The sequence below is a fragment of the Vicia villosa genome, linkage group LG5 (genome assembly GCF_029867415.1).
Source record: "Vicia villosa cultivar HV-30 ecotype Madison, WI linkage group LG5, Vvil1.0, whole genome shotgun sequence".
NCBI lineage: Eukaryota > Viridiplantae > Streptophyta > Magnoliopsida > Fabales > Fabaceae > Vicia > Vicia villosa.
This window is the reverse complement of record NC_081184.1, coordinates 76,396,835-76,468,923: the sequence shown is the minus strand read 5'-3', so window position 1 is coordinate 76,468,923 and position 72,089 is coordinate 76,396,835. Positions and strand designations below refer to the sequence as shown.

At 37.3% G+C, this 72,089-nt stretch overlaps 5 protein-coding genes across 5 annotated transcripts; all 5 read right to left on the bottom strand.

Moving 5' to 3' along the window:
• Positions 1 to 22,342: 22,342 nt before the first annotated feature.
• Positions 22,343 to 23,874, bottom strand: LOC131604862 (uncharacterized). Its single transcript, XM_058877277.1, has 3 exons — positions 23,835 to 23,874; positions 22,878 to 23,735; positions 22,343 to 22,794 (listed from the first exon to the last, which is right to left on the bottom strand). Exons 1-3 carry the CDS (start codon positions 23,872 to 23,874, stop codon positions 22,343 to 22,345), a joined length of 1,350 nt encoding a protein of 449 aa, XP_058733260.1.
• A 48-nt stretch (positions 23,875 to 23,922) lies between these two features.
• On the bottom strand, positions 23,923 to 27,474 carry LOC131604861 (uncharacterized). Its single transcript, XM_058877276.1, has 7 exons — positions 26,979 to 27,474; positions 26,450 to 26,891; positions 25,977 to 26,364; positions 25,447 to 25,861; positions 24,941 to 25,358; positions 24,156 to 24,811; positions 23,923 to 24,053 (listed from the first exon to the last, which is right to left on the bottom strand). The coding sequence occupies exons 1-7, from the start codon at positions 27,472 to 27,474 to the stop codon at positions 23,923 to 23,925; spliced, it is 2,946 nt and encodes a 981-aa protein (XP_058733259.1).
• Positions 27,475 to 30,026: 2,552 nt separating this feature from the next.
• LOC131604860 (uncharacterized) lies at positions 30,027 to 32,545 on the bottom strand. Its single transcript, XM_058877275.1, has 12 exons — positions 32,408 to 32,545; positions 32,244 to 32,324; positions 31,888 to 32,006; positions 31,682 to 31,806; positions 31,497 to 31,587; positions 31,268 to 31,424; positions 31,026 to 31,183; positions 30,805 to 30,925; positions 30,652 to 30,723; positions 30,553 to 30,582; positions 30,272 to 30,331; positions 30,027 to 30,191 (listed from the first exon to the last, which is right to left on the bottom strand). Exons 1-12 carry the CDS (start codon positions 32,543 to 32,545, stop codon positions 30,027 to 30,029), a joined length of 1,317 nt encoding a protein of 438 aa, XP_058733258.1.
• Positions 32,546 to 34,631: 2,086 nt separating this feature from the next.
• LOC131606766 (pterocarpan synthase 1-like) lies at positions 34,632 to 35,338 on the bottom strand. The gene has a single exon (XM_058878901.1). The coding sequence runs from the start codon at positions 35,288 to 35,290 to the stop codon at positions 34,760 to 34,762; it is 531 nt and encodes a 176-aa protein (XP_058734884.1). The 5' UTR covers positions 35,291 to 35,338; the 3' UTR covers positions 34,632 to 34,759.
• Positions 35,339 to 41,068: 5,730 nt separating this feature from the next.
• Positions 41,069 to 41,747, bottom strand: LOC131606764 (pterocarpan synthase 1-like). The gene has a single exon (XM_058878900.1). It carries the CDS (start codon positions 41,688 to 41,690, stop codon positions 41,160 to 41,162), a length of 531 nt encoding a protein of 176 aa, XP_058734883.1. The 5' UTR covers positions 41,691 to 41,747; the 3' UTR covers positions 41,069 to 41,159.
• Between the last annotated feature and the right edge of the window lie 30,342 nt (positions 41,748 to 72,089).

The following is a 72,089-nucleotide window of genomic DNA, read 5'->3' as shown; positions in this document are numbered from 1 at the left end:
TTAGGATCTAGAGGGGGGGTGAATAGATCGTTCACAGTTTTACGGATTTAAACGACTTTTCAGCGGAAGTGAATTCTGAATCGACTCGCGTCTATTCCGAACCACTATCGAAACGATTATATATGTGTTTAAAAACCAGTCAAAGACTTGAAGTAAATGATAAGAGTATATGTCGCAGAATCAAGACGTTTCTCTTATGAAAATCAGATTAACTTTTTGTATGATGGACAATGTTTGCAATGCAGTAAGAGTGATAGAGACAAATATACAAACACTTGGTGATAATGATCAAATTGAAGGTAATTCAATGTGTGATGGATTGTGATGTTTATGAACGAACTTAATTCACAATCTTAACACTCGAATCGTTGATCAATTTGCTATTATAACCAAATATGAACAGAATGTAAATGAAAAAGTAAAAGCGACAAGAACACGATATTTGTTTAGGCAGTTCGTCGATCGTCCTCGCTACGACTACGTCTGCCCCCAATTCCAAATTGAAATTGGGTAATCTTTCATTAATGTTGAAAGTAGTATATACAAAGAAGATAACAAAGCGATAAACGATAAACCAATTATGTCGATCCTTTGAATCTTCTTCCCCCTTAATCTTGAGCCAGATCAAGGTTATCCAAGAGCTTCACTTTGATTCCCTTCTGCAGTGTCTTGATTCCTTTAACTCCCCGTTCCTCAATCGTTACACTCAGCTGAATCCTCAATGAACGCCTCTTGATAAAAAACCCCAAGAACCACCCGTCGTGGAGGACAAAACCCGCAGATTTTATTCACCAACAAACCCCACAAACCTTCACCCACTAGGAATCTTCAATTCCGTTCCATGGACGTTATCGAACTCATCACTAACCCACAACGCAAGAATGATTATGTGTAATTGTGTTAGAGATGATGAAGAACGAAGATGAGAAGCGTTTGTGTATCTTTCAGTCGTTGGTGTTGTCTTGAATAATTACCCTTGCACAATATATATGATTGCATAACAGTTAGAACCAAGAAAAACTGATTTTTGAACTTTCTTGATCAGTTAGGTCGACCACTTGTAGTGCTTAGGTCGACCTAACAGAGCTTGCAGAATTTTGCTCCCAGTTAGGTCGACCTGTTGAAGGAGTAGGTCGACCAGAATCCTCTTCTGATGCATTCTGGGGACATTTTCACAGATTAGGTCGACCTAGTTGATGTGTAGGTCGACCTAACAGGCTGGTATGTAAAATTCATCAATTTAGGTCGACCTAAATGATGTGTGGGTCGACCTAGCAGGAGTATATGAATTTTTCTCCATTTTAGGTCGACCTGGGTTGATGGTAGGTCGACCTAACTGCTGCTTTTCTGCATTCTTCTTGTTTTGCTTGTGTTGAGTCAACCTTTAAACATATAAACATAATGGGTTGACCTATGAGTGATCAATGCTTGCTTTTCTTTAAGTTTTCTGCTTCCGTCTTGTTGTTTGACTGCTTATTTGAGTTTGCCATGAATCAAAAACATCTTTGAGTGTAATCTTGTGTTCACATACTCCCCCTTTTTGATGATGGCAAACCATTCGTCTAAGCTTTGGTAGTAAATGATAAAGACTCAACAGAGCTCCCCCGTACATCCAGCATCTATCTCTCAATAGGGCAATCTCTCAACAAAGCTCCCCCGTACACTCAGCATCTATTGTATCTATCTCCCCCTTTGACAACATCAAAAAGAGAAACAAAGAGAACAGAGTAGGAGAGTAACAAGAGAAATAAAGAATACCGGTAGTCATAGAGATAGATAACATGTAAATAGTGAAATCATAAGAACTAATCATGTTTTAAAGAAAGCCAACAACATACATAGTAGTTCAAGAGATTAATAAAAGAAAACAGAGAGTACTACATCATATAATGTTTTTAACAACAAAAAACAAAAACTTAATGTCATGAAATGCAATGAAATGATGATATGATAAACAATATGTCCTAACGCCTGCCCCTTCTTCCTCTTCCTCTTTGAAATGTATGAGGTCGATCTTCTTCAACCTGTTCCAACAAATCCAGCACAGACATGTTAAGAGTGTTGAAGCTTTGGCTTATGTTAGCATGGTGATACAATGCCGTTTCCTCAAACTGATTCTGCCTCAATATGGAGTTGGATGCAAACGTTTCAAAATCGTTCCTTTGTTCCTGAACCAAGCCGTACAAAGATTGGTATTGACGTTGTTGTTCCTCATATCTATCTTGTTGAAGCTGCTGCATTGTTTGAAATTGAAGCTGTTGAGTTTCAAAGTTCTGCTTTTGTTGAAGTTGCATAGCTTCAAGCATAGATATTATGTTGGATTGATCAGGAGGAGGTGGAGCAGTGTATCCCCAAGGAATTTCTTCCTGTTGAGACGGAACATATTGCCAATTTGGATCCGTGTCATGAGCTATGTCTTCCATGGTTTGATCCTCATCATTTGATATTTCTTGATCGTTTCCCTCTTCCTCATTTCCTACATTGTTTCCAAACTCCGTAGGATCATCATAGTTGTAGATAACCTTCCCTGTTCCTTTTTGAATGAGATAATAGGTTTTCCTAACAGGATTCCAATGATATCCCATAAGAGTCAAGGTGGTTTGTGAGAATTCTTGGGATTGATGTATGCGAGTGTAGTGTAAGTGATCAAGTCGCATACCAAAGTGATTGACAATTGTTTGAATGATTGAACCATAACACAGGGCTGTAGTTTTCTGTTTGACCTCATGAAACTTAGCAGCTAGGAAGTGAGGCCAGTGTAAACGCGTTCTATTTTGCAGCAGATACATGAGCACCACTTCATTTCTTTCAATTCTTGAATATCCTCCTGCCCTTGGTCGAATGATTCTTGAGATTACCCAATTCAAGAGCCTAGGATCTCGCTTCAAATGACCAGCTGTTATTGTTTCATTTGATCTGTCAAATACGGAAGGATCTTTGAGGATTGACTTCATGTAGGCCTCATGGTCATAGTTTCCCGGTACATCCCCGTCTACCATACGGAGTTCATCACCAACGATTGTCAGACCAAAGATACTAATCCAGACCCGTTTGTCAACAACATGCGACCTAGATCCCATTTTGAAACGGAAATTACAACCGTCCCCTTTTGTAAATCCTGCATAGAAAGCCCTAACGGTATTTTCACAGTACGGGGTATCACATTGCACTAAGGGATGAATATTTTGATGTTCAATTAACGCAGCGACATCAGGAATATGCATGTTTTCGACAAGATTTGGATCATAAGTATATTGCTTAACAATTTTCCTTTTCATCAGCCACTTCTCAAAGTTTTCTCTACAATCAGGATGAACAAGAGCACTTACCGGTTGAGATGATGAACTGGAAGCAATTTCCTTTCCTTTTCTTGATTTTGGAGGCATGGTTGGAGATGCTTTGAGTGAGAGAGGAATGATATTTTGACAATTTTGAGTTTGAGGAATTAGGGTTAGCCGTACCAAAAGAGATGAGAATGAGAGGGAATGCAAGAATGGAATGTTTTGAATGAATGATATTGGGTCGGGTCGACCTAACAGACCCAAATATGGAAAAATTAACGCAGTAGGTCGACCTAAAGTGAAGCTGGGTCGACCTAACAGAAGTAACAAAACAAATGACCAAATTAGGTCGACCTAAATTGTGAGTAGGTCGACGCAACTGGACCTTTTTAGTTTTTCTAAAGAAGCTTCTTATGTAGGTCGACTCAAATACAGAGTAGGTCGACCTAAGTTTCTTTCAATGATGAAAATGCCTTAGAAATGTTTCTATATGATGTATTTTTGTTTTGTCATTTGCTTGAATGCACAACCATTGTATGTTATGAATGAAAATGATGAACACATATACATAAGTATTTGAGAAGAGTAGATAAGAGCACATGAAGTCACTATAAGCATGTTAATTGATAGCATATTATAGCATCAATAAAATTTTTGGAAGTGAACAATAAACATGTTACCGCTTTCTCAATATGTAGGTGTTTTGTCATCATTGTGTGAAGTCTTCTTGTCAGTGTGCCATACTCCTGGATTTGATGATGAATTGTTTTGATGGAATGTTTCACAGGTTGATTTTTGCGAAAAACTTATCTAGTATCGATTACTTGATGTTCTCCCGGATGCGGGACATAGTCCCAAACAATATTCTGCTAAGAATAGGTTTAAAATCTCTTTGCAAAGCAACTTGCCAATTTGCACATCAAGTACTGCGTCCTATGTGTTTTTCGGAATATCTGTATTTGTAATGTATCTCATACATTTGCGATGGCCAGGACACCTACATTTCCTTTGCCAAGTATGGTTCTTCAATCTGTCTTCATAGATGACATACCAAGATTGGTATGTCTTCCTTTATGTGTCTTGAGCACCAGCTGTCAAGGAACCACCACCGTTCGGCGATGTCAAGACACTTTTCCTGCGAGATTAAATTAGAGTGGAAGGTCCCCAATCTTCATTGGGTCCTGGATGGTGAGTACACAATTTGTTGCACTTAGGCAACCATTGAAATACTCCTTTAGGAACTAAAATTCTCCTAAATTTGCATTTTTCAATGGTATGTCCCTTTTTGCAACAATAATGACAGGTAATATGATGAGAATATGGAGTTTTGCTAGTTGATACTTTTGGTACAAAAGTGTATTTACTATATAAAGGAGTATACGATCTTTTGAACTTGTTTGGATCAACCGCAAAAGTCACTTTTGGTTGTAGAGCCTTGTCTAACTTGGCTTTTAGATCTCTCACATCGTTTTGCCAAATGTGACATGTCTCACAACCAAACCATGATGTAGGATCTATTTCAACTTTGTCCTTTTGAATGTCTAGCATAGATTGTTTTAAAGCTTCCATATCCTTTTCGGTTTTCTCAACTTTTGATTCAAGATATGAAAATATTTTCTTATTTGAGGCCAAAAGTTTGAAGGCTTTAATTGCATCTCTATGTAATTCTTCAAAAGCAAGTTTTAGTTGAGAATGAGATACCTTATCTACGAGTTCAGGTTTAAGATGACTTACAACTTTCTTTTTCTTGTTTTGATGAGCCATGAAACATAGGTTTGCTGATTCTTCTTCATCGCTTGATGAGCTTTCACTAGATGAATCACTTTCCCATGCTATGTAAGCTCTTTTATATTTGTTATGACCTTTTCTTTGGTTCTTCTCCTTTTCTTTCTTAAGATATGGACAATCCGGTTTGTAGTGACCGGCTTTCCCACAATTGAAGCACAGACCTTTGATCTTTCCTTTGTTGTCGTCATCTTGTTTGAGCATGTTTGATTGCTTTCTATAGTTGATCAAGCCTTTGTTGGAATGTTTTGCTCCATTTTTCTTTAGATATTTGTTGTATCTTCGCACAAACAGTCCCATTTCCTCATCATCGGAGTCTTCGTCATCACTTGTGTCACTATCCTTTGGCTCTCGTTTTGAGGTCTTGGAGCTCGAAGCTTTTAGAGCTATTGACTTCTTCTCTACCTCTTTCTCCATGTTCTTTTCTTTCTTTGTCCTCTTCTCATGCATGTCAAGGCATTTAAGATGCTGTTCATGTTCCTCTAGTTTACCAAAAAGAGTGGTAATGTCTAAAGTGTTGAGATCATTTGCTTCCTTAATTGCTGTAACTTTAGGTTGCCATTCCCTGTTCAAACATCTTAAGATTTTGTTAGTAGCAACTGCATTGGAAACAGGTCTATCAAGAGAATTTAATCGATTTTTCAGATGAACGAATCTCTTCTGCATGTTTTCGATGGATTCACCATCTTCCATGTGGAAGAGTTCGAACTCTTGAGTTAACGTATTGATCCTAGCTAGTTTGACATCATCCGTTCCCTCGTGGGCAACTTGCAATGTGTCCCACATAGCTTTAGCTGATCTACAATGGGAAACGCGATAGTATTCATCAACTCCTAGAGCTGAGATTAGAATGTTTCTCGCTTTCCAATCGTATGCATATCTCTTTTCATCTTCAGCATTCCAAGTATCTTCTGGTTTTGGAACAACTGCACCAGCTGCATTTGTCATGGTGATCTGAAATGGCCCATTGACGATAGCTGTCCAGATGTTCCTATCAATTGCATTGATATGGACACACATACAATCCTTCCAATAGCCGTAGTTTTCACCGTTGAAAACTGGAGCTCTATTATGAGCCCCTTTAGGTCCGGAAGCCATCTTTCCAATAAGTGTTTCACGTAGCACGGAATAAACCAGAGCTCTTGATGCCACTTGTTAGACGCTGGCCTTAGGATCTAGAGGGGGGGTGAATAGATCGTTCACAGTTTTACGGATTTAAATGACTTTTCAGCGGAAGTGAATTCTGAATCGACTCGCGTCTATTCCGAACCACTATCGAAACGATTATATATGTGTTTAAAAACCAGTCAAAGACTTGAAGTAAATGATAAGAGTATATGTCGCAGAATCAAGACGTTTCTCTTATGAAAATCAGATTAACTTTTTGTATGATGGACAATGTTTGCAATGCAGTAAGAGTGATAGAGACAAATATACAAACACTTGGTGATAATGATCAAATTGAAGGTAATTCAATGTGTGATGGATTGTGATGTTTATGAACGAACTTAATTCACAATCTTAACACTCGAATCGTTGATCAATTTGCTATTATAACCAAATATGAACAGAATGTAAATGAAAAAGTAAAAGCGACAAGAACACGATATTTGTTTAGGCAGTTCGTCGATCGTCCTCGCTACGACTACGTCTGCCCCCAATTCCAAATTGAAATTGGGTAATCTTTCATTAATGTTGAAAGTAGTATATACAAAGAAGATAGCAAAGCGATAAACGATAAACCAATTATGTCGATCCTTTGAATCTTCTTCCCCCTTAATCTTGAGCCAGATCAAGGTTATCCAAGAGCTTCACTTTGATTCCCTTCTGCAGTGTCTTGATTCCTTGAACTCCCTAATCCTCAATCGTTACACTCATCCGAATCCTCAATGAACGCCTCTTGATAAAAACCCCCAAGAACCACCCGTCGTGGAGGACAAAACCCGCAGATTTTATTCACCAACAAACCCCACAAACCTTCACCCACTAGGAATCTTCAATTCCGTTCCATGGAGGTTATCGAACTCATCACTAACCCGCAACGCAAGAATGATTATGTGTAATTGTGTTGGAGATGATGAAGAACGAAGATGAGAAGCGTTTGTGTATCTTTCAGTCGTTGGTGTTGTCTTGAATAATTACCCTTGCACAATATATATGATTGCATAACAGTTAGAACCAAGAAAAACTGATTTTTGAACTTTCTTGATCAGTTAGGTCGACCACTTGTAGTGCTTAGGTCGACCTAACAGAGCTTGCAGAATTTTGCTCCCAATTAGGTCGACCTGTTGAAGGAGTAGGTCGACCAGAATCCTCTTCTGATGCATTCTGGGGACATTTTCACAGATTAGGTCGACCTAGTTGATGTGTAGGTCGACCTAACAGGCTGGTATGTAAAATTCATCAATTTAGGTCGACCTAAATGATGTGTGGGTCGACCTAGCAGGAGTATATGAATTTTTCTCCATTTTAGGTCGACCTGGGTTGATGGTAGGTCGACCTAACTGCTGCTTTTCTGCATTCTTCTTGTTTTGCTTGTGTTGAGTCAACCTTTAAACATATAAACATAATGGGTTGACCTATGAGTGATCAATGCTTGCTTTTCTTTAAGTTTTCTGCTTCCCTCTTGTTGTTTGACTGCTTATTTGAGTTTGCCATGAATCAAAAACATCTTTGAGTGTAATCTTGTATTCACAAGATTGAATCGTGTTGAAGATGCTGGTGAAGTTTCTAAGTTCGGTCAAAAGAATGAATCTGTAGATGCTGCCAGTGTTGTTGAAAATAAAGGGTAATCCTATGATTTTATTTGGTTTTGCATGTTATGATAGTAGGTATTGATAAATGTATGGTATTGTGTGATGTTTACTATAGTTTATAATAGAAATTTTTGTTATATTATAATCTGTTATGTTGATTGTAAGTGTGGTGTGTGTTATATAAATAAATGGATATTGCAGGTTTGTAGTCTGTAAATGAAACTGAACCTCCACAAATTTGAATGTGTTTCCCAAAGAATGTGTTCACAACTTAGTGTAATTATTAGTTTGTATGTTATTGTGTTGAAGGAATAATGGAGATGGGATAGGAAGTGATTAATTGAAAACAGTGGGCGTGAAAGGGAAGGAAAGAAATGCTGCTGGTGAAGTTTTAATGCAATGCGACAGCATGGGCGGAGATAAATTGAAGGAGAAAAATGAAGTTGATAGGTGGGAGAAAGGAAAGGATAATCATGTAGGGTCATCTTTTGCGGGATTATCAGATACCGCTGATTTGAAGGAATACATAATGATCTCTTCTGATAGTGACAGGTAAAGGTTTTTTTAAGTGATAACGAATATATTAGAGTAATAGGTATACTAAGGTTGTTGTGTTGGCATTGAGGTGTAAATGTGGTGTTTATTTCAGGGAAATGAGTCCTATACAGGAGGAGCTGGAAGAAGCGTACTAGACTTGTGAAGTTCATGATGTAAAGAAGTTTTGCTCAAATGTTATGGTAAGTAGTGCGTAAAGTTTATACTTGTTGTTACAATGTTGTTATACACAGATGTAATGTAACTGATATTGTTTGTCAATGAGTGCAGCATATTCCTGCAGAAGTAGTAAACAAATGTGGTCTTGCTGGAATGTTAGAGATAGTTCTCTATGATGTGGACAACGGGTACCCATATGACTGCAATGTGAAGAAGAGGCCAAAGAGAAAGGAACCATATTTGTACGGAGAGTGGTTTGACTATGCAAGGGCAGCTGAATTGAAAGAAGGAGATAAAGTGCACTTTGTGTTTCGATACCCGCCAGTGTTAGATATTATGGTAACAATGGAGTGCAGTGGTGGTCGTTGATAAAGCTGTTGGTTTGGCAATGTTTGTGGTGGATGAATAGGACAGTTTTTTGTTAGTTTGGTTTGTATGTGAATTATCGTTTTGTTTTTTTATTGTTAATTTTGGCAATGGTGTATGTGAACAAAGATTAAGAATTATGGTGCTATGTATGGTTTTTAATGGAATATTATCAGTTTTGGGATTAAGTTTTATTGATTATGCAAACTCTGCCATGGTTTTATTTGCAAAATTGATTACTAGTGTGTTTCTAAATTAAGTATTGCTTATTATAAGTAGTGAAACATGATCTCTATAAAAATTGATTACCATTGGGTTCCTAATTTAATTATTGTTGGTTATTATAAGTAGTCAAACATGATCTCTATAAGTAGTGAAACAGGACCTGTAAATGGTTGCCTATTAAATCTAAATGGTGAACATACAACAATAGACTTATGAAGAATTGAAAATTCAATTTAATAGTATATGTTAAACAATAATATAGTAATATTAAATAGCTATAAAATAGTTGTCATGTGTTATATTATATTGGGAGGTGAAAGATCAATTGGGTTATGGGCAGTAAATGTGTTTTCATGAGTGATCGGTCACCATTTCTAGTACGTTTTCGCACCTTTTTCCGACAAGAATTCATGGTCTTGGTAACACTAAGTGGCATTTGCATGTGTTTTAAAGTAAGTTTTCGTATTTTCGTTTGGGTGACATTGTTGCATATTAATGCGTTATGAGTATTACAAAAAGTGTCTTTTTATGCGCTGGTTGGTAGTGTTGTTGGCCAGGTTGATGCATAGGAAAGATAGGAACTTGTGGCGCGCACGAGTGGATAAAAGAAGCCGGAAAAAGCTGAGTTCAGAGGTCAACACGGGCACCCGTGTGGAGCAACACAACCCGTGTTGAAATGTGGCTGGAAGAGTGACTTTGGATCTGAAACAGAGAATCTACACGGGCACCCGTGTTCACAGACACGGCCCGTGTGAAAAAGTACCCAGAAACATGTTTTTGAATCAAGAGGCAGACGAACAACACGGGCGCCCGTGTGCAGCAACACGGCCCGTGTTGATGATGCGTGCTGATTGTATGTTTCTATGTTTTCTCGCTCCAATGTGATCATTAAGGGTACTTTTGGTATTTGTCTTCAACCTGAATGGAAGATAGATTATAGAAACAACCTTAGGGCAAAGAAAAGAGGAACTTTTGGAGATCATAAGATAGAATTGCAGAGAAGAAAAGAGGACTGGAACGAGGTTTTGGAAGACGAAGAGATTCAACGGTGGACACCATTGAAGATCCGAGTTCTCCCAATTAATTGTAATGTCTAAAATTTTCCACTTGTGTTTCTTGAATATTATGAGAGGCTAACCCCCAAATGCTAGGGGGGTGTCCCTGATTCGATCTGTAATAACTCTGGATTTGGTATTTCGTTGATTTAATGTTCGTATTATTCAATTCGATTGTATAATGTTTATAATGCTTTCTTTATCTGACCAATAAGGATTGTTATGTGGTTAACAATTCGTAGGACTACGATTGTTAAGGTTTGTATACAATTGAACCATATAATTATCACCTAGGACTAGGGATATATTTTCAAGGTATTGCCAAGGTTACAGTCAACCTAATAACTCTGTGTTAAAATTTTATTTTTGCTGAATTTGTATTTGTTAATTTTTTTTTACTCCAAACTAATCGACTTCTAATCTTGTATGCGAGGTAAGGCCTCAGCTGAACTTCTTTTTGACACAGAACCAGAAAGATTATTGCAAGCACGACTTCGAGAAGTTAAACGGAAAAGACTGGCTTCAAGAGAAGAATCACCTATAGTTTCAGAATCGGAAGACGAAGAAAGACTATCTATTCCTTCCGAACAGTCAGAATCTGAGCCTGAAACTATGGCAGCTGACCCACCTCCTCCAGAGAGGCTTTTAGGAGATTATGGAAGGGCTAATGCACCGCTTGAAAGAATGACCATCATAAATCAACCGGTCAACGTGGCACACTTCCAACTACATCCTTCAACTATCTGACAGTTAGAGAGCAAGCCGTTTGCGGGAAGAATCAATGAAGATGCAAATAAGCATCTACAGAGATTCCTCACCATAACAACATCATTAAAGATAGAAGGCCATTCTGAAGAAGCCAAGGGACTCGTGATGTTCCCATTCACTTTATCCGAAGACGCGGAAGAGTGGTTTTACTCACTTCCATCTGGAAGCATAACAACATGGCAACAGATGGAAACGGCTTTCCTTAATGAGTACTTCCCTGCATCAGTCTTTATTCGAAAAAGATATGATATTGTGAATTTCAAGCAGATAGAAGGGGAATTGCTGGGAGATGCATATAAAAGGTTCAAGAGGTGTTTGGTGGCTTATCCCACTCATAACATGGACCCAACCGAGCAAATGCAGACTTTTGTTAATGGTCTCCGAGTTAAGACAAAACAGCTTATCGATACCGCTGCCGGTGGCTCAACTAATTTTTCAACAGCCACTGGTATCAAGAGGATCATAGAAGCAATTGCCGCTAACAAGCATATTGAGCTATATGATCGCGCAATGAGCCAAACAAAAGGAAAGATTGATTTGAGGCTTGCAGATCAAGTGGTTAAAATGGAAGAACAGATTGCGGCGGAAGTAGAAAGGAGACTTAAAAAGATGAACATTGGTGAACAAAAAGTAGCACAGGTTGAGCCTATTTCCTCAGTTGTGTGTGAAATATGTAGTGGACCGCATTTTGCTATGCATTGTGTGGCAACACAAGAGCAAGTTGAACAGATTCATTTGTTAAGGCAAAATAATCCATACGCCAATACAAATAATCCAGGATGGAAAAATCATCCTAACTTTGCATGGAAGGACCAACAAGGAAACTTTCAAAAGCAAGGATCAACCCAATTTCAAGTTCCAGCTCAGTCACCACAATACAGACCTCCACAACAACAACCTCCATATCAGCAACAATTCCAACACCATCCACAACAGTTCCAAACTCAAGGTCAACAACAATTCCAACAACAGGTACCGAAGAAAGCAGATTGGGAGATCACTATTGAAAAAATGGCAGCTCAAAATTCTCAATTCCAAGAAGAAACAAGGAGCAATATGAGGAACACAGGAGCTTCAATCAAAAATATGGAAATTCAAATGAGTCAGATTGCACAACAAATGACCAACACTCAACCATAGGGTGCTCTACCAAGTGCTACGGTTACTAATCCCAGAGACAATAATCATGTGAACGTTGTGACAACAAGGAGCAATAAATCGAAAGAAACACATGAGAAGAACTCTGATGAAGAAGATATGTTGATTGAAGTGGATGTGGAGATTAAAGAAAATGAGGTTGTAAGTAAAGAGGTCACAGGTGAAGAAGGTGTAGTCAAAGAAAAAGTTGCTACACCTAAACCAGCGGTTAAACTTCCTTTCCCTACAAGGAATAAGAAGAAAGAATAACATGAGAAAAACTTCGAGAAGTTCTTAGAGATGTTCAAGAAACTTGAGCTAAATATCCCATTCTTAGAGGCACTTGAGCAAATGCCTACCTATGCGAAGTTCATGAAAGATATCATCTCAAAGAAGCGAACAATCGACAGTGACCCGATTATTCTAACTCAAACTTGTAGTGCTATTTTGCAGGGAATGAAAATTCGGGTTAAAAAGAGAGATCGAGGTTCGGTAACGATTCCATGCACAATTGGTGATAGGTCTTTCAAGAAAGCTCTGATCCATTTGGGAGCAAGTGTGAGTCTTATGCCATTATCCATTTACAAAAGATTGGGAATAGGTAAAGTACAGGATACACGAATGACACTTCAGTTTGCTGACCAATCGGTTAAAAGACCCTACGGAGTGGTAGAAGACGTGTTGGTGAAAATCGACAAGTTCGTATTTCCGGTAGATTTTGTTATTCTAGAGATGCCTGAAGATGAGGAGATACCAATCATTTTGGGGAGACCATTTTTAGAGACCGGGAGATGCTTGATCGACATAGAGGAAGGTACAATAACCTTGAAAGTTTATGATGAAGAATTGAAGATTGATGAGTGAAACACTATGAAGTACAAGGATGATGTTGCCACGAGTCAACACATTGAGGTAATTGAACAAATTTGTGATGAAGAAAATTCTTTGACAACATAGAAGTTACCCTTGAAGAGAGTTTTGAGTCTATCAATCTTCGAAGAGGAGAAGGTAATTGATGAAAAAGACAGTGAAGTTTTAGCCATGATGGAAACATCATTTGTCAAAAATTCTCGCCACAACCGATGGGAGGAGCTAAGGCAACCGTTAGTGGAGGGAAGTAAAGATGAACCAAAGAAGGGGGCTGAACTAAAGCAATTACCGGAGAACCTCAAATACGTCTTTTTAGACACTGAAAGTAAGTGCCCGGCTATCATAAGTTCTCACCTTGAATTCCTTCAAGAAGATAAGCTTGTCAAAGTTCTTAAAAAGCATAAAAGTGCTCTTGGATGGTCAATTAAAGACTTGAAAGGAATAAGTCCAACACTTTGGATGCACAAAATCCTAAAGGAAGATGATCACAAACCGGTTGTCCAACCTCAACGACGACTCAATCCAGCGATGAAGGAGGTGGTTAGAAAGGAGGTGGTAAAACTTTTGGACGCAGGGATGATCTATCCAATATCTGACAGTTCATGGGTGAGTCCAGTTCATGTGGTGCCTAAGAAAGGTGGAACTACTGTGATTAAGAATGAAAAGAATGAGTTGATTCCCACAAGAACAGTTACAGGGTGGAGAGTCTATATAGATTACCGAAGATTAAATCTGGCAACAAGAAAAGATCATTTCCCGTTGCCTTTCATCGACCAGATGTTAGAAAGGTTAGCGGGTCATGACTATTATTGTTTCCTCGATGGATACTCGGGGTATAATCAGATAGCTGTTGCACCAGAAGACCAAGAGAAGACCGCATTTACATGCCCTTTTGGTATTTTTGCCTACAGAAGAATGCCATTTGGGTTATGTAATGCCCCGGCCACATTTCAGAGATGCATGCAATCTATTTTTGCCGATATGCTTGAGAAGCATATGGAAGTATTCATGGATGATTTCTCGGTTTTTGGTAAGTCTTTTGATAATTGTTTAACTAACCTTGCGCTTGTTTTAGAAAGATGCCAACAGACCAACTTAATCCTCAACTGGGAGAAGTTCCATTTCATGGTGCGTGAAGGTATAGTTTTGGGTCACAAAATTTCTCATAAAGGAATAGAAGTTGACCAAGCGAAAATAGAAGTCATAGCAAAATTGCCTCCTCCCATGAATGAAAAAGGTATTCGAAGTTTCTTAGGGCATGCGGGTTTTTACCGTAGATTCATAAGAGACATCTATAAAATAGCAAAACCTTTAACTACGCTGTTAGTTAAGGACAAAGCCTTTATTTTCGATGAAGAGTGTGCCGTAGCATTTGATACTATAAAGCAAAAATTAGTGTCGGCACCAATTGTTGTAGCCCCGGATTGGTCTCTACCTTTTGAGATCATGTGTGATGCCAGTGACATTGCAGTAGGGGCGGTTCTAGGACAGCGTAGAGAACAGTTATTACATGTTATTTACTACGCAAGTCATGTGTGAACCCTGCACAGATGAACTATGCAACTACCGAGAAGGAGTTGTTAGCGTTTGTTTATGCCTTTGATAAGTTCAGGCAATATCTGTTGGGTTCTAGAGTCATTGTTTATACTGAACATGCTGCCTTGAAGTATCTTTTTGCTAAACAGGACTCTAAACCAAGATTGCTAAGATGGATCTTGCTCCTTCAGGAGTTTGATGTGGAAATTCGTGACAAGAAAGGGTCTGAAAACACTGTGGCCGATCACTTGTCTCGAATGTCACCTATTGAAGAAACAAAAGATACGCACCCAATAAAGGACGAGTTCGCAGATGAACATATCCTCGCTGTTATTGGTGTGCCTTGGTTCGCCGACTATGCGAACTATCTGGTAGGCGGTATTATCCCTGATGACTTTGACTATAACCGAAAGAAAAAGTTTTTACATGATTGCAGGTTCTACTTGTGGGATGATCCATTCTTATACAAGAAGGGAATCGATGGCTAGATTAGAAGATGTGTACCCGACGAGGAACAAAGGGATGTGCTAAAAGCATGTCATGACTCCGAATATGGAGGACATTTCAGTGGTGACAGAACAGCTGCAAAGGTCTTACAATCTGGTTTATATTGGCCCATGTTATTCAAAGACGCTCAAGGAATTGTGAAAGAATGCGACAGGTGTCAAAGAACGGGGAATATCTCAAAAAGAAATCAGATTCCACAGAAGGGTATACTTGAAGTGGAATTGTTTGATGTGTGGGGGATCGATTTCATGGGACCTTTTCCACCATCCTTTGGAAAGAACTACATCCTTGTAGCTGTTGAATACGTCTCGAAGTGGGTTGAAGCATTCGCTCTACCTACAAATGATGTTAGGGTTGTAGTAAACTTCCTCAAAAAAAATATTTTCTCAAGATTTGGGGTTCCCAGAGCACTCATAAGCGATGAAGGCACCCATTTCTTAAATAAGTTGATGGAGAATCTGTTGAAAAAGTACAATGTGAAGCACAAGATTGCAACTGCATATCATCCTCAGACCAGTGGTCAGGTGGAGGTTTCGAACAGGAAAATCAAGTAGATTCTCGAAAAGACTATTAGTGCTTCGAGAAAGGATTGGTCTCTGAAACTTGAAGATGCATTATGGGCATACAGAACACCATTGAAAACCCCCATTGGTATATCCCCGTATCAACTGGTTTATGGTAAGGCGTGCCATCTTCCTCTTGAGCTTGAGCACAAAGCATTTTGGGCTACCAAATACTTGAACTATGATCTGGGAAAAGCATGTGAGTTACGGATTCTTCAACTCCATGAGCTAGAAGAATTCCGTGATCAAGCCTATGAGAATGCTAAAGTCTAAAAAGAGCAGACCCGAAGATGGCATGATTAGAGAATAAAACAGAAAGTATTTTGGGAAGGCCAGCTAGTGCTTCTATTCAACTCCAGGCTTAAACTTTTTCCTGGGAAATTGAAATCCCGGTGGTCTGGTCCGTTTGTGGTACAAACGGTATTTCCTCGTGGCGCGGTGGAAATTAAAAATCCAAACAATGGAGATGTATTCAAGGTGAACGGACAAAGGTTGAAGCCCTATTATACTGGAGTAGGAGCAGGAGTGATCGATCATTTGCGTTTCACCGGATGAGGTGTAGACCGTCGAGCCATGCGATGTTAAACGAAGCGCTCCGTGGGAGGCAACCCACGCTCGTGTTATTCTAACGCATTTTCTTTTATTCTGTTCTATCTTGTTTCAGTTTAGGTGGTCAGAGGTTTGGATCGGTAGGTGCGACTTGAGTCAAAAAGCACGAAGATTATTCGCTATTGGTGCATATAGGAGCATCAACACGGGTGCCCATGTGGGGAAACACGGCCCGTGTTGTGTGAGAGCCTAGAGAAAGTAAAAAAAAATGTGTTGAAGCTAAAGAGCCATCAACACGGGCGCCCGTGTGCAGCAACACGGCCCGTGTTGCCTTCAGTATCCATCTCAAGCCCTCGAACAGCATCAGAACACGGGTACCCGTGTGTGGCCACACAGACCGTGTGGAAAGTGCGGGACAGATTTTTCAAGAATTTTTTGGGTTATTTGTGTGGACCTCACCTGCATTATAACACTTCTTCTCCCTCATTCAACTCACTCTCCCACTTCTCACTCTCTTCCTCCATGAAAACCTAGCCTCCACCTTCAAAAACCCACTCTTTCACCATCAACCACTCACTTAAACACCATTGTGCTTTCATTAAAGTTGCTCTCCTCTCCATGCTCTACACTTTCATCGGTTTAGATTTTAATTTTGTGCAATTTTAATTTTCGAATTTTTCTTTGTTGTGGTGTTTGTCTCTTGTTTTCAATTTTCTTGCAGAGACCTTATCATGCCTCCCCGAAAAACAATCCAGCGCCCCAACATAAGGGATGATTTCGCGGAACCCTCACAACCAAGGCAGAGGTCTCGTCGCACTCCGAGTCGCGCAACCGGTAGAAGTAGGAATCAGGATGAGAATGCCCATGGCATTCTCTTTACTAAACCTGAGCACAAAGAGAGGTATGATGTTTTAATTCAGCGTAGATTACTCCCTACTCGCTATATATGTGCTGAAACACTGGTTAAGTTAGGCCTAAAAGATGAGGTATACCGTATGTTTCACAACATCGGGATGTTACCATTTATGCTATTTGAGGCTCCCACTTTTGAAGGCCTAACTCTGGAATTCTTGAGCACCGTCGAATTTAAATTGAGACACAGGTGGAATGGCTCTGAAAAGGAGTATTTTGGTGATCTCGAATTTTTTATGTTTGGTAATAAGCATACTTTTTCTGTGGAAGAGGTTGGGGCGGCCCTTAAACTACCATCCTCTGGACCGGGAGCCCCACCCGAGACATTTCCTGCAGAAGAATTTTGGGAAGTCATCACAAGAAAACATGGGTACAACCCTAGTAAAGCCAAGGCCTCAGGGATTCATAATCCTTGCTTCAGATATGCCCAAAAAGGCCTGGCCTATACTTTATTTGGGCAGGGAGATAGCACGGGGGTATGTGCGAAGAGAGAACTATTTCTGTTGCATAATATGATTGATGTAGGACGAGTGAATCTAGCGGCTTTTGCTGCTAACCACCTGAAACAAGTTGGGCATGCTTCTACTGGGGAGATATCGGTAGGTGGGATGATCACTCAACTGGCTGATCACTTGAACTATAGTCAGCTCTTGATAGAGGAACCCTCGATACCGGGTAAAAAGATTGACATGGCAACTCTTGTCAATCAAAGGATGATTGCGGTGCAGCCGGGGTACTACTCCCTGCTTATTCATGAGCAACATATTATGGCACTTCCCTCACCCAATTGTATTTCTATTGCAAATCGTGCTACCTGGTTATATGTAGCTACAGGTACATCTATGGGGGAAAGCCCTCCACATGATCATAATTTTTCAGGTGACGAAATGGAGGATGATACTCCCGCTCAAGATAACCCTGTCCCGCCTCCTCAGCATTTCAACCAACAATATGCTGGGTCGTCCTCCATGACTCCAGACCAATGGGGGTGGGTACAAACAGAGATTGGTGCCCTCCGTACCGAGCAGACCAGACAGAGTGTTGAGGTGTTTCGACAAGGAACTGTGGTGGACAATGTCCAAGATATGATGCGACGTCTTATGTTGCACTTTCCACAGGATCCTCCTCATCCTCCGCCGTTTCAGTAAGCCAGGTAGTCTCCGTCACACTTGAATTACAACATTGAGGCCAATGTTTCGTTCAGGTGTGACGGAGGTTCTATTTTATTTTATTGCTTTGCTTTGTGTTTTTGAATTCATAGTTTAATTTGCTTGGTTTGTTTTACTTTTGTGTTTAAATTATGTTTCTTTCGAGTTTGTGTGGTGCAGTGTTGTGTGGTGTTACCAGGTGATTGATAGAAGTCGGAGGGGAGCAAACTAATAGCTAGTGGTTGAACAACACACCCCATACTTGATCTTCGCAGACACCACGGAAGTTGACACAATCAAGAGGAGAAGGTAGGACGCAAAGCATCAACACTGAACCAAGAGAGTAGTATGGTATATTTCAGTTGAAAGGAAACCGCATGACACCAAGAGCACCTCGAAGCATGTAAGCTTAACCGACCCGGTGAGATTTCAGAGCCAAATTCATAACTCCACATGAGAGTCCAGTCAGGTATGGCACTATTCACTTTGATTTTGCGTATGTTCTCATAACACAAGCACAATACGAAAGCGCACACTGAGGCAAGTTTTTTTTTCCGTAGCCCCGAGCTTTTCTAGCCATCCTGTATGCATTATATCCATAGTCAACCCCCTTTGATCCGTAATGTTTGTTTTGTTCATTGTTGTTATTCTCGTTACCACCCACATATTCACTATTCATGTTATCGCTCGACATTAATGTTATTCTCTTGAAAGACACGAAAGAATCTAAGTGTGGGGTTATAAACCATTGAGAAAAGGGCAAGTAAAAAAAATAGAAAGAAAAAAAAAGAGATGAATGTTGAACTTGTGAAAATCCAAAGAGAAAGTTTGAAAAACAAAACGAAGGAAAAATCCTTAACACTTGCCCACTTGTATGAAAGACCATATGAATGACTCTAAAAAGCTAAAAACAAGATGTCGAAGGTCTTAACCCCATTCTTACGATTCAAACCACTAAGAGTAGAAATGTGAAACCAACATGAATGCCGAGCACCAAAACCTTTTGTTATTCCGTTCCTTGTTTACCCTACCGAACCCAAGCCACGTTACAGCCCAAAGACCTCATGAATGTGTGTGTAATATGTGTGTAGTGATTCGAGAATGTATTCAAAGTTAAAAGTAATGTGCATGCCTTGGTACTGTGAGTGTAAACACTTTAACCCGGAGAGATTTGTGAGACTGTGAAAAAGCTTGCAGGTGAAAAAGTGCTCGGAAGTGATAATGTAGTCGATAGATTGACGAAGGATGCCATAGACTCGATTGCTAAGTGAAGGTGTTTTGCGAATAACCTGATTGTGTTGTGGAGAAAAGAATCTTGTCGGTGACCTTTGTTTCGTCTCGATACATCACTTGAGGACAAGCAATGAGATAAGTGTGGGGTTGTGATCGGTCACCATTTCTAGTAAGTTTTCGCACCTTTTTCCGACAAGAATTCATGGTCTTGGTAACACTAAGTGGCATTTGCATGTGTTTTAAAGTAAGTTTTCGTATTTTCGTTTGGGTGACATTGTTGCATATTAATGCGTTATGAGTATTACAAAAAGTGTCTTTTTGTGCACTGGTTGGTAGTGTTGTTGGCCAGGTTGATGCATAGGAAAGATAGGAACTTGTGGCGCGCACGAGTGGATAAAAGAAGCCGGAAAAAGCTGAGTTCAGAGGTCAACACGGGCACCCGTGTGGAGCAACACGGCCCGTGTTGAAATGTGCCTGGAAGAGTGATTTTGGATCTGAAACAGAGAATCTACACGGGCACCCGTGTTCACAGACACGGCCCGTGTGAAAAAGTGCCCAAAAACATGTTTTTGAATCAAGAAGCAGACGAACAACACGGGCGCCCGTGTGCAGCAACACGGCCCGTGTTGATGATGCGTGCTGATTATATGTTTCTATGTTTTCTCGCTCCAATGTGATCATTAAGGGTATTTTTGGTATTTGGCTTCAACCTGAATGGAAGATAGATTATAAAAACAACCTTAGGGCAAAGAAAAGAGGAACTTTTGGAGATCGTAAGATAGAATTGCAGAGAAGAAAAGAGGACTGGAACGAGGTTTTGGAAGACGAAGAGATTCAATGGTGGACACCATTGAAGATCCGAGTTCTCCCAATTAATTGTAATGTCTAAACTTTTCCACTTGTGTTTCTTGAATATTATGAGAGGCTAAACCCCCCCAATGCTAGGGGGTTGTCCCTGATTCGATCTGTAATAACTCTGGATTTGGTATTTCGTTGATTTAATGTTCGTATTATTCAATTCGATTGTATAATGTTTATAATGCTTTCTTTATCGGACCAATAAGGATTGTTATGTGGTTAACAATTCGTAGGACTACGATTGTTAAGGTTTGTATACAATTGAACCTTATAATTATCACCTAGGACTAGGGATATAGTAAGGTTATTTAGAAATTCTTGATAAATGAACGATTTGGTTTTCTCTTATTTCTCTAAGGACTTAGGTAATCGGATTTTAAACCAAAAGGTTTTCACTAAGGACTTAGGAAAATCATCCTTGAGAATGAATAATTGAACCCTATGAACTTGTTAAAGAGATCTTCATCCAGAAGAGTTAGAGAGTGAATCACACACCCTACCTTAGCATTATTTTCTTATTATCAAAAGCTCAGTTTTAATTTCAGTTAATTCTTAGTATTTTAATCTCTTTAGTTAATCATTTGAAACAACACCCTTATGCTCTTTTGTTTAATTGACTTCGTGCAATAACTTGTATTTCCTACGCAATCCTCGTGATCGATACTTGGGGTAAAACCCATTATAACTACATCGTTGAAAATAGTACACTTGCTATTTTTTCGATCAAGTTTTTGGCGCCGTTGCCGGGGATTGCCAAAATATAAGTCGTTAACTAGTCAATTAAAATTTCACTGCTCTGCAATTAAAATTTTATTTTTGTTGAATGTGTAGGAAGGTTGAAAGCACTAAAAACTGAAGCAGTCATCATTACTCTGTAAACAATAGTGTAGGCTGCGGATTTCTAAAAAGATGGAAGGAAAAGTTGATCAAGCAATGAGAGGTAAAGGTAAACATATCATTTGAGTGGTTATTCTGTTACATTTTGAATTGAAAAGCTGAATATGGTTGCATGCAAGTGAAGAAAACTCGGTGAACAAAATGGTTGTGGGGAAAGCTGTCACTTTTGATAACTCTGTGTATTTTGAATCAATTTATGTTGAGTATACGTTTTTATGTTTTATTTAGAAGGTTTGACAACACATTGGTTTATTGGCCATGTTGTTTGTTTGTATTATGTTTCAGATGCCATGAAGCTGATGGTGAGGATGTTAGCTGCCATGCAGAGCAGCCTGTTGAGTTACCATATTGTATCTGGAAGAAAGATGTGGTGAATGGGAAGATGGCTCAGTCATGTCTTTTTGTAAGTTATTTTTCGTTTTAGGCTTATTGTCTTAGGACCCTTAATGGGAAAATCTAATGTTGTTTTATATTAATATTGTAGGAAATTCCTGAGCATGTTGTGGCAAGTCGCTGGCTAAATGGAGCAAGGTTCATAGATTTGGTCAACTGGGAAAGGGAAGTCAGGTATGAATGTGAAGTTCATCCTACTGAAAAGGGTCAGATGTTCTTAGGGCGTGGTTGGTACAAATTTGACAAGGACAGGAGCCTGCTTGATGGAGACTCTATGGGTTTCAGCATTAAGGATCCCGTCAGCAAGGAGATACTTGTAACAATGTTGAAAAATTGAAAAATGATGTAAAAGTTTGTTATAAGTATCTATCTATCAATATTTTGTAATTCCCCGGTGGACTTAGCTCCATCTTTATATTAATATATAAGATTTTGGTATTTAGATGTTTTGCTATACATACATTGAGGCTTAATAATATAAATGAGAAAGGTACCATAAAACATTACAACATACATATGAAGATATTATTAATTGTTATATTTTTTAACAGTAACGCATCATAAGATTCTATTAATATATGAAATTAATGTAGTATAACATAGAATGTTGTTAGTAATATATATTACTGCTGTTACAGAATTACTGAGATAAATGTTTGAAACTCAGACATTGTTAAAAACCTCTTTATACACAACATTTGTAGTTTTCCCCTTGAATTTATTTTCTTCATCATGTATCAGTATTTTGATTCCCTTTTTTGTTCTTACTCTTGACAATGCAACATAAATCTAGCCGTGTGTAAATACATCTCTTGGTAAGTACAAACCGACGTTATCCAATGACTGTCCCTGTGATTTGTTGACTGTCATAGAATAGGAAACTATAATAGGGAACTGTCTTCTATTCAGTTTGAATGGCCATGGGGATTGGGATGGTGACATGTCCATTCGAGGTATGTAAACCAAATTTCCCAAACCTTTACCGCCCATTATTGAAGCCTCGAGTACATGGGCTGCCATCTTTGTTATGCACAGCCTTGTGCCGTTACACAAACCTTCAGATTGATCTATGTTTCTCATGAGCATTATAGGTGTCCCAACCTTTAGTTTTAAGTGATGGTTAGGCAAACCTGATGTTCGGAGGGAACTTAGAAATTCTGGCGTGAGGATATCAACTACTGTTGGGTCATGAATCTCAGACTTGTCAACTGAATTTGCTCTGTAGTAGTCACGAATTTCTCCTGCATTGTTGACTAAACATAATTAGTAAAAGCATAAAATCAATTAATATAATCCATTAAATTATATATTTTTGTTGCTTAGCCTGGCATTAAGTTAAGTATATAGTCATTGATCTGATCAACGATCTCCAGTGTAAAGGCCAGTATTGCTCGACTTTTAAGGTAATCAACGGACTGGAAATTATTTAAGAAATCAGGGTATGTGGTATTGACAATGGCCACAATTGGATCATCAAATTCTGTTATCAAAATATCAGGTGGTATGTCGATTTCGGCGGTGCCGTCATTAGGCTCAGATATTCGACCCTCTCCTATTCTTAAAAGCCAATCTGAAAACTGTGCTATTTCATTTTTATCAGTCTGCGTTGATCCTGTTTGAAGCCACATGTTTCTTGTCAATGTTAATACCTCAACTGAATGCCATATGTAAGATGCATTTATGGCACACTGTACAATATCGGAACGACTGGCTCTGGGGACGACAGGTAAAATCTGTCTAAAATCACCACCAAAAACAACATCATTTCCACCAAATACATCGCTGGAATTTTTGTTTGCACTCATAACATCTTTCAAAGTTTTGTCAAGCGATTCTATTGCATACTTATGTGCCATTGGTGCCTCATCCCATATTATAAGCTTTGTCTGTCGTAGCATGTCTGCAACATCATCGTTGAATTCAACCTTGCAAGTAGAATTGTCCATAGTTGGTACCGATATCCTGAACTTTGAATGTGGAGTTCTACCTCCTGGAAGTAACAAAGATGCTATACCGCTAGTTGCAACAATTAAACATATATCATGTTTTGATCTTAAAGCTGTTGCGAGTGTTCTCCACATATATGTCTTTCCGGTACCACCATAACCATGAAGGAAGAAAACGGCAGGATTCAGAGACTCCACAGCTTGCATAATTTTTTCATAAATACCTCTTTGCTCATCTAAGAAATATAATAGTGAGGGTAAAAGAGAGTTAAAATAATCGATTGATTGAATTTCAAAGTGTAAAATAAAATGAATTTAATTGATGCAATAGTAACCTGTAAGAGCAGCAAACAGATTTTCAAATTCCGAGTTCATTGATGCTGTATCGTAATTACGCTCATCATATATGAGTCTGTTTCCCAACTATTCAAGAACATAAGCATTTGGATATGGAATAGGACTAAAATCCTTTAGTGTCCTTCTATTTGCTTGAAGCAGTTTCTCAATTTCTATTAAAGTCAAATTTTGTAACTCTTCTTGTGTGAGGACTAATTCTGCATTGATATGATGAATTGAGTTATAATACTGTTGGTAAGTCATCTGTAGATTGTTATTAAGAAATTATTTTGTTTGCTATTTTATTTTGCCTAACAAACCTGGATTTGCAGCCAACGCTCTTTGTGTATGTAAGACACCATCAGATAATAGGAGCCAAGATTGTTCCCAAACATGTGCAGGGCGATTAACAGCACCTGACAAAAGCATGAAGACAAATAGTTTTCGAAGAAAATGACCTGTCCCCCAATGACTTGCCTCCTTTATAGCAGTTATGTATTCTTTGTCGTCTTCAAGAAATCCCATTGCAAAGCACGCATCTCTAAATGTATCAAACTGGATGTTACCCACTGTCCTGATTTCCTCATAATTTGTTGGTCCTTTTGCTACCGTCAACATCATGTGGAGGTAAAATAGTTCACCAGCTGTTGGCGGAACCCATATGAGACGTCCAATGGTGAAGCCTTTTTTACTCAGTTTCCATTCTCGTTGTTTTTTGTGATAAACAAACTTTGAGACAAATTGACCGTAAATTAATGTTCGTGCTTCTTCATATTTAGCATTTCCCACCAACCATGCAGTAAACATTGATTCAGTCACACTTGCAATTTCTAGTACATTTTCCATGCGTGCATAATCTGTATAGTAGATAGGTTTCTCCCCAACCAAATGGTAGAACATACGTTCCACAACTGGTTTTCTGCCATGAATATTGTAAGAGTAAATGCGCCAGCATGCTTCACTGGGGGAGACATACCTGCAATCGAGATATTATTGGATTTCATCAACAAGTTGATTGTTATTTGTTGAAATTGCTGCTGTTATTCTATCATAGCCTTTATTGATATATCTGAAAAGATATTTTATGGAAGTACTCTGATTACACCATTCCATGTTTATATGTGCCTGGTATTTCATAAGAAATCTGGTGTTATATGGAACCACATGTCTGTTATCCAAGGTGATACCATTTTTTTCAATAGTGAAGGTTTTTGATCTTCTCCTATAAAGTGGATATCCCTCTGCATCAACAATAGTGTGTTCAATAAAATTTTTGGGATAGTATTTAGAACATCTTCCATTCTTCATACATTGTGAGTTCATGCGCGCGAGGCCACAGGGTCCATGCATCATATGTGCCTTAACCAACTTGTATAAATTGGGATGAACAGTCGGGTCGGGAATTTCAGCAGAAATGATGTTGTCTATGTCAGATGGTGTTGGGTATTTGCTCTGAGGGTGTAGGAATATCAATATGTGCGCATGTGGCAATCCCCGCTTTTGGAATTCAATGGTGTACATATCTATAAATTGAAAGTTAGTTTGATGTAATATTTTGGTACTCCACAGACACATGATTCAAATGTAGTATAATTAAATGAAACAACTTACATGCAATAACTTTTCCGACGACATGGTGTTTTGTAATATCATTCATGAGGGTATCAAACTTTATTTTGAAAACTTTTGAAATGATATCTGGCCTATCATGGGGTTGTAGTCCTGTTCCTGACAATGCTCTTTTAATTTCAGGCCAATTTGGGTTGCAGGTAAATGTAACAAATAAATCAGGGAATCCCAATCGACTTAAAATGGCCATACCGTCAAAATATAGTTGATCCATATATCTCTTGCTACCAACAAATGTTGATGGCAAAACAACTCGTTTTCCTTGCTTCTGGTGTTCATTTCTTCTATCGCCATCAGTTTGAGTGGTCAAATTATTATATTTGCCCACTCTTAACTTCGATTGATTATCCCTCAACCAATTCAGTCGTTCGGATTCCATCATAGCATAACCCATCGACTAAGAATTGTTGAAATAGACGCCTTGAGTAAAGTAGTGTTTTTGCCACTTTGTGACGTTGTTGTAACCGGTAAGAAAACCAATCCTTAATGCTCTGACGGTTTTTCCTAGTGACCTCAGTTTCATGGCGATATTTATGCATTATATTTTTCCTGTAACCATCTTCCCCATAAGGAAATATAAAAGGATACTGATATGCCAAATATGCTGGGTGAAACTCATCTATTCGTTGCAAACCACCATTGTGGCGCTGAATTAAGATGTCCCTTTTATCAGCAGAATCAATGTCTCCCACAATGAGTGCAGCCACTTCTGAGATAGTAGGTTTGTTGTTAACACGGCCATCTTCGGATCTATCAGAAATAAGCCTGAGTTTTAAATCTGTGAAAGAATTTGTCCTTAAAACATCCCTTGCCATTCTAAAAGCTTTGGCATGAACATTGTGCTCATCTAACATTAGCTTGAGCTTATTGACAACGAGGCGCTCGATGCCTTTGTTGTCCCTGTGTATTTTTGGCAGTCATGAATAAATAGTTCAACAAAATATTTTTATAAACAAATTATGTAATTCTGTCTGAGCAGGCTTACTTGAAACATTTTATTTTGTGTTCAACTTCATTGTCCGTGTCGTAGATATATAATTGAGCATATTGCGGAGCTTTTCCGATTTCTGGCAGTAGTGTACCAATTCGATGACAGGTCTGACCTTGCAGTCTCAAAGTAGGGGGTCCTCCTCTTTTAAAGTATGTTGTGTCAAATTTCATTCCGGGGGAGGTGAATGAGAACATTGCGTTGTATGTTCGTATGTTAGCCTGGTAGTTTTTACTATCTAAATATGTTTTATTAAATAGAAGATCTTGCAACACCTGTGGAGGTTGCTCAAGGAACGGGAGAACAATTTTTCCTCCACGGCAGCAACGATGAAACCGAGGAATTGTTGTAATTTTGTGTCTATTTACTTTTTCTTGGTACCACATACATGCTTGGCAGTGTGCGCATTCATAATTTTGGTCTCCAATATCGTAATATTCTGAAAGAACAAAGCACAATATTGAATATGTGTATTAATAGAGGAAGTGTACATCATTTGGTTATTAGTGTATGATATGGGATATACCTTGAAGATGGGCCTCCTGTAATTGTGCAGACACTGAATCCTCCTCAGAGTCGGAACTATTAGAAGAATTTAAATTATTGTCAGAGTTGGAGTCATCATTGTCCTGATAATGAGACTCAACTGACATATTATGATTTGAGGTAGATGCATGATCCATGTTCTGATTTTGAATAACAATGTTATTTGAAAATTGAACCCCATAATTTGAATTCTTGCGTCTTGAATTTGCATCTGCGCACTCACTAACTTCAGTATTGATGAAATTTCTCAATCTTTTTCTGTTATCCAAGATTATCTTCCTTCTCTTTCTAGTCATAGCCGTTTTAACAGTGGTTTCATATGTTACAGAGGATGTAAAATTAAGATTTAAATGGGAAGTGAGGTTGTTTAATCGGATACCGTTTCGATAATCCCTCTTCGCTTTGAGAATAAGTTTTCTCCTATTTCTTGCAATTGATGATTGAGGACCAGTGTTTTTAACAACATCTGTTACCATCACAAACACAAAAATATGGTGAATAATGCAAATAAGATTGATCTGTATAGGTTTATGCACACTATATGAGATGTATAGCATGCTACTTAATGACTTTGAATACTAAATGTTTACAGTTTCTAATTGAAGGGTCATTGGTGGGTTAAAATGTCATGAATGCAGTGTTGATTTTAAATGTTTTTTTCATAGTTGAATATATATGAAGTTGGAACTGAATATGAATAGAATGATAGTTATAGATTTAAATTAGCAATTATCCCTCCCTTATAATTGTTGTGTGTGTTAAATGTATTTAATTTAAGTTATATATGTTAATTATAATATTTTATTCGATGCATGTGTTACTATTTTAAAAACACTTTAAGTAAAAACTAATATTATAAGAAAATAGAAACTGAATAGTTAACCCACTCTCTGCATGTACAAAGTACTTGTTTTCTCTTGCACTGAATAGAAGTTTAGCATTGCAACTGGTTGTCGGTTAGGGTTTTCTACAATGGCATCTTCACACGGAGGTTCTTCTGTGCGGATTCCTTCTGATGATGATAATGATTTCAAGTATGAGCAGTTAGTTTTATTTCACTTTCGTATTGGTGTACAAAATAGGGTCTATTGGTGTACAAAATTTGGTAGTGTGGTAATAATAGTTATAAGCAGTTAGCGATGGGTGAAGTATTAATATAGTTTAATGTTGTATTATGTGTGATATTTGTCAAGAAATCAAATGCTAGTGAATGGCTATTGGGGTTTTTTATTGTGGGATTATATAGTTAGTTTTTGTTTTATCCAGTCTGTGTGGATCCCGTGCTTGCTCGGTATATAACTATTGCTTAGTAAAGAATGCTTCATATGTGGTTGGTTTTTAATCCATATTTGATGTTGGAACAGCAGTGATCAGGCAATGGAAATCATAGGAGAATTGGTAAAGGAAACAGGGTATGATCCTAAGATGGAAAGAAAATGCAGGAACAAACAGCGCGATGTAACCCCTGGTCGTGTTGTGTCGAATATTGATATTGGTACACAAAATAGCACAGGCGTTAAAAGCAATCACAATGCAGGACCTACAAAGGTAAAAGAGGAAGCAACAGACATTGACACAACTGAAATCAAAGTTTCAAAAGTTGGTGAAGCAAGTGGATCAAAAGAAGGTAAGAAAGGAAGGCGTAAAGAGGTGAAAAAAATCAAAGGTCGGAACAGACATTACTGTAGAACGTTCTACAGGTGCTCAAAAATTTTTCTGGAACACTCATGTTACAAATGCTAAATCTACACAGCAGAATGTAATGGTAAGGAGACATTTGAATATGATCATCATGTTATTGAAAATGTAAATAGTGTATAATGTTAATAGTTTCTTTATTTCCTGTATGCAGCATTTCCCTAAGGAAATCGCAAAAAGATGCCTCCGTCACTTTCAAGACGAAATTAACCTGCTGGATGTGAGGACGAAGAACATTGCTACCTGTCAGGTCAACAAAGCTAATAGAAAGGGAATACCCCAGCCATATGAAAAGTACATGGCGCTGGGATGGTACGAATTTGCCAAATCTCTTAACCTGCATAATGGGGATGCAATAGTGTGGAGTATGCTGCGATTCTCTACGTATATCTATGTGAAGGTTGAAAGACAATGAATTAACTGTTGTTATCAGTTAACCTTGTACTATAGCTGAAATTTAATGGTTATATTATATGTTGGGAAATTTTTTTGGTACAATGTGTTTTATATATTCTACTGCATGTTATTTTGTAAGCACCTTATCCAAAATGGGAACATACTAATATTTTGTCTATTTGAAGATCTAATGTATAATCGTTTTCGGGACATACTTTTGAAGTTCTCCTATTATATTCTATTAATCCTCTCTGATATGCTGTTAGTTAAAATGTAATATGTCACATAATATTGTACCAGCATTACACTAAGATCAGTCATAAAATTATTTATTGATAGTTAACATAGTCAAATGTTTAAAGTTTTGGTGTTTCTTTGTGAGGCACAATCAATGTTTCATCATACAATATAATGAAAGTATGCTTAGGTTCTGTAAATCCAAACAAACCGTTCTTCGCGACATCATTATTTTAACTACATGCAGTAGAATATTCATTAGTATATCACGGTCAACATCGGATCACTATGTAAAGTTTATAATGTTGAAATAATAAAAAACCAAGGCCCCATTTTAAGAAGTATAGTTAAAATGGAATAAATGTTACACGATACGGTAAAAATGGAGTAGGATAAACATTTTGTCTGTGTGGAAACTATATTTAATGGAATGAATGGTATATGATAAAAAAGAATCAAAATAATTGATAATAGTATATATAATATGTAGTAGAAGTTGAATCCTTTGAATATAATATGACACACAAACCATAGACATCCTTAAATCAAAATGAACATAACAGAAGCAACATAGTAAGTATTCATGCACTAATTATTACAGAAAACCAAATCACATACATGTTTAAAAGCAAAGGAAACTAACATCCAGTTTTTATAACAAAGACATAAGCAAAACACACACTAAATAACAATAGATCTAATCAATCTTCTCCATTTTAATTATCTTCTTCAGCTTGTTTGATGACAGTTTTCCATCATATATTCCGTCCAAATCAGTGGATTCACTTGATGCACCAGGAAAATGCCTCTTACCAGCAGGTGTGACAGCATCAGGCTTGTGCTCAGATGTAATTTCCAGGTCCTGCCAGATAATGTTGAAGAATATTACTCAGGAATATTGATATAAATGTAAGGAGGTATGTGTGTTGCATTGAAACTCACCGTAACCAATTCACAGTCTTCATTGACATCTATTTTAGCCTCATCAACACTCTCTCTAATCTATATATAGTTTAACCCAGCAATTCAGTATAATATAATCATAGGAAACGCAAAAAAAGGCACACACAGTTTAAAATTTGTACCTCCAGAGTCTCATGTATTACAGTTTGGATTGGAATAGGTTCCTTGAGAGTTAAAAAACAAAAATCCAAATCAGTCGAAAGATTGTTATAATAGCAAGTCCTCTTTTATAAAACAAATGACAGTTTATAAGAGCTGACCTCATCTGTTCCCCACTTTTCCTTAAGTTGCTGCATAATAGGATCATTTTTTATAATCATAATGACGGAACAGTTCTTCTAGCGTGGATGCCACATAACCTTCATAGCCATTTCCAACTTCAACAACTGATCAACTGCTAATGGGAAGTCCAATGGATCAGTAATTCCAGCCTATTTAAAGAACCTGCTGTGTTAGTGTATGCAGAGTATCGGAAAGTACATTCTAATTCGTGAGCAGAATATAAATATAACCTGAATCATAGTGTTACGAAGTTGAGACACAGATAAACCTAAGAGCATTTCACATTCTCTGTTCCAGAACACAAAATTGCAGATTTTGCCCCCATGAGTATCCACAATCTCAATCTTATACCTGAAACATCATAAGAAGTCGTTCCATTAAAAAAGCAGACAACATAGAAACGACACAAACATGACAGAAACAACATAGATTAGGTGAGAACAGCTAAAACCTAAGGACTTCAGCCATGGTTTCATGACCAGCTTCACACTCAAATGGGGGGTTGTCCCCACGCACTATAGATTGACACATATGACAGGCACGATAGTACCATCCAAATGGAGACGCGACTAATAATTTTGTTGTAGCGACAGTAGCATAAAATGTAATCTGGACAAAGAGTAGTCAATATCAGAAATTATCACAATAAATGATGAGATTATAATTATAATATGGAAAAATAGTAACACATACATCCGTAAGTTGAATAATCTCAGCAATAGGTAAAACAACAGCCTTTGAGAACAATTTTTGCACAGGAGTCAGCTGTTGAGTTTCAGAATTCTGGGAGGATAATTGGGAATTCCCTCCGAGTTGATCAGACAGGGTTACCATGCTCTCCTCAGGCATTCTGCAGATAATGGATCATTATCATAGTCATGAATAAAATAATTGCATATAATGGATGATACTAACAACATACCTATCAATAAAGTCTTTCATGACAGGAAAATTAGCATCAACACATAAAAGGGTCACATTGTAAGTGTTTGTCACAGACAGAGGATACTTTCCTGCAAATTCAAATTATACCTTGTCAATGGATTTATTACAGATTTTGGAGTTTTACTATTAATTTAAAATTATTTAAATAAGTAATGAAATAACCTTCTTCTTTCACTTTGGCATACTGAAGCAACACAACTGTAGGGAGTGATGCAGCAACCCTAACTTTGTTAAACCTGATGAACTGATCCGCGTATGATTCCCACAGAGTACAGTTCAACATGTTGCTGCTAAACCATCATCACAACACATTAGGGTATATAACATGATTCTACTATCAGGGAGTCTTATGTATAACAAAAACAAACCTGTGGTCACGCAACACCATGCTAATTTGTTGCTTCTTTGCGCCAGACTCAGTCTGTGCATAACCAATACTATCGACCATTCCAACGACATCTGAAAAAAATATATTAATTTCACACGACTAAAAGGCATCAAAACATGAGATAATAAAACACCAAAAAACTATACTCACGAATCAGGACATCTTTGACAAACTTCCCTTTATGATGTCCGAAAAACTTGTAAAATAAATCGATTTCGGGGGTATCTCATGTTTGTCTTCATCAAGAACAGACGTTCCAGCAGTAAACTTTACCATATATTTTTGTTCTGATGCCTTGAACGCCAGAACATAAGGCACCACCTTAAAATTAGATACAGTATAAGTATTCCCTAATAGGCATTTTTCGGTGAACACCGACACATGTGGTGCTGGAACAATAGCATGAATATCATCTCCCTGCGCCAGAAACCAAAAATTGTTCAAAATTATATAAACATACGTAAATGATAAACATGCCGAAACTTAAACATGGTAATCACCAATTTGTCAACAAAAATCATTTCAAAATGTTCCTTGTTGTTAGACACAACATTCCATCTGTGGTGAATCCTAACAACAATCTTGCAAAGCTCTTTTCCATCGTTGATCTCTGCTATTCTCTCAACAGGCCTAGACATGATCATGCAAATTCACACTGCACTGAATTATAACCGCAGAAGTTAGAAAGCATGGAAAGGAGAAGAATGAAAGTGACTGATAAATAGGCAAGCCATTTTAACAGTTCATTACTGCGATTAGCCAGTTTGGAGCGTGGATAGGCAGAGAAAGTGAACAATGCGTAACTGCAACATCATGAGAAGCTGGGAGGGTGAAACTTCCACAGTAATAACTGTCGCAGCCCACAATGCAGAGGGAATGATGAGAGAATGATGTGGAATTTTGTGGAGTGTTTTGCTGATGTGGATAGGCCAATTGAACAAGAAGTGGTAGACTCTTCTTATATGATAGATATTTATTTTTTGAAAAGTCTCTTTCTTTGATTCCAATCTTTATAATTTTTTTTCTATTGCTGATTATTTTAGTTTGTATGTTTTAACATTTGAATTCTTCTTCCTTTTTGTTTTGTCAAAACATATTATTTTCTTATCTTTTCACCATTACTACTTGAATTTAATTTTTCCAACATTTTCTTTTCTCCCTAACTTTGTTTTTAAATACCCTTACATTTTTATGCGCTCTTCTATTCTTAAGACGAAGTGGTGAACATTGTTTTTCTTTTAAAATTGGCGAAGGGTGGTAACATTTGAAAGAAAAAAAATCAATTTAAGCTCAATTGTATTATCAAAGGATCACACCCTAATAAGGTATTATTTTTGTTCAAGTAGTCTTTCACTAAAAATCAAACAATGCCTTCAAATATATAAAATAATAGCAAGAATGGTGAAAAATTTTCATAGTTAACATGCATGTCCACTCTCATTATTTATGTAAAATAAGATGTTGAACACACCTCACTTTGTTAGGCTTATGATTTTTGACTTACATTAACATGTTTTCACTAGAAATTAGTAAAACTTAACATTTTTGTAAGCTACTAGTTCATAATCATGATATATTTCACAACTAATCAAAACATTAATCACGAATAAAGAATTTAAAATACTAAAATATTTTTTCATGTAGTTTGTTCTTGACCTTTGTCATTAACCTAAATTTTTTAATTCCAATGCATTTAGCTTCTCAGACCATTAACTGAACCATCTGCAGACAAATATCTTTAAAGCAATTTGTGAGCCTATTACCACTAGCATCGCAACTTCTAAACTCAAAGTAAAATGGCCAATTTTTAGGCCATTGAAGTAGATGATGAAGTCCTCCTGGGTAGGAATTGGCTCATGTGGAGTTTGTGGTTCCTGCATTTTCAACTACAACATGTTCATTGATTAATTAATAAAAAGCATACATTTGTCGTATGCATTAGTAACATCCCAAATATATGAAAAACATAATCTCAAATTTGGACCCATGCTATCAAAGCATGTTTATCCATATTATTGCTCAATTGATACGAGATGAGGTTGTTGTAGTGGTTGTGGCATTCTTTCTCCATGACCATTACATTAAAAAGAGAGACTAAAAACTTATACAACTTTGACATTTGATGGATATGATGGTTGTCATGAGGCGTTTTTATACACAATTTATGAATTCTTGAAGGCAACCAAAATCTGTGGAAAACCTAGGGCCTAGTAGATAAGACGAGGACGAGACGTTGAGACCGTACATAAAGATTCCATAAAGAAAATTGTATTGGTGAAAAGTGATGATATTGAAATAAAAAGGTATTTTCACATTCTTAGAGTCCAGTCATGAACCAAAATTATAGAAAACATCAGCATTAGAGCACCAAAAACCTTCAACAACCTATTAGTTTGGGTTGCAAAAAAACATATAGTATGAAGAGAAACTAGTAGCAAACAGATCAATCTAAACAAAGAAGTTTTGTGAAGGGTTAAACAAGTAAAAGAGTAAGTGAGAAGATTCGACTAGTGGCCAAGAAAAAAAAGAGAATTCAGAAATGATGTGAATTACCAAATAAACCAACTCATTTCACACTTAGAAGCACTAAACACATCGGGATTCATTTCTGGCTGGTTTAAAAGTGTGACATTTAGAATTTTTAAACTACAAGACATTAAATATTTTTAACTAGTCTCTATTATAAACGATCCAAGTTGGACATGGAATAAAAAATAGTACTAATAAGATAAAGGTTCAATGCTCTTTGATTTTATTTTATTGTTACATATATGAAGCTTGTATCATCATAAATCCATATGATATGATGTTCAATTTTAACAAGCATTAACCATATAATTATACATATATTTTCAAGGTATTGCCAAGGTTACAGTCAACCTAATAACAGATTGACTATAGGTAGGATCATAAGATATAGTTTCAAACACAGCAAATCCCCTTGCAAATCGAAACCTTCCAGTTCCAGAAACAACACCAAGCTCTCTTAAGTTATCACGCTGTCGACTTGTACCTTGAATTTCTAAAGTGCTACCAGCGTATTGCGCATTGTTGAACACAAGTGACAAAACTATGTTCACATTTGCACCATCTTGAGCAGTTACCGTAATTGTACCTTGAGCCCGTCCAATTTGAGTTGAATATGAGCTAGGACTTATTGTAACAGGATCATCAACAACAAATATTGTTCCAAATGAGTTATAGGACCAAACCTTGCCATTGATGCCTATAACCGGTGAAACGGTCGCCTTAGGTCCTTTTCCGACATCTTGTAGGTAGAACACCAAGGTTGATTGATTTGGTTGAGCTTGACCATTAGTTGTGCTGATGGTTATGAAAAGTAGTATTGTGAATGAGATGATTTTGTTAGAAATTATTGCCATTTTTTTAATTATTGCAAAAGGCTCTTGAAGAGAAATTTTGATGAATTTAGTTCTGAAAATGGGTAAAATTTATAGAGGCAATTCGAGACAGAACTTATGCTTGAAGGAAACTAAATTATTATTTTGATGTTAAAGTTTTTTTTTTATAAAATGTTAAGCAAATTTCATTTTTGAATTAATTAATATGTGAGGCAATTCAACGTGAGTATATAAATAAAATCGTGAATAAATAAGTTACATAAATATGTTACACAAAAAAATGACTTACATAAATAAAGTACGCATGAAAAATGACTTATGCTTGAAGGAAACTAAAGTATTATTTTTATGTTAAAGTTTTTTTTTTTATATAATGTTAAGCAAATTTCATTTTTGAATTAATTAATATGTGAGGCAATTCAACGTGAGTATATAAATAAAATCGTGAATAAATCAGTAACATAAATATGTTACACAAAAAAATGACTTACCAAAAAATTATCATGCCAGCCTCATGATAATTTGTGCTTGTTTTATTCACCGACCTGAGGCAAATCGTGTTTGATTAATGATCAAAGCCTTCCATTAACACATGATATATCCACATGAAATGTCTTTCATTAAGCTTTGAAACAAAATTCTACATACAATTTCAAAAAAAAATACAAATTTTAGTCTTTTGTCTGCCGTGGATAAATTTTATTAAATTATTAATAATATTTTTTTTTGTAATTAAAGAAAAATAATTTAAAATTTAATTATTTATTATATTAATTAAGTTTATTTGAGAATTAATAATAATCAATATTTATTATTTTAAAAAAAATAATCATATTGATTTTCAGCGTAACTAAAAAAATGAGAGAAAAACTAGTAAAATGTACAGAGTATAGAATATAGTAAAAATAATGTATCTTGTGTATTAGTGTACACAAAATAGTTATATTAATTACTTCAACTTTTATAAATCAGTTGATCTTACAGACCTATAGCATAAAATTTAAAATAAATATTAAATATTATCAGTAAAATTATATATATATATATATATATATATATATATATATATATATATATATATATATATATATATATATATATATATATATATATATATATATATATATATATATATATATATATTTTCTATATAATTTAAATTAATGTTAATATTTATATTTAAATAAAAATTATATACTTAAAAAAACCTATTATATATATTTTATCTATTATAATCCTAAATATTAATTTAAATATTGTACAAAACATTATATCACATTATATTCATATTTAAACCAATATATTCTATATCATATATAGTATTCTACATCATATATAGTATTCTATATCATATTTGTTTGCTTAGTGGCTAAATATGTATATTTTTTCCTTGAAGGCATGGGATAGATTCCCAACGTTAATTTAGTCTAGAGGAGAATGTGGCATAACTTTACAGCTTCTATTGGTATGTGAGAGAAAAATACATGGTGCACCTTATAATTTGTATTGATAGATGAAAGAGAAAAAGATTTTGGTGTGGTGCAATAAGTATATTTGAGGGGGTACAAAGTTCAGTAAACCTAATAAAATGTATGAAAAAAGTAAAAGTGAGGGAGGGCAGTTTCATCCCCTAAGCTTCATTTGGTGGGATCCTGTGGTGCTTTAAACCAAAGAATTGATAAAAAATACATTTCAGCTTCTGCTGGATTCGAACCCAGGTCTTGGGATAACCTGGAAAAACCTTGTACCACTTGCGCTGCTCTCTTATGTTGTCATAAATAGAACTCAAAATAATTAAATAAGAAACAATGTATTAAATGGGAAATTCAAACACTGGAATCAAACTTGGCCCAGTGGACTTACAGCAGCCAATTAGAATTAGAGAAAGGAGATTATACTTTTAACCAGGGAACTGAAGACTGCCACGCGCGCATAGAGTGAGGGTCTTCGCTGACTGGCGAACAGTAGCATCCCGCACGTAATCCCTCTCCCTCGTGCACTGTTCATCTCCTTCTTCCTCTTACCTGCGGAAATTCATGCAGAATTTGCTACGCTATTACCTGCTGAATGGCCCTGGATTCATAGCAAAAATCCTGCAAACATGAACCCTGTAAAATACGGTCAATAAAAAGATAAGAGGGATCCTACCCCCTAATTTGGGGTCCCTGAATCCATTGGTGGCATTGTTTTAGCCTAAAAGTCCTTAAATCGTGAGCTTCAAAGAGAGGTAAGTCGGAGCCCTAACAATGGCAACTCCATGGAAACGCGTCAAAGCTTTGCATAAATGGTTCTAATGATCCCCAAACTTTATCCTGAACTCAAATATTCCATTAGATCATATTGAAACACAATAAAACACGACATATAAAAACTTGAAATATGAACAAATATGGTGAGTGTGATGCACGTATTTTACACGTTACATGGCTTGTATAATGGCCTCTCTTTACCTTATATCACCTCAGAAACGATTTAGAAAGGTTATTTGGATCTGGAAATAACTGCAACCAAGAATACGATTCTACACCTTTCTTTGAATTTTGTGGCTTTCCAAACCCTAGCTCCTTGCCAATACTTTTCGTCCCCCAAATTCTGAACTTGATCTCTATATATATTAGAGTGAATTAGGGTTATAGGAATAGAATAAAATCATTCCCCTTGAAGAGAATCAAATTTGATTGAAAATTTTATATTAAAACATTCTATCTTGGTCCAATCTTGCTCCAATTTAGATCCACATGATTACTATAAATCTTGGAGATTTGATTTTGGCTGAATAATAAAATCATACGCATGAATCCAAACTTTTAGCATTTTATTCTAATTTATTTTGATAAAAATCAAAAATAAATGAAATAAAAGACCATGGCCATGCACCAATGAAATTTGGCCTTCTAAGGGATGTTATATGGGCCTTTGTATGATTTAAAAATAAACCCCTTTAATTTGTTTCATAATTTTTGTGTTTTTACTTAATTAATTTGATTTTTTTTAATGAAAAAATCTAAATAAATTAAATAATAGTCACAAAAACACGAGAATAAGTTTATGGGTCCTATATGAGGTCATAATCATGTTTGAAGTCAAAAACCTAGGCCCATTAACTTAAAAGTCCGAGATTGACCAATTAAGGTTTTGTGTATTTCTTGAAATTTGACCAACTTATGCGCTTTATATCTCCCTCAATCTTTATCCTATGAATGTGTTCTAGGACTTTTTGGAGAGCTCAAGATGTCCTTTACAAGCCACTTTGGAATATATTTTGCATTCGAGGATTTTATCTTGATGATATGGCCTTTGACAGAAAATAGCTTTTTGCGAGCTTCTAGAAGGACCTGTAATGTTTTGGCTTATATCTCTTATGCGGAAGCATTTCTTGACCTTGGGCCCAACATAAAAGTTGTAGAGAATTTAATTTCCTTGAGAATGAGATTTGGTTAGGGGATTTCTGATAAAGTATGAGAGAGATATGATTAGTCAAAGTTCAGTTGACTTTTGCTTAGAAACCCTAATTTAGTAACTTGGAATTTTGATGATTTCTGAGCTCTCCTTGATGAATCATGATAGTCCCTTGATGAAATCATGAATTTTACTTCAAATTATTGGTGTTGACCCAAAAATCAGGAGTTTTGATTGTGATTTGACCCTAGTTGACTTTTAGGTCAAACTAGTCGATTGTCGATCATTTGAGCAGTTGAATGAGCAATCTTTGGAATTGAAGCTTGAATCTTGTCATGGAGGTGATTTAAATCCTAAGAGATCATATGAAGCTTACTTGAGGCCTTGATACACCCTTTCTCCTTAGCAAATCCAAAACCCTAATTTGAGGACCCTTTGATTAGGAGAGTATGCCTTAGGTTTACCCTTGAGCCTTGAATCATTGTATGAGTTTGAAAGTGAAATGAGATGGGAAAATTTTGGGGTATGACACCAGGTCACCCAGTCGGGCACCTCACTTTTCGAATTGAGAGAGGAAGACCTGATCGCCTTGCTAAAAAAAAGTTGATCAATTCGCTTGGGTTCTTTTATATATGCATAACATTGACACCAAAGTGGTGTGTCATCGACTCGCCGTAGATCCCTCGGTTAACCTAGTATTCTAGAGAAATTACAAGGTTGGCGAAGAAAAGAGAACAACCATTTACGAAGAAGTTCATAAGCTAACAAGTGCCAAATTTTATAACGGAGATCAAATAGTCTTTACGGCTAGCTAATATGGTTTTGGTCAAGAAGAAATCGAACAAGCGGCATATGTGTTCCGACTTCACCGATCTCAATGCAGCATGCTCAAAGATCTGTATCCTCTCCCTAATATAGATCTAATGAATGATGGGTCCTCGGGATACAAATTGTTAAGTTTCATTGACGCCTATTCAGGGTACAACCAGATCAAAATGGATCTCATTGATGCTCCAAAGACGACGTTCATGTCCAATCACAATAATTATTACTACAACGTCGTACCTTTTTAGAGATTAAGAACGTATACGCCACCTACAAACAGCTCATGGATACGGTGTTTGCAAGGAAGATGGGACATAGCTTGGATGTTTACATTGATGACATGATTGTGAAGACATCAGAAGGGGAAAGCCATGCAGAAGACATGGAAGATATCTTGAGATTCGTCTGGGATTATAACATGCGCCTTAATCCAACCAAGTGCTGGTTCAGTGTACAAGGAGGAAAGTTCATGGATTTCATGCTCACCAAGTGAATAGAGGTGAATCCAGAAAAACTTCAATCCATTATAGGCATGAGAAGCCCCTCTAATGTCAAGGAAGTTCTGCAACTAACCGTTTTCTTAGCCGCCCTTTCTCGTTTTCTTATTTGTGCATGTGACAAGTGTTTCTACTATTTCACCATACTAAAGAAGAATGACAGGTTTGAGTGGACAGTCGAATGTGGGCAGGAATTCTCTAGGTTGAAGGCTTTCTTAGTGTTACCGCCTATTTTGACGCCCCCAACAACATGTTCTCTATTATATCTATACTTGTTTCTTATTTGTCAAGTGTTAAGCTTACTACTAGTCCAGGAAATAGATAAGGTAGACAGGCTTGTCTATTTCATAATCAAGGTGTTTAAGGGATGCAGAGGTCCACTATCAAAAGATAGAAAGACTCACATTTACAATAGTGGAAACTGCAAGAAATCTAAGGACTAACTTTTAAGGACACCAGATATTGATGAAGATAGACTACCCGTACGCCAGGTTTTGAAAAAGCTAAATCTAGCTGGAAGACTGGTATCATGTGAAATTGAGCTATTCAAATATGACATTCAATACATTCCCTTAGTCAACATTAAATCAGAGGTCTTGGCAAACTTTTTATCTAGGAGCCAACAGAGCAATCTACGTAAGAAGCTTTTTGAAGAGAGAAACAAGTTTAAGCGTAAGCGAGCGGACTCGACGAGGGGCCAAGAAAAAAATATAATTTAGAAAAGAAACACAGGCTAACCGAGAGGTAAAAAGGGTTCCACCATCAAAATACATAAACTAAACCCATCTAAATCTCAAAGGAATGCATTAATATTTACAGGAGTGCATAAAGAAGAATTTAAAGAAGAGCATGTCGAAGCACTAAAACCTATTCATAAATGATGTGAATGATCAAATAAAACCAACTCATTTCATACTTGAAAGCGCTAAATACACAGAGTCATTTTTGGAGGGTTTTAAATTATGACATTTAAAATTTAAAACTACATGACAATAAATATTTTTAATTAGACACTATTATCAGGATCCAAATTGGCCTCAGAATAAAATATAATACCGTAAAAAAATTACTAATAAGATAAAAGGTTTAATGCTCTTTGATTTTATTTTATTGGAAACTCATATGATGTTCTATTTTAACAAGCATTAGCCCTATAATAACACATATTTTCAAGGTATTGCCAAGGTTACAGTCAACCTAATAACAGACTGACTATAGGTAGGATCATAAGATAAAGTTTCAAACACAGCAAATCCTCTTGCAAATCGAAACCTTCCTGTTCCAGAAACAACACCGAGCTCTCTTAAATTATCACGCTGACGACTTGTACCTTGAATTTCCAAAGTGCTACCAGCGTATTGTGCACTGTTGAACACAATTGACAAAACTATGTTCACATTTGCACCATCTTGAGAAGTTACGGTAATTATACCTTGAGCTCTTCCAATTTGAGTTGAATATGAACTAGGACTTATTGTAACAGGATCATCAACAACAAATATTGTTCCAAATGTGTTATATGACCAAACCTTGCCATTGATGCCTATAACTGGTGAAACGGTTGCCCTAGGTCCTTTTCCGACATCTTGTAGGTAGAATACTAAGGTTGATTGATTTGGTTGAGCTTGACCATTAGCTATGCTAATGGTTATGAAAAGTAGTATTGTCAACGAGATGATTTTGATTGGAGTTGTTGCCATTGTTTTAGATATTGCAAAAGGCTATTGATGAAAAATATTGATGAATTTAGTTCTGAAAATGGTTGAAATTTATAGAGGTGTGATGGGGCAGGAGTTGTGTTGAAAGGAAAACTGAATAATTTTTTTAATTTAAAAAAAAAAAAATCTTAAATTGTTGAACAAAAATCATTTTTGAATTAATATGTGGGTCATTTAAACGTGAGTATATGAGTAATATCGTGAATAAATCAGTTACATAAATATTTTACACAAAAAAATGAGTTACATAAATAAATTAATGTGATCTTCTTTATTTTTTAATGTTATTCAAGTATAAAAGGCGAAAAAGAGCATGAAAAATTGGCTTTTAGAGAAATCGTGTTTTGTTGGTGATTGAAGGCTTCTCTAACACATGATATATCCACATGAAATGTGTTTCATTTAGCACCAAAACAGAATTCTAGTTACAGAATGCAAAAGCATGTGTGTAAGCTACTGTAAATAGAGTTATAATTTGTTGAAAATTATCGAATACAATAACAAAGGGCATGTTTGTTTCAGATTTTAAAAAATGGATTTTTTTTCTTTGTATTTTTTAAAACAGATTTTTCAAAGTCAGCTCTGTTTGGTAAGACATGTTCTCAAGCTTATAGCTTATGTCTTATGTCTTATAAGCTTATATGATAATTTAGATCTGTTTGGTAACAGTCTTTTTATCACGAGCTTATAGCTTATTTTACTAACTTATAGCTTATTTTCCAGACGCTATTTCAAATAGCGTTTTAGCTTATGTCTTATAGCTTATTACTTTTTCTTCCTTTTTTATCCTTATTATTTTAATTAAAATCCATTTTTAACCCTTATAATTTATTTTAATTTAAAATAAAATAATTTTATATTAAATATCTTTTATGTCATTTTACATTTATAAGTTAATTGAACCGCTAATTTTACCAAACACTTCAATGAGCTTATAAGCTATCAGTCTCAACCATCCGCTATAAGCTATAAGTCATCAGTCATCAGCCATCAGTCATAAGCTATAAGTTATCAGCTAACTTATCAGCCAACCGCTATGTTTCCCAAACAGACCCAAAGTCGTTTTTAAAAATATTAAAGTTTTTTATATTCGTTTTTTCTAAAATGAAACACTATAATTGACATCCTATAACATAAACATATATTATTGGAAACCGAAACTTAGTCAAAATCGTAATTTTTTTTAAAAGGTTATATTTCAAAAATGATTTTTATGAAAATCTATTTGAAATAGCTTCAAAATTAAGTGATTTTTTGAAATTTTGATATCCAAATTTTTTTCCATAAGTAGATGAAATACCTAAAATCACATTTTAAGAATAACTATTCAAACCAAATTTTTATTTGAAACTTTTATTAAAAATTTCTTGGTAAAATTTATTTACACAAAATTATGTAACACTATAAAAATTATTTTAAAACAAATGCCAAAATTGACGTTTACACTACAATAATGTTTACTCAGATAAATGTTATTAAATTATTAGTAATATATTTTGCAGTTTGAGAAAAATAGTTTAGAATGCATTAGTGTTAAATAATAATTATATTGATAATATTTTTTATTTAAAAATTAGCAATAGATTAATAGTTTAATCTGTATATCAAGCAGAAGGGTTTTTATAAAGAGAGATAAGAGGAAAAAATATCAATCATTATTAGATTAATAAAAAATTATTTATGAAAATATTAATGTGGCTATATATATATATATATATATATATATATATATATATATATATATATATATATATATATATATATATATATATATATATATATATATATATATATATATATATATATAATTTTATTTTTTGAATTTTTTTAACAATTTAAAAATAAAGGTTGATATTGTAGATAGTAGCACATCTTAAAAAATCATGAGTTTGTTAAAATAAGAATTTATTTTTTCACTTATTATTTTTTTTCGTTTTAAATTATTTAAAATCACATTTAACATGTGATGTCTTCTATTTGTCTTAATTTTTTTAATCATTCGATTCAATGTTCAATTCTTTTATAAATACGGAGAAATTGTGAATGATAAATAGGAATTAAATAAATCATGACAATTTTGAATGAAATAGGAAGTTTCTAGAATTGGAGTGGACCGAGATAACTTTAATTGAGTCTTAGAGGAAGATGGCTCATAACTCAGTCTCCCTAAGAAGGATCATAAAAAGACATTATGCTTATGGACAGACGTGACCTGTGTGAATACAAGATTACAATCACAAAGATGTTTTTGATTAATGGCAAACTCAATAAGCATACAAGCAACAAGGTGGAAGCAGAAAACTCAAAGAAAAGCAAGCATTGATCACTCATGTCAGAACAGATCGACCTATTATGCTTATAGGTTGACTCAACACAAGCAAAACAAGAAGAATGCAGAAAAGCAGCAGTTAGGTCGACCTACTGTCAACCCAGGTCGACCTAAAATGAAGAAAAATCCATATACCTCTGCTAGGTCGACTCACACATCATCCAGGTCGACCTAAAATGAAGAAATTTACATATCAGTCTACTAGGTCGACCTACACAACAACTAGGTCGACCTAATCTGAGAAAATGTCCCCAGAATGCATCTGAAGAGGATTCTGGTCGACCTACTCCTTAAACAGGTCGACCTAACTGGGAGCAAAATTCTGCAAGCTCTGCTAGGTCGACCTAAGCACTACAAGAGGTCGACCTAACTGATCAAGAATGCCAAAAATTCTGTTTCTCTCATCTCCAACTGTTAAGCTATCATATATATTATCAAAGGTTCAATTATTCAATGTAACACCAACGACTGAAAGATACACAAAGGCTTCTCATCTTCGTTCTTCGTCATCTCCAACACAATTACACATAATCATTCTTGCGTTGAGGGTTAGTGATCGAGTTCGATAACGTCCATGGAACGGAATTGAAGATTCCTAGTGGGTGAAGATTTGTGGGGTTTTTGGTGAATAAAATCTGCGGGTTTTGTCCCTCAAGATAGGTGTTTCTTGGGGGTTTTTATCAAGAGGTTTCATCGAGGATCCGGCTGAGTGTGAAGATTGAAGAACAAGGGTTCGAGGGAATTGAAGACACTGCAGAAAGGGATCAAAGTGAAGCTCTTGGATAACCTTGATCTGACTCAAGATTAAGGGGGAAGAAGATTCAAAGGATCGACATAATTGGTTTATGGTTTATCGCTTTGTTATCTTCTTTGTATATACTACTTTCAACATTAATGAAAGATTACCCAATTTCAGTTTGGAATTGGGGGCAGACGTAGTCGTAGCGAGGACGATCGACGAACTGCCTAAACAAATATCGTGTTCTTGTCGCTTTTACTTTTTCATTTACGTTCTGTTCATATTTGGTTATAATAGCAAATTGATCAACGATTCGAGTGTTAAGATTGTGAATTAAGAACTTATATAAACATCACAATCCATCACACATTGAATCACCGTCAATTTGATCATTATCACCAAGTGTTTGTATATTTGTTTCTATCACTTTTACTGCATTGCAAATATTGTCCATCATACAAGAAGTTAATCTGATTTTCAATAAGAGCAACGCTTTGATTCTGCAACGTATACTCTTATCACTTACCTCAAGTTTTTGACTGGTTTTAAACACATATACAATCGTTTCGATAGTGGTTCGGAATAGACGCGATTCGATTCAGAATCACTTCCGCTGAAAAGTCGTTTAACTCCGTAAAACTGTGAACGATCTATTCACCCCCCTCTAGATCCTAAGGCCAGCGTCTAACAAGTGGCATCAAGAGCTCTGGTTTATTCCGTGCTACGTGAAACACTTATTGGAAAGATGGCTTCCGGACCTAAAGGGGCTCACAATAGAGCTCCAGTTTTCAACGGTGAAAACTATGGCTATTGGAAGGATTGTATGTGTGTCCACATCAATGCAATTGATAGGAACATCTGGACAGCTATTGTCAATGGTCCCTTTCAGATCACCATGACAAATGCAGCTGGTGCAGTTGTTCCAAAACCAGAAAATACTTGGGATGCTGAAGATGAAAAGAGATATGCATACGATTGGAAAGCGAGAAACATTCTAATCTCAGCTCTAGGAGTTGATGAATACTACCGCGTTTCCCATTGTAGATCAGCTAAAGCTATGTGGGACACATTGCAAGTTGCCCACGAGGGAACAGATGATGTCAAACTAGCTAGGATCAATACGTTAACTCAAGAGTTCGAACTCTTCCACATGGAAGATGGTGAATCCATCGAAAACATGCAGAAGAGATCCGTTCACCTAAAAAATCGGTTAAATTCTCTTGATAGACCTGTTTCCAATGCAGTTGCTACTAACAAAATCTTAAGATGCTTGAACAGGGAATGGCAACCCAAGGTTACAGCAATAAAGGAAGCAAATGATCTAAACACCTTAGACATTACTACTCTCTTTGGTAAACTAGAGGAACATGAACAACACCTAAAATGCCTTGACATGCATGAGAAAAGGGCAAAGAAAGAGAAGAACATGGAGAAAGAGGTAGAGAAGAAGTCAATAGCTCTAAAAGCTTCAAGCTCCAAGACCTCAAGACAAGAGCTAGAGGATAGTGATACTAGTGATGAGGAAGACTCCGATGATGAGGAAATGAGACTGTTTGTGCGAAGATACAACAAGTACATAAAGAAAAATAGAGCAAAACTCTCCGGAAAAAGCTTGATTAATCATAGGAAGCAATTAGACAAGTCCAAACAAGATGATAATAATAAAATAAAATCCAAAGGCCCTTGTTTCAATTGCGGCAAAGATGGTCATTACAAACCGGATTGTCCATATCTCAAGAAGGAGAAAGACAAGAATCAAAGCAAAAGTCACAACAAGTCTAGAAGAGCCTACATAGTATGGGAAAGTGATTCCTCAAGTGAAGACTCATCAAGCGATGAAGAAGAATCGGCAAACCTATGTCTTACGGCTCATCAACACAAGAAAAAGAAACGTGTAAGTCATCTTAAACAGGAACTTGTAGATAAGGTATCTCATGCTCAATTAAAATTAGCTTTTGAAGAATTACATAGAGATGCTATTAAAGCTTTCAAACTTTTGGCCTCAAATAAGAAAATATTTTCATATCTTGAATCAAAAGTTGAGAAAACCGAAAAGGATATGGAAGCTTTAAAACAATCTATGCTAGACATTCAAAAGGATAAAGTTGAAATAGATCCTACATCATGGTTTGGTTGTGAGACATGTCACATTTGGCAAAAAGAAGTAAGAGATCTAAAAGCCAAGTTAGACAAGGATCTACAACCAAAAGTGACTTTTGCCGTTGATCCAAATAAGTTCAAAAGATCGTATACTCCTCTATATAGTAAATACACTTTTGTACCAAAAGTATCAACTAGCAAAACACCATATTCTCATCATATTACCTGTCATTATTGTTGCAAAAAGGGACATACCATTGAAAAATGCAAATTTAGGAGAATTTTAGTTCCTAAAGGAGTATTTCAATGGTTGCCTAAGTGCAACAATGTCTGTACTCACCATCTAGGACCCAATGAAGATTGGGGACCTTCCACTCTAAATTAATCTTTGCAGGAAAAGTGTCTTGACATCGCCAAAAGGTGGTGGTCTCTTGATAGCTGATGCTCAAGACACATAAAAGGAAGACATATCACTTTTGGTATGTCATCTATGAAGAACTATTCTTGGCAAAGGAAATGCAGGTGACCTGGCCACCACAAATGTATAAGATACATCACAAATACAGTTAACCCGAAAAACACAAAGGACGCATTACTTGATGTGCAATTGGCAAGTTGCATTGCAAAGAAATTTTAAACCTATTCTAAGCAGAATATTGTTTGGCACCATGTCCCGCATCCGGGAGAACATCAAGTAATCGATACTAGATGAGTTTTTCGCAAAAATCAAGCAATCAAGCTGTGAAACATTCCATCAAAACAATTCATCATCAAATCTAGGAGTATGGCACACTAACAAGAGGACTCCACACAATGATGACAAAACACCTACATATTGAGAAAGCGGTAACATGTTTATTGTTCACTTCCAAAAATTTTATTGATTCTATAATATGCTATCAATTATCATGCTTATAGTGACTTCAAGTATGCTTACCCATATATCTCAATTACATATGTGTTTATCATCTCCACTCATAACATATCATAATTTGGGCATACAAGCAAGCAACTAAGCATAAATCCATCATATAGCAACATCTCTAAGTCATTTCAAACATTTTGAAGCAATTTAGGTCGACCTACCTTGTATCTGAGTCGACCTACAGAAGAAAAATTTCAGCAGAAACTAAAATTGTCCAGTTACGTCGATCTACCCACTCTTTAGGTCGACCTAAATTGGTTATTTTTCTCACTACTTCTGTTAGGTCGACCCAGCCTTCATGTAGGTCGACCCACTGCTGAAATATTTCCCAAATTGGGTCTGTTAGGTCGACCCGACCCATCCCCATACATAACCATTCTTCATTCTTTCCATCTTCATTCATCCTCACTTCATTGTGTACGGCCAACCCTAATTCCTCAAAGTTAAAAAAGTGTCAAAATCATCTCTCTCTCTCTCACAAATCATCAACAACCATGCCTCCAAAATCAAGAAAGGGAAAGGAAGTTGCGTCCGGATCATCCTCACAACCGGTAAGTGCTGTAGCACTTGTTCACCCTGATTGCAGAGATAATTTTGAAAAATGGCAAATGAAAAGGAAGGTAGTGAAGCAATATATCTTTAACCAACATGTTGCTAAGAATATGCATATTCCTGATGTTGTTAGTCTTATTAAGCATCAGAACGTTCACCCCCTTTTGGAATGTGCCACACCGTACTGTGAGAACACTGTTAGGGCCTTCTATGCAGGGTTCACAAGAGAGGAAGGCTGTAATTTTAGGTTTAAGATGGGGTCAAGATCTCATATTGTTGACAAACGTGCATGGATTAGTATCTTTGGTCTTACACTCTTGGGAGACGAAGTTCGTATAGAAGACTGTGACCTTCCGGCCAATTATGATCATGTCGCTTACATGACATCCATTCTCAAAGATCCTGCTGTTCTTGACAAGCAAAATGAATCCATCATAGCCGGTCACCTAAAAAGGGATCCTAGGCTCCTTAACTGGATTATCTCAAGAGTCATTCGACCACGAGCAGGCGAATTTTCCAGAATTGAAAGGAATGAGATTGTGTTAATGTACCTGATTCAAAATAGGACGCGTGTGCACTGGCCACACTTTCTGACTGCCAAGTTTCAAGAGATACAACAAAAGACTACTACTTTATGCTATGGCTCGATCATTCAAACCATAGTAAACCACTTTGGCATGAAACTGGATGGGTTGTCTTACGTGCACATGAAACAGAACCAGGATTTCTCCCAAACAACTTTAACTCTCATGGGATATCATTGGGATCCGAATAAGAAAACCTACTATCTTATACAAAAGGGAACCGGAAGAATTATCTACAACTATGATGATCCTACTGAATTTGGTCATACTGTAGGGAATGAAGAAGAGGGAAATGATCAAGAAATAGCAAATGATGAGGATCAAACCATGGAAGATGTAGCTCATGACACGGATCCAAATTGGCAATATGTCCCTTCTCAAGAGGAAGAAATCCCTTGGGGATACACGGCTCCACCTCCACAAGATCAGTCCAACATTATCTCCATGCTTGAAAACATGCAACTTCAACAACAATAACATTTTGAATCACAACAACTCCAGTTCCAGACCATGCAACAACTTCAACAAGAGAGATATAATGAACAACAACTTCAATATCAATCACAATAGCTCCAGTTCCAAACCATGCAACAACTACAACAAGATCGATATGATGAACAACAACTTCAATATCAATCGCTATACGGCTTGATTCAAGACCACAAGAATGATTTTGAAACATTTGCATCCAACTCTGTCCTAAGACAAAATCAGTTTGAAGAAACTGCTCTGAATCGTCATGCAAACATAAGCCAAAGCTTCAACACTCTCAACTTATCTGTGCTGGATCTGTTGGAACAGGTTGAAGAAGATCGTCCGCATACGTTTCAGAAGAGGAAGAGGATGCATTCTTCATCATATCATCATATCATTGCATCTTATCTCATCATAATTATGTTATATTTCTATGTGTTGTCACACTCTTTTGCAGTTTGTTTATATCTCGGATCATTGTTATGTTAAAATGTACTGCTAAACATGTTTGGATCTTATGTATCTTATGGTTTATCTATGTTATTTTATTGTTAACTTCACTGTTTTATTCGTTTCATGTTATTTTATCTATGTTTCTCTCGTTACTCTTCTACTCTCTTGGTTTCTCTTTTTGATGTTGTCAAAGGGGGAGATAGATGTTGAGTGTACGGGGGAGCCATGTTGAGAGATAGATGCTGAGTGTACGGGGGAGCTTTGTTGAGAGATTGTCTTGTTGAGAGATAGATGCTGAATGTACGGGGGAGCTTTGTTGAGTCTTTATCACTTACTACCAAAGCTTCGACTACTGGTTTTCCATCATCAAAAAGGGGGAGTATGTGAATACAAGATTACAATCACAAAGATGTTTTTGATTCATGGCAAACTCAATAAGCATACAAGCAACAAGGTGGAAGCAGAAAACTCAAAGAAAAGCAAGCATTGATCACTCATGTCAGAACAGGTCGACCTATTATGCTTATAGGTTGACTCAACACAAGCAAAACAAGAAGAATGCAGAAAAGCAGCAGTTAGGTCGACCTACTGTCAACCCAGGTCGACCTAAAATGAAGAAAAATCCATATACCTCTTCTAGGTCGACTCACACATCATCCAGGTCGACCTAAAATGAAGAAATTTACATATCAGTCTGCTAGGTCGACCTACACAACAACTAGGTCGACCTAATATGAGAAAATGTCCCCAGAATGCATCTGAAGAGGATTCTGGTCGACCTACTCCTTAAACAGGTCGACCTAACTGGGAGCAAAATTCTGCAAGCTCTGCTAAGTCGACCTAAGCACTACAAGAGGTCGACCTAACTAATCAAGAATGCCAAAAATTCTGTTTCTCTCATCTCCAACTGTTAAGCTATCATATATATTATCAAAGGTTCAATTATTCAATGTAACACCAACGACTGAAAGATACACAAAGGCTTCTCATCTTCGTTCTTGGTCATCTCCAACACAATTACACATAATCATTCTTGCGTTGAGGGTTAGTGATCGAGTTCGATAACGTCCATGGAACGGAATTGAAGATTCCTACTGGGTGAAGATTTGTGGGGTTTTTGGTGAATAAAATCTGCGGGTTTTGTCCTCCAAGATAGGTGTTTCTTGGGGGTTTTTATCAAGAGGTTTCATCGAGGATCCGACTGAGTGTGAAGATTGAAGAACAAGGGTTCGAGGGAATTGAAGACACTGCAGAAAGGGATCAAAGTGAAGCTCTTGGATAACCTTGATCTGACTCAAGATTAAGGGGGAAGAAGATTCAAAGGATCGACATAATTGGTTTATGGTTTATCGCTTTGTTATCTTCTTTGTATATACTACTTTCAACATTAATGAAAGATTACCCAATTTCAGTTTGGAATTGGGGGCAGACGTAGTCGTAGCGAGGACGATCGACGAACTGCTTAAACAAATATCGTGTTCTTGTCGCTTTTACTTTTTCATTTATGTTCTGTTCATATTTGGTTATAATAGCAAATTGATCAACGATTCGAGTGTTAAGATTGTGAATTAAGAACTTATATAAACATCACAATCCATCACATATTGAATCACCGTCAATTTGATCATTATCACCAAGTGTTTGTATATTTGTTTCTATCACTTTTACTGCATTGCAAACATTTTCCATCATACAAGAAGTTAATCTGATTTTCAATAAGAGCAACGCTTTGATTCTGCAACGTATACTCTTATCACTTACCTCAAGTTTTTGACTGGTTTTAAACACATATACAATCGTTTCGATAGTGGTTCGGAATAGACGCGAGTCGATTCAGAATCACTTCCGCTGAAAAGTCGTTTAACTCCGTAAAACTGTGAACAATCTATTCACCCCCCCTCTAGATCCTAAGGCCAGCGTCTAACAACCTGGCAGTTCCTCACCCACCAACTTGGCCCATAAGTTAGGCCTATAAATATATCAGTCTTGAGGGTTTGGAGAATTTATTCATATTTTACATTTTCAACATACTTACACCTTTTTGTGATCATCCTCAAAAGAAGGGCTCCCCCTTATTGTATTTTCGCAAGTACAATTGTGTCTATTGTAGGTCTCGATAAAACTAACTTGTGCAACACTTATATTCTACTTTCACTTGCCTCAATCATCTACTTCAACATGGTGACATGATGAGGCGCCGCGACAACAAGCAACCTTAGTGAAGATGCATACTGATATGGAAGAGTTGTGTTGTTCCAACCAAGCTTTTGAAGAGAATATCCTGACCCTTCATAAGCAACATCACATAGTGATCTAAGTTGAAGACGAGGTCTTGGAACCCCACCCTCTCTCTGACGAATTTTGGGAGGCTCTAGTACCAGAAAACTTCAAACCACCATCACTAATGATGTTTGATAGGAAAAGAGACTTAATGAACATATAACTGCCATCAATACTCATATGGAAATCATAGGCGCCTCCGACTCCTTGAAGAGCAAGCTCTCGTCCAACACTTTCAAGGATGCATACCTCGGGTGGTTCATGAACTTCTTTCATCTTTCAGTGCCCACGAATCAAGACCTCTCAAGGAAAATGGTCTAGTTATATTCGATGAGTAAGCATTGAAAGGCTTCGTTGACTATCTTGTTCAATGTTCTCTAGGGGTATACCGAGTCATTAAGGGAGGATCAACCCTGTTTAAAGAGGCGACTATCAAGGTGATACATCAAATCAAGTAGATGTTTGGGGGAGTATTCTAAATTGGTTTAAGGGTCGGGCATTTCAACGAGTATATTATCCAGAAGTTCTTCACTTAAATGATCGGAATTATGGCTTTAGTGTAATGTTATACTAAAGGGAAATAGAGGAATGTAAATAAGAAGGTTGTGGATGTAAGAGGATGTGCCTTCGATGGGTCTGATCCATCGCAACAACAATGCAGAAGCCATTATAACTTGCCCATGAGGAATAGAGAAAATTTTAAACATAGTGGGAGGCCCATGGATAATTTCATGCCCCTGAACACTCGCCTAATGCATATCTGTAATAAATTTCTCCTTACCCATGACATCCCTCCTCTTCCATCTTCCAAGTTAGAGACGAAGAGGCTCAAACCAAATAGGTGGTGCAAATATAAGAATGTGAAGGGTCATCACACTAACTATTGCTACTAGATCAAGAGAGAGATTGGGAGGCTTATCAAAGAAGTCAACTTGAAATATCATGTTTAGGAAATTTCATAGCAAGAAGGATCCAAATTCATAGCTCAGGGGAGAGATCAACCCAAAAGGCCTAATTCTAGAAAAGATAATAGGCCAAAGGTAAGATATGAGGAAATACCAGTCCGCCACAATCCCAATACCATAGAAAGAAATATGTGGGGGTAAAATTTAAGGATTTAGGTCCTAGAGTATAAGATGAAAGAGATAGACTTATGCTTAGAAAAGACCTGAAGGAGTTCTAGATTGGACCCCTAGGAATTATACACCACCAAGTTGGGTACCTCCATGCTAAAAATCGAGGAGGAGGAGTTGATCACTCTGCTCCAAGAGAATATTAAAATATTTTCTTGGACTACCTATGATATGCCAAAAAAATAAACCAGGGTTGTATGTCATCGCCTTTCCATCAATAGAGCGGAGAAAACGTAAAAGTAGCCAATGACAAACGAGCGACCATCGATGAAGAACTAGTAAAACTAAAATAAGTTGGTTTCATAAATGAAATCAAATATCCAACTTGGTTGGCGAATGTGGTTTTGGTTTAGAAGTCGTCTCAAAAATAGTGAATGCGTGTAGATTTAATTTATTTGAACCTAGTGTGTTCTAAAGACCCTTGCCTATTTCCAAAAATTGACAAGTTGATCGATAGATTATTAATAACCATCTTAAATACTAATTAACATAAGAAAGTAGAAAAAAATTGAATTATGCTAAAGGAGAAAATTGAGTACCTGATATAGTAGCTCACACTTCCGTTACCAAATTCAACTCCTGAGTTGGCTCCTCATTTTATGATCTTTTTCTCTTATTATATTTCATCATTGTCACAAGTGACGCTTGCTTGATCGTCCTCACCACTGATGGCATCTATATTTGATATGAACTTGAGGCTCGAATCAGTTTTATCGAGCCCCACAATGGGAACCAATTGTATTTGCTAAAAGTATAACATATAAGATTGAGCATAATCACGTTGGAAATGAGATACTATGTGTGTTTCTTCCTATAATTCGTGAATGATCCTTCTCAACTCAAAGGCTAAAGTATTTATAGATATCTCTTGGTTCTGGGTTGAGCGAAGTTACTTCCGCTACACTGCTAAAATCATGGGGAAAAAGAAACCATTCTTCCTTGGATCATGATGAAGCAGTTATGCCTCCATTGACTCTAATTTAGTTATTATGGGGACACTTCATATCAACAAGGGGCCGTGAACATGGGTTTAGAGGGTCCAACTCAGAGGGGGAGCTTCATTAGCTCAATTAAGGTGACATTGTGCCTCATTATCGGCGGTCTATATGGACCAATGGTGTGGCCTTGGTCTTTGTAAGATGGCTCGCCCTTTGGCAGGGTATCTTACCCATCCTACTTCCCATAAGTTATCCCATCTCAAGGGCTAGTAAATTTATACCAGTACATTATTCATTACTACTTAGGAGAGATAAAGTTTTTCTTTGTATACGTGAAATTTGTAACGTTCGTATTTGTTTTGTTGTGGAACTAGAATTGGTATGTATGAATGGTTAAGGATCCCGAATTAGTGGTTCTTTTCTCCTAGACAGCGGCACGGGGTGGACCTGTAAGGTTAGCACTTCAACGCCTTAGTTAGTTTCGAATTCAATATGAGAGCAGTAAGAAATGGAGATTATAAAATTATACCTTAAATATCACGTGAGATAGATTTTATATGTTAGGTTATTTGGATTAAACATGCATCAGGTTAGGCCTTGGATTAGGGCCTTAGGATGGCCTAGAGAAGTTTCCCTCAATGCTTGTCGAGCGAAGATTATCCAGGGAAGTCTTTGAAGTCTTGGTTGGCCTCTAGAAAGGATGTTTGCTCTTGAATAGAAATGGAAATTACTTGGATTAGTTGCAAAAGCAATGGGGAATAGGCGCATTCAATTTTTTTCCCATCATGGAAAATTTTCACAACTTCTTCGAAGCGTATGGCTCTAGGGGTACAAGTTAGGGTACGATTCCCCTACCTAGGGTGCTCGAGTACTTTTGATCCTTTAATTCCCTTGATGGGACAGGATATTTTCTACCTTTAGATATTATAAAAGGTAGGTGTTTACTCCAAACTTATCTTTTTGTTTCACTTTCTACTCAACGCTCACTCCTTCTTCCTAAGTTTTTTGTCAATTCTCTTATTCTGACATTTTTACCTTTTTTCTACTGTTTCCTTATTTGTGGGTTGTCTTCTCTCTTCCTCCCCTTCGAAGGTACGTCGTTTTCTTTCCATATGAGTTATTATGGTTAACCCAGGAGATTCTCCCACGAACAATGCTCTTGACCTTACCATAGACGAGCCTTCATCGTCTCAGGGAGTGGAGAATCCTGAACTTGTAAACCTTATCCAGGCACTAAACGTCCCTATCCGTGTCCCGAATGCGTCCCATGGTAATTCTGGGTAGGGGTTGGATTCTTTTGGCAATAAAGTTGAATCGTTGGTCGGCAACACCACCATTTAGGCTACTTCTTTAGCTTGAGTTGAATTCAACATGGGTCTTGTTCTATCTAAGATAAGGGAGCGAGAGACTAGTTTCTCTATTACGTCTTTTGAGAAAAATCCTTCAAGCCCGACTATTTCTTAGCCACACCAATTTCCCCTATTGCTCATGTAAAATTATGTTATGCTCCATCTCCCTCCTCAAAGCTAGCCAATTGTACTGACCAAGTTAGACGGTTCTGGTCCTCGGACCACTTTGTAGAGATGGCTGAATCTTACTATGTTATGTATGACTCTCTTATGGATGTACAGAAAACCATGAAGGCGACTTTTCTTTCATTTTTTACCAATGAGATAATGCGTTGGGATATTTTGAGCGCAAAATATCTCGAGGAGAGGAGGAATCTACTTGTTATTTGATTTATCCTCTTCTATTTGGTTATTTGTTAATTTGTATCGCGCTTACCTCGTATATTTTTATTTTCTTTCAGATGAGATCAAGAGGGATAAAAAAGAAAGATCGTTGGCTCTGGTCGATCCTCTTATGCTTGTACTTGAGGATGAAGATTCTCCACTTGTACAAGGTGCCCGCATGCCTATTCAACCGCCCTCTGAACACCACAACAAGAAAAACCATGATAGATCTTTTTTGGTCGAGACCAAAAAAGATCGTGGTAAGGCGCTTGTCCAATGGAGACTCACTAAAAGGTTGAGGCAATCTAGGTCCCCTCCTATTATTCACTTATCGGAAAATGTTGGGAATCCCCTTATCCCACTTCCCCCAATTCTAATTGGTCGGATGTCTCAAACCACGCCAGAGATAAAGTATTGTGTATCTACTAAAGACTATGCCCATGTGTGCAAACTCTCTAAAATAGGCAAATCAGACTTTCTGGCAGAGTCGACTTTTCAGCTGCTGCGAGATGCTTCCATCATGACTCTAGTCACAGACGGGCATGAGGAGCTAATGGCCCCCAACACTATTTCTTAAGAATTTAAGTCTTTGAAGCCTCGTTACAGAGTCACCGAGTCTTAAGTTGCTGGTTATAAAGGGGAGTTATCTGAGTTGCACCAACGCCTGGATCAAATATCTCTTTTCTTGGATGATATGGAGTTACATAGGGCTCCTCTGGCTAGGTGGCTGAGCTCAAAGGCTTACTTGAAGAGAACAAGAGGAGCTCTCATGAGGGAGAACTAACACTTGAAGCCTCGTCCTCAATTTCTCGGTGGCTAGATAAAACTTGAGGAAGAGAAAACCTCCCATTCCGAGGAGTTGAAGACCTTCCAAGAGGAATAAATCGGATTGGAAAAACAGATGTTGGATCTCTATGATGAAGGTATAGATGAAAATTTGTCCAAGATGTGGAGGAAAATTAGTTCAAGAATGCTGTCGCCCTCGGTTTTTTACCATACCTCTCGCAGAGAGATACGCGAACTGACTCTTTTCTTTCTGCTTTTGTGTTTTTGAAAATCAGAGAGTCGCCACCGACTTTTATTTTATCCAATTAAGGAAAGGTTTATAAAAGAAACAGAAAAAGACCTTTAAGAAATTCTGGGTAAGGGGGTAGGTTATACAAAGGGAAGGTGTTAGCACCCTTTGTATCCATGGTTATCCATGGGCTCTTTAATTTGCTTAGCTCACTTGTTTTCAATCACTTTTCTATTGCTTTAAAATGCTTGTATGTGGTTTTAAATACCTTTGTAAATTGACTTTGTAATGATCCTTGTGCGGATGTATACAAAGTGTTTTTATCTTTCAAAAGATGTTTTGGAAAAAAAAGAACGTTAACTTCGTAATGATCCTTGTTTGGATATATACAAAGTATTGTCTTTTTTGAAAATTTTATTTTGAAAAACAATGATATATGAGAGATTTTTTTGTTTTGATCTGAGCAAGCAAATTAGGAGGTCTACCCTAAGTTATAAGGTCTTATCCTATTTCCTTTAAAAAACTATCCTTTTACCGGATGTAAACGAAAGTTCGATTTTGCATTTGAATTTGATTTTGATTTTTGAAAAGAGTAAAAGAGGGATTACCCTAAGAGGTGCAAGTGTGATTGTGTTTAGATTCAAATATTTTATCTTTGAAGTTAGTGATCTAACGATTCAATTTTAATCTTTAGCATACACGCAATTTTATATGTGCTGGAAATTAAACGCGAAAATGTAAAATGCGGAAAGTAAATCTACGCTATTACATCGATTTTGCGGGAAGTGTAAACTACGCTATTTACATGAATTTGACAACCTATACACTTGATCTAGGAATTTAAATTGCAAGAAAATAAAAGAAATATTTTTGGATTTTTTGATGGTTGATTTTAATTAGAATTAATGCATGATTAATTTAATTAAAATGAGAAAAAAGATGGAAATAAAAGTTAAACCTAAAAAATTAAGCTTAAAATATGTTCAAAATGCTTGTCAATTAATTTTAAGATAAAACTAATTTTTTTTTGAATTTTTGAAATTGATTTTGAATTTTATTAAGTTAATTAATACATAATTATGCAAATAATTATACAAATAATTAAAACTTAAAGAGAAAATTATCCTAAATATGTACAAAATTAGTCTATAATATATAAACTATATTTAATATAAAGAACAAAATTTTTTATGATTTTTTGATTGGTTGAAATAATTAAAAAGCAAATATGCAAATATATACTAATTAATTATACAAAATATTTAAATTATGAAGAAAAATAAAATATTTTTATATCAGAAAATAAAATATTATTTTATAAACTTAAAAATATTTTTTGTGTATTTTTTGGATTTTTAGAACTATTTAAATTAATTTTGCAAAGAAATTAAAATAAAAATAGAAAATATGAAATAAATGATTAGGTGTGGTTATTAAATAAAGTCCATGATATGGGGGCTCATTCTGATGCGTTGGATTGATGAGTGGATGGATCTGATGGCTTGGATTGTGAGGGACCACCACACGTGACACACCTGCAGACACTGAATCCGAGGGTAATTTAAAAAAACACGCGCGCGTCTTGTCCAATGAGGTGAGGACACCTCATCGTCTTCAACCTCTCGCCAGCACATTTAACAGCGCTTTTATGAGAAAAGCGCTATAATAGATGAGTTCCAAACCTGCAAAATAGCGAATAGGGGTAAACATGAAAAGAAATTTGGCGCGACATGTCCATTCAACTTGGCTTGATTCACTGAGTTCGAATATGCCATTAATTTTACTTAATTTTGCTTCTAATGAAAAGCCCTAAAATTGAGTTCACAAACCCTAGAATGGTAACTTCGTGTATATGCAACCAAACTGTAATTAACTATCCAGAAACGATCAGAACCTCAAACTAAACTTAAATATGAGTCTACATCTTGTTAAATATGCATGTGTGATGAGATTTTTGTAAGTTTTAGTTCGAGCAAACCGTGAGGTCTAGTGGTCGATTCTGAGTGTTCCAAGGCTTGAAACTGATTGGGATATATTCAATGATGCTTGAGGGTTGTGTTTGAGTGTTTAGTTTGAACTGAAACAAGCTAGATATTAAAATTCGAATTTTGGATTTCTTTGAAAAATTTAAGTTGGTACAAGTATGTTACAAGTAATGCTTAGGTTCTGAACTTGTCTCTCCTGAAAAAAACAAGAAACCCTAGTTAGGGACTGTTTGTGTAGGAGACAGTTAAGCGTACCTGATTTTTGTGCAGTGTTGAGTCTCTGCTAATCATGTGATATTCAGAAGACTTCTAGAACAAAAATCTTGGAATTTTGAAATGCAAAAGTTTGATTTGATTGATGGTACAAAACACGGAGAATTGCACTGTCAGTGGTTTGACTGTCAACTGACTGTTTAGAGTGAAAATTCAACAGTCAAAGTTTAATATATTTTTTTTTGTTTTTTTGTTTTGTTTTTGTGTTAATGGTGAAAATTTATTTACATGAGTGGTTAGTAAAACACAGACGTAGTAAATAAATAATAAATACTGCATGCGAGCAAAATTACCGATAATGACCCTGAAAATCATTTAATGCACAGAAAAATAAATATTTAACTGGCAGAAAACACACAAAATATTATCTGGATAATTAAGCAACAATGTGACAAATAGTACGACATTTAATACTGACAGTATAAATATTACATACTACAACGAACAGTACAACGAGTAAACGGTACATTAATAAATAAGAGATACGGCAAACTTTTAAGAATGACGATTAATAACCCATGCTACAAATAGTAACATGAAGATGATTGGGAGTGTCAACATCCCAGGTCCACATTTTTCAGGGCTATTCAGACAGAAGAAAGACATGATTACCACCACGACGGTGATGATCATAAGAAAACACGTCTCTATCCGCTTTGCCATTTTTGCCGGGGGAAGAAGAGAGAATGAATATGAAGTAGAAATTTGAGAGATGAGTTAGAATTTGATGTGAGATTTCATGAAAAAAAAATGAGAGGTATTTATAGATTGAAAAGAAGGATAGAGACGTTGGGGAATGAAGTGATTCCGTACAAAAGGAAAATTTGAGTGGAAGTAAGATTTGAAAGAAAGTGTATGATAGTGTTGGAAAAAAGAGAGAGTACTATGCGCCTGCAAAAGATTTAACTCTGTACCAATTGCGTCAGTACTATTTATCTGTAAATAAATATCAAATAAATAGCGTGTGTGAAGTAATAAACAGTAATTGGCGTTTGCGTAAGAATAAATTCAACAGCGAGCCAAAATACCGTATAAGAAAAATTCTAAAAACCAAGTATTCATAAATCAGGATATGAAAATCCAAGATTATATGAAACTCTTAATTTTTAGATTGAAGTTTTCTTGAAAAAGGATGTGGGCAAATTTTGGGGTATAACAGTTGCCCCTATTCAATCTTCTTAAACCTGAAGAAATTGTTTGAAATCTGAAGGTTGAAGATGATTGAATATTATATATGCCCTGAAAATTTGCACTTACCTTGCCCGGAAGTGATGTTGGAATTTGTCTTTGAATGTTGTCTGAGAAATGTTATTGGCAGATTGAAACATTACCTAAGATGGGCTTTCAGATGCCATCTGGGAGATGTATTTGATGGTTTGTTCACCAGAATGAATCCATTGATTATATCTTGACGAAGGATTTGAAAACCTCTGCGTTGACTGTTTCGGAACCGTCCAAGGTTACCGCTTTAAGTCTTGGAGGATGATCGTTACGGAACTGTCCAAAGTTTTTCTGCTTTAGATTTTGAAAAATGATCGTTGTGGAACCGTCTGAGGTATCAGCTTTAGATCTTCGATGGTAGATCGTTCTGGAACCGTCTGAGGTATCAGCTTTAGATCTTCGATGGTAGATCGTTCTGGAACCGTCTGAGGCATCAGCTTTAGATCTTCGATGGTAGACTGTTTTGAACCGTCTGAGGCATCAGCTTTAGATCTTCGATGGTAGATCGTTCCGGAACCGTCTGAGGCATCAGCTTAGATCTGTGTTGGTTGTTTTTGAGCTTGATAAGTGATTTGGAAAGACAGATCTCTTCAGAATGAATCTTCGGCTTGATTATATCTGAGAGGACTGCTTATCTGAATAGAGTTTAAGGGGAACACTGCGTGTGATTGAGAACATCTTTGCTGAAGACATCCGTCTGCCTGAAAAAATCAAGTTAGTGATATGCAATGTTTATGATGTATGTAATGTATGAGATTCTCGAACTAAAGGAGAAATATGCATGTTATGTTGTGTATGAGTATGTATGATGTATGATGTATGATGTATGATGTATGATGTATGATGTGTGATGTATTGAGCGTATCAAGCTTCTGATTGGGAAAATAAATCCCTGCTAGCCATCTGGAAATGAAGGCATTGTGATTGTTGATGATTTTTGTCGTCTTGTTTGAGTACCCTCGGCTGGGAACCTTTTTTGAGAACCATGGTGCTCTGTTGAAGAATTTTTGATTACCGCTCGGGGATGAAAAGTGATTTGAAAGTTCTGATTTTGATGCCCTTTTAAGTGGGAATGAGGAAGATGCATAATCCTCCAATGCACTATTTGACCAAGTCCTGGTGTGGAGATCACACCTTCTGGGGATAGTAATCTGGACAGCCCTGCTGGGGAATAAGATTCCTCGAATCACTTTGTTGGAGAGAAAAATCTCATTGAGGAATTTGCTGAGAAATGCATTTCTGTTGGGAATTTTTCTTCCAATGCTGGTTTCGGGATGATGTCCAAATGATTGGGACATTACTTGAATGCTATTCCTGTTTTTCCTGGTAAACATCAATCATATTCAAATGCACATGTTCATTCAAAATTATCATTGGGACGTTTACGTATTCAAAACAGAAAAAGTGAAAATGTTGATTTTGAGCATAAGATGTATTGATTTTTTGAAAAAGAGCCATGATAGGCTGATTAGTACAAGGAGACAAAAATCCTAGTAGTAGGAAATTGTCATAAAGTTTTGAAAAGTATTTATAAAGAGAAATAGCTATGCGAAAACAATCCAGTCGAGTTTCAATTCTGCTATTGCCAATCTGTCTTCGAGCATCTCATCCCTCACTTGTTGGAAGAAAGTAATTGGACTGATCGGTGTCTTTGACGTGTTGAATCTTGAAGGTGAGTAGGTAAATAAACGGAACATAGTTGTACGCTTTATTCCCTAACTTTTTCCTAGGCTGCCCTTTCAGGTTTTCAGCCTACCGGGATAATTTTATTTAGCCTCTAATTTTTGCCTGGACCGCCCTTTCGGGTTTTCAATCCACCGAGACGCTCATTTTTTGCCTAAGTTGCCGTTTCAGGTTTTCAACTTAGCGAGCTTTTCTTTAAGCGAAGTACTATTTGACTATGTCCGCATTCACAGGGTGTGGGAAATCCTCGCCATCCATTATGGTAAGCAACATGGCTCCACCGGAGAATATTTTCTTGATTACAAACGGTCCCTCATAAGTGGGAGTCCACTTTCCCCTGGGGTCACCTTGTGGTAGGATGATGCGTTTGACAACCAAGCCACCAGTTTGGTATGCCTGACTTTTGACTTTCTTGTTGAAGGCTTTGATCATACGCTTTTGGTACAACTGGCCATGACAAATAGCTGCGAGCCTCTTCTCATCAATAAAGTTTATCTGGTCCAATCGAGTCTGAATCCAATCGTCTTCGTCTAGATCGGCTTCTTTCATAATCCTTAAGGAAGGAATCTGAATTTCAATTGGAAGAACTGCCTCTATACCGTAGGCTAAGGAGAATGGAGTTGCCCCTGTTGAAGTACGCGCAGATGTGCAATAACCATGAAGAGAAAAAGGTAACATCTCATGCCAGTCTTTGTAGGTTACTGTCATCTTTTGTATGATTTTCTTGATGTTCTTATTGGCAGCTTCCACCGCGCCATTCATCTTTGGTCGATATGGAGAGGAATTATGATGTTTGATCTTGAACTGTGTGCAGAGTTTAGTAATCATTATGTTGTTTAAATTTGTGCCATTGTCTGTGATGATCCTTTCAGGGATGCCATACCGACAAATGAGATTGTGCTTGATAAACCGGGCCACAACATTCTTGGTGACAGAAGCAAATGAAGCTGCTTCTACCCACTTTGTGAAGTAATCAATAGCGACCAGGATAAAGCGATGTCCGTTGGAGGCAGTAGGCTTGATTTCTCCAATCATATCAATACCCCACATTGCAAAAGGCCAAGGAGCTGTCAGGACTTTTAGCGGGACTGGAGGTATATGTACTTTGTCGGCATATATCTGGCATTTGTGACAGGTTCTGGAGTGACGATGGCAGTCTGTCTCCATGGTAGACCAGTAATAACCTGCTCTTAGGATCTTTTTAGCCATTGTATGTCCACTTGAATGAGTACCAAAGGCACCATCGTGTATGTCATCCATAATCTGTTCTGCTTCCTTCTTGTTTACACAACGAAGTAAAGTCGAGTCATGGTTGCGTTTGTATAGGGTTTCATTACTTAGGAAGAATTTGGCAGCAAATCTTCTTAGAAACTTTCTATCGTTAATGGATGCCTCTTCAGGGTACTCCTGAGCTTCGAGATATCTTTTTACTTCATGGAACCATGGTTTGTCTTCCGTTCCTTCGGCATCGATCTTATTGCAATAGGTTGGTTCGTCTTGTCTGTAAATGGTGATCATTGGCGCCTCGTTGACCCACCTGACTTTGAACATGGATGACATGGTAGCTAAGGCATCAGCTAGTTGATTTTCTTCGCGCGGGATGTGTTCAAAAGTGATCTCTTCAAAGTAAGGAATCAAACTCAGCACATATTCTTTGTATGGAATTAGGTTCGGGTGCTTCGTGTCCCATTCCTCTTTGACTTGATAAATCACAAGCGCCGAGTCTCTGTAGACCTCCAGGAACTTGATTCTTAGATCAATTGCAGGTTTGAGACCCAGAATACATGCTTCGTACTCGGCTATATTGTTAGTGCAGTTGAAACATAACCTGGAAGTGACTGGTGTATAACCTCCTGCAGGGGATATGATTACAGCTCCGATGCCATTGCCAAGTGCATTAGAAGCTCCATCAAAAACCATAGTCCATCGGGATCCTGGCTCGGGTCCTTCTTCCGGTCCTGGTTGTTTGTAGTCAGTGACTAGCATAATGTCTTCATCTGGGAAGTCAAAGTTTAATGCTTGATAATCATCCACTGCTTGATGAGCCAGATGATCAGCTACCACACTTCCTTTGATTGCTTTTTGCGAAGTGTGCTGGATGTCATATTCTGTTAAGATCATTTGCCATCGTGCTATTCTTCCAGAGAGAGCAGGTTTTTCGAACACATACTTGATAGGATCCATTTTGGAGATCAGGAAAGTGGTGTAATTTAGCATATATTGTCTTAGTCCGCGAGCTGCCCATGCTAAGGCACAACAAGTTTTTTCGAGTAGTGAGTATCTTGTTTCACAATCGGTAAACTTTTTGCTAAGATAGTAGATTGCATGCTCCTTTCGGCCGGACTCGTCATGTTGCCCTAGTACACACCCCATTGAATCTTCTAGCACGGTTAGGTACATTATCAGAGGTCTTACTTCCACTGGTGGCAACAAGATTGGCGGTTTTTGGAGATATTCTTTGATCTTGTCAAAAGCTAATTGGCATTTGTCATTCCATATTTCCACTTGATCTTTCTTCAATAGTTTGAAGATCGGCACACAAGTAGTAGTCATATGGGCAATAAATCTGGCTATGTAATTCAGACGTCCCAAGAATCCTCTGACTTGTTTCTCAGTATGGGGTATAGGCATTTCTTGAATGGCTTTGACCTTGGCAGGATCAACTTCAATACCTTTGTTGCTGACGATGAAACCTAAGAGTTTACCGGATCTTACTCCAAAGGTACACTTGTTCGGATTCAGTCGCAACCTGTATTTCTTGAGTCTGTCAAACAGCATGTGTAGATGACCCAGATGTTCTTCTTCGGTGTTGGACTTTGCAATCATATCATCGACACACACCTCTATCTCCTGATGAATCATATCATGGAACAAAGCTACCATTACACGCTGATATGTAGCTCCTGCATTCTTTAAACCAAAGGGCATTACTTTGTAACAAAAGGTTCCCCAGGGTGTTGTGAAAGTTGTTTTTTCCATATCTTCGGGTGCCATCTTGATTTGATTGTACCCTGAGAATCCATCCATGAAGGAGAATACCTTGCATTGTGCGGTATTGTCAACCAGTACATCGATGTGAGGTAAAGGGAAATCGTCTTTGGGGCTTGCCCGGTTCAGATCTCTGTAGTCTACACACATTCTGACTTTCCCGTCTTTTTTAGGCACAGGCACTATGTTAGCTATCCAAGGAGGATAACTCACAACTTTCAGAAAGCCGACATTGAATTGCTTTTCAACCTCGTCTTTGATCTTCTTTGACATATCGGGCCTACTCCTCCGCAATTTTTGCTTAACTGGAGTGCTACCTTCTTTGATTGGCAGGCGATGAACCAAAATATCCGTGTCAAGGCCAAGACATATCTTCATAAGACCAGGCGAATATCTCGACGTAGTCCTGCAACATTTGAATCAGTCTTTGCTTGACACTGTTTTCTAGATCAGCCCCTATCTTGACTTCTTTCTTTTCTTCGTCGCTGCCAAGTTGATGACCTCAATTGGTTCTTCATGTGGTTGTATAGTCTTTTCTTCTTGTTCTAGCAGCCTTGCAAGCTCTCTTGGTACCCCACAATCTTCCTCACTTTCGTCCTCAGTTTGGTAGATCGGATTTTCAAAGTCATGACGGGCAATAGCAGAATCGTTATCAACTGGATCCAAAGTGAATGTGAATCTGCATTTATTTATGTGGGCGTGTGTAAGAAAACATAGCTATTTGAAAAAGCAAAGAAGGAAAAAAAAAGGATCACAAAATTTGAATATGCAAACGTCCCATAATTTTATTGAATGAACATGATCATGATATGACAAACCCTTATAAAAGGACCAGTGTGGTTCGGGCAAGGCAAACGGCTTTCAAGTTCATGGTTCGATAGTACAGGAACCATTTTTATCTTTGAACAATATAAACAACAAAAACAAGGAATTGCATTTACTCCTGATCAAAGGAGATCACATCCTCAGCTTCCCAGTTGTTCAATCCATTGTGGTGAGCAGGGAGTATCCAGCTGTTCCAGTTGCAGTTGTCTTCTTCATCTTCCACATCATTGATTTCATTGGTGGGGAAATGAGTCGGTGATCTTTCAGGATAAGTAGGATGATCTGTTGGATATGAGGATCCAGGTTGAGGTACCTCTGTTGGCTGAGCGAGATACTCGATAAGGCCGTCCCATCCAGTCGGGATGATGTCTTTGAGGGAGACTTGTGCATTCTGCTGAGTAGTGTACTGTGACAGAAAATAACCCTCGTTATTTGGTGTTTCCCTGGCTTCTTCAAGAGTGAAATTGTCGTCGTAATGTTCATCCCATCCAGTTGGGACAATGTCTTCAATGGCGACTTATGAGCTCGTAGGAGCGGAATATTTCACCATAAAGTCATATTTGCCACTTGGCTCTCCTAAAGTATCCCAAACTTCTTTAGGTGGATTTTGATATTGCTCATTGATGGAACTTGTGAAACTTTTGCCATTTTCAAATTGATTGCCCCATCCAGTTGGCGTAATGACTTCTGTAGCAATAAAAGAACTCTAAGGTGCGGTATACTGAAAATTATATCCGCCGCTTGGTTCTCCCAAAGCATCCCAAACTCCCGTGGGAAGGGGTGGAACTTCATTTGGGTATGGCTGGATGATATGGTTCAAGAACACTCCATCGTCTTCAATAGCATTTACTCCTTGGCTGATGAAGTGTGACATTAATCCTCCAGAACAAGGACTTTGATCGTTCTTTTGATTTCCATTAGCATAGTCTAGGCCTAACTTGTCGGACTTGTAAGGTACATCGAGGAGCTGTCCCCATATTGTGCAACCACCTTTTTCGATCACAGTTTTGGCATCTTTGAGAGAAGCCATAACTGTAGTTGGAGTAGCAGAAATATGCTTGGTAGTAGAGACATCTAGAGAGACCACCTCAAAAGATTGGCAGGGAGTTTCGATGAATTTGTCATCCAACTCAACATACTTGGAGTTACTCAGGTGACTAACCAAATATTCCTCTTCGCCATAAACTGTGACAATTTTTCCTTTTACTGGATACTTCAACTTCTGATGTAGGGTAGAAGTTACAGCATTTGCCCCATGTATCCAAGGGCGTCCTAGTAAGCAGGAATATGCTGGGTTTATTTCCATTACGTAAAAGGTAGAATCAAAGATCTGAGAGCCCACTCTGATTGGGAGATTCACATTTCCGTATACTGTTCTTGTTGACCCGTCGAAGGCTCTTACCACAACATCGCTTGGTTGTAACATAATTCCTTCGAAGTCAAGCTTTTCTAGTACTATTTTTGGTAACACGTTCAAAGAAGAACCGTTATCTATCAACACATGAGATAGAGTGGTGCCATTACATTCAATGGAGATGTGTAGGGCTTTATTGTGATTCTTTCCAGCAGGGGTTAGATCAACATCAGAGAAACCGAGGCCATTATTTACTGTTATACTGGAAACACAATTTTCAAATTGATCGATTGAAATCTCTTGTGGTACATGTGCAGCTTTCAGGAACTTCATCAGGGCTTTGGCATGAGCTTCTGAATACTTTAGCAGAGACAGCATTGAGATTTTTGAAGCAGTATGACCCAGTTGTTCGACAATATTGTAATCACTCTTGCAGATGATTTTCAATATTTCCTCCATTTCTTGCTTTGATGGATCCTCAACAGTGACTTCCACCGGTATTTGAACTGGTTCAACTTGTGGCTCTTTGCCTCGAGCGTTGATATCTTGATTAGGAACTGGGACCTGGACTGGATTAGTAACCACATTTGGAGAAATTTCTGGTGAAAAGATCCTTCCACTTCTCGTAATCTTACTGGTACCCACAATGTTATCAACAGTTGGAGTAGTAAAATTCAGGGCCTCTTCGGTCAAGGTATCTTGTTTAACTCCATGGACATAAACATTAGTGTCATAACTCCACGGGACAGCTTTGTCTGAGGAGTATGGAAATGGAGTTGGACTGGTAATGATTACTGATGCCACTTTGGGTGTAGCAGAAATTTTGAAAGGAGCCTTGGCAGAGATTTTGAATGGTACGTTGGAAACCACCGAGACATCTTCTAGTCTCATCCCGTTTGAAAAGACTTCGCATAGATCATCCATAGAAGGGAGCCTCCCAAACATAATGATACGACGATCCATCCACTTTTGAATTCCTGTTTTGAGATTCTCACAACCATTGGGCAGGTGTGCACAATAAAAGCAATCAGGGTCGCAACCTGGAAAGTAACCAGCTTGGATTAGCTTTCTTTTGACTTCAAGGAGCGGAGTCGACAATGCCCTCACATCATAGATGTAAACAGTGTCCAGGATAGCATTAACAGTTTTGTCGTGCTTTGGCATTGGTGCAGTGATGACATTTGGCGTTTTTGGGGGATCGAACTCAATTTCCCCAGCATCTATCATGTCTTATATTTTATTTTTCAGGGCCCAACAGTGATCTGCGTCATGTCTTGGACAGTTGGAGTGATACGCACATGTTGCATCGGGGCGATAACTCGGAGAGGAAGTGTTGACATTCTTTGGAGGGTCTTTTAATGTGATCAGATCTGCTTTTAACAAATGCTGCAATGCTTGAGAGATTGGCATATTGATTCTGGTAAAATTTCTTCTTGGCGCATCTGGTCGACGCGTATATTTTGGCGGTTGATCTTTTTGAGGTGCAGATGCGGAGATCAGAACTGCCCCTACAGATTGGTGATGCTCATTTTTGCGACCTTTCTGACTTTACATTATATTGACCTCATTCCTGCCACTGATGGGCCTTTTTGTAGTACCAGAGGAAAAGCCTATTTGAATTTTTCCACTTTGAATGCCGCTTTCGACACGTTCTCCAGTCAATATCAGGTCAGTGAAACCTGATGATGAGCTTCCCAGCAAATGACTGTAGAAAGGGCCAGTTAAAAAGCCCATGAACATGTCAACTAGCTCGCGATCTGATAAAGGTGGTTGAACCCTTCCAGCCATATCTCTCCACTTTTGTGCATATCCTTTGAAACTTTCTTTTGGTGCCATGGACATGCTCCTTAGTTGAGTACGGGTTGGTGCAAGATCAGCATTGTATTGATACTGTTTGTAAAAAGCAGCTGCTAAATCTTCCCAGGTATGAACTTTTGTACTTTCCAACTGGTAGTACCACTCGAGTTGTGTACCCGACAGGCTTTCTTGGAAGAAGTGAATCCACAATTTGTTATCTGCTGTATGAGGTTGTATCTTCCTTACATAGGACCTCAGATGTAGTTTTGGACAAGAAACTCCATCATACTTTGCAAAGACAGGAACTTTGAACTTTGGAGGGATAACAACATCTGAGACGAGTCCTAGATCATCGAAATCTAAACCAGGTATTTTTTGTATCTCCATAGCTTTCGTGCGTTCTTCCAACTGCTGGTATTTGTCATCATCCTGTTCGTCTCCAGAATGATAATCTACTTCATTAGAAGAGAGGGAGGGTTTGGAAGAACCCTGGTTGCTGTGATTGTCTCCTTGTTCACCACCACCGACTATTTCAGGGATCGGTGGCTTTTTGGACTTTTTGACTGGGATTTTGATCTTCCTTTTCAGGTGACTCAAGACTACAGATCCTTTGGGCTTCTTTTTCTTCTTGGTTATCAGGGCTTTCAGTTCTTGTTGCCCCTTTGCTAGTTCCAGAATTGCTACTTGAACTTGGGCGTTCTGTGCTTCGAGATTCTTGATGTTTGTCTCAGATTCCATCTCTTCTAACTGAAATAAACAGCGAGGAGATGAGAAATCCGTCATGTGAACCTGTTATGCAATGTGTATGAATGAAATGCATATGCAATGAATGAAATGTATATGCAATGTTTTCAAGGATCTTAGAATTTAGATTTGTTAAAAACAAGGGAGAAACAAACATTTATTAGTTAAATAGTTTATTTCTTTTTTCTCTTCTTTTTTTTTCTTTTGCCTCATTCGGGCTTACAAAACAGAAATAAATAAAGAAAATGAAGGATCCCTCAGGTCTCCCATGGACGCTTTCTCTTTACACCCAGGAATGTGTTGATCTGCTGTTCTTCTTGGAGTTATCCGGTGAGCTCCAATAATCTTCTCTCATAGTCTTGACAGTGTGCTTTGAAGGTGTCTCTTTCCTCTTTTAGTTGAACCCAAGATCTCTGCAACTCTTCCAGGTCAGTTGGCATATTCGGATGTAGAATAACTTGAGGTTCGTCTCCTTCGACTTCTGGCTCGATAGTCACATGTAGAATAGCAGGATATGGCATGATGAATTTTTGAGCATGAGTACGCACCCATCTGAGGTAAGGTTCCATAGGAATAGAATTCCATTGCCCCAAAGTTTTGCTTTCTATTCTATAGACACTGCCCCACGCATGTATAAACCTTCGTCGGTGTCTGTGGGAATCATTCTCGTAATCAAACACAGTGCCACGGATAATCATGTCATGAGGACCGTTTCTCCGTGCATATCCGAATTGGCGTAAAGCTAGAGAGGGGTTGTAAGTGATGCCTCCCTTGATGCCAAGAAGTGGCACATTAGGGTACTCTCCACAATGGTCAATGATAGTAATGTCTCTTTGAAAGAAGTTGTTCCACCGGATATCTGAATGAGACAAAGACATAATCCTGCGAGACCATTGCATTCTTTGTTCATTTCTCAACACTGATCGGGGAAGATGAAATGTAAACCATCTAGCCAGTAGTGGTATACAACACATAAGAGTTCCTCGTTTCTTCATGGTACGAGTGTATAGAGAATGTAGAATGTCTCCCAGCAAGGTTGGTACCGGGTTACGGGTTAAGAAAAGGTTGATGATGTGCACACTAATGAACTGGTCGGGATTAGGGAATAAAACCAACCCATAGATCAAAAGAGCTATAACCTCCTCAAAAGCTGGATAACTTTTGTTTTCTAGTAGTAATAGAGCCTTTTCCATTAAGAACTTAGCAAGCAAACCCTGGATTCCGCTCTTTGTTTCCCAATTGGACTCGATTTCTGACTTTCGCAAATGTAAGGCAGCAGCAATGATTTCAGGTTTTGGAATCCTTTCTAAACCAGTGAAAGGTAATTGATCTCGAACAGGTAATCCAATTAGTTCAAAAAACTCTTCCAAGGTGGGTACTAACTGGTAATCAGGAAAGGTAAAGCAATGATGTTCGAGATCAAAGAATTGGAACAGGACCCGTATCATGTCTTCTTCAAATTTTGAGGTAACCAAATGGAGTAGGTGACCGTGCTTTTCGGTGAATTGAGCATTCCTGGGAAACTCTGATACTAAGTCTTTTAGTTCAGATGGCACCGTTGAGATGTTGATTCGGATGTAATCTCTGGTGGCGGGAGCCATTACCTGCAATAACAGAACAAAGGTAAACTCTTTGATCCTTGAAATGATTAGTGAGAAAATGATATGCTTATGATGCTTATGATGTTATGATGTCAAACATGTGGCAAACACAAACAAATCAAACAATAGCCTTAGGTTTAAAGGCTTGCATGAAGTTCATAGGTGATACCCTCCCCACTGAAGTTGAGTTGGTTAAAACCTGTCCTAGAATAGTATTTGGGTTCTATGATCCTTGGAGACAACATCTCAACATGGCGCTCGGACGGCCGATCAAAAATATTCCTCGAGGATAACTAACTTCAATCAATTTCAAAGCTAGCCACTTAATAGGCCACAAGTCAAGTTCAACTAAAAGGTTCTAAGACAAATTAGTGTTTAATGACATTTCGGAAGCCTAATATACTCCTTGATCGTTTTCAAGGGACATCAGTATAAACCAAAGTATCGCATTAACGGTGACTACCAGATCAACCGTATCGGTACATGCCGTACAGTTTCCTTGGTCTATTGTCACATACTTAAGGTATCTCGAGATTCGGGTTAGAATCTTTCACACAAGCAAAATACCCAAACAAACCTTTGGAAAATAGAGCAATCAAGTCAAGCAATTGAAAACATCGAAGTGATCTAAACTCTAAAGGTAACCTCTTTGAAA

Coding starts and splice junctions, on each gene's coding strand:
- LOC131604862 (XM_058877277.1), bottom strand. CDS start 23,874: ATGAACTCGGAATTTGAAAATCTGTTTGCTGCTCTTACAG. Junction 23,736..23,834: donor TCTGTTTGCTGCTCTTACAG/GTTACTATTGCA, acceptor TATATTTCTTAG/ATGAGCAAAGAGGTATTTAT. Junction 22,795..22,877: donor TATACTTAACTTAATGCCAG/GCTAAGCAACAA, acceptor TCAACAATGCAG/GAGAAATTCGTGACTACTAC.
- LOC131604861 (XM_058877276.1), bottom strand. CDS start 27,474: ATGGTAACAGATGTTGTTAAAAACACTGGTCCTCAATCATCAATTGCA. Junction 26,892..26,978: donor ACAGGAGGCCCATCTTCAAG/GTATATCCCATA, acceptor TTGTTCTTTCAG/AATATTACGATATTGGAGAC. Junction 24,054..24,155: donor AGCGTTGGCTGCAAATCCAG/GTTTGTTAGGCA, acceptor ATATCAATGCAG/AATTAGTCCTCACACAAGAA.
- LOC131604860 (XM_058877275.1), bottom strand. CDS start 32,545: ATGTCTAGGCCTGTTGAGAGAATAGCAGAGATCAACGATGGAAAAGAG. Junction 31,807..31,887: donor ATGGTGTTGCGTGACCACAG/GTTTGTTTTTGT, acceptor ATGGTTTAGCAG/CAACATGTTGAACTGTACTC. Junction 30,332..30,552: donor AAAAGTGGGGAACAGATGAG/GTCAGCTCTTAT, acceptor AACTATATATAG/ATTAGAGAGAGTGTTGATGA.
- LOC131606766 (XM_058878901.1), bottom strand. CDS start 35,290: ATGGCAATAATTTCTAACAAAATCATCTCATTCACAATACTACTTTTC.
- LOC131606764 (XM_058878900.1), bottom strand. CDS start 41,690: ATGGCAACAACTCCAATCAAAATCATCTCGTTGACAATACTACTTTTC.